Source organism: Canis lupus, chromosome 34 (assembly GCF_003254725.2).
Source record: "Canis lupus dingo isolate Sandy chromosome 34, ASM325472v2, whole genome shotgun sequence".
In the NCBI taxonomy this organism is placed as follows: Eukaryota; Metazoa; Chordata; class Mammalia; order Carnivora; family Canidae; genus Canis; species Canis lupus.
Window position 1 is genome coordinate 21,657,609 of NC_064276.1, and position 72,089 is coordinate 21,729,697.

Sequence of the window (72,089 nt, forward strand, 5' to 3'; positions counted from 1 at the left end):
GTCTTGATAGCCCAGCTAATCAAGGCTGATTTTAAATCACAGTGAAATCCAGAAGTTGTTGATCTCAGTAACAAAAATCTCTTCATCCCGGTTTTGTTCAGTGCCTTATCATTTTGTATCCCCAGATCAAGTTCTTAAATTGGGTCTCTCATGAGTTCCAGTGTTCTTGCCTGCAGAGTTAGAGGTTAGACCAAAACTAGGGAAATCTAAAGATTATTCCTTGATTATTCTTTGATTTTAAGTTAACAAAATTTTTCAAAATGATAATGCTTACAAGGATACAGTGAAACCAGTGCTTTCATTTATAGGAAATTATTTTGTAATTCAACTTGTCAATATTATCCAATGATGCTGTTCATACATACATATGTTCCACCCACCAATTATTTTTTCAGTGACATATTGCAAGAGGGGGTGATAATTTGGAACATATATGGATATACACTTGTCTTGCATTTTCATATGCCTGACTTCCGTCCAAGTCAGCCCTAGGCATTCATTTACTGTTTATGGGGATTCAGAGTGGGGAAGCAGAAAGAGTAACTCGGATGGGTACAGCAGCAGAGAGAGTAAAAGTTAATATTCAGTCTGGCAACCAAAACAGGAATGTATGTCTATGTTATAATCAGATGTGAAGCCAGGCTTGCTAAGTGAGAGAAGGGTTTCTGAATTCCCTATCCCTTACTCTAGCATTAAGGTCTTAGAAGACTTGGTGACTGATTTTTGTTTAAGGAAGATACTAGACATCTAGGAAGAAAAAGAGGAGAAACCCATCCCTGCCAGCCCTACCGGTTGTGAGAAGAAGAAGAGAAACTAAGAGCAGATACCAGTCTTCTCTTCCCCATCCTGGAGCTGACTGTAGTGTTCTGGAGGATTACTTTAGGAAGGCCCAGCTAAGCATGGGGAGACCCAAAGACAGCTGGAATCATGGCCTGCATTCATATCCATGGCATGCAGGAGACTAAAGCACTAAAGACTCCTGCCATCAGCTTGGTGTTCCTTCCACCACACGGTGAGCATGACATGGCCCAGGAAGTCAGATGTGCCGGGGGAACACCAGCATGTCCTTTACACTACAGCTTATGTGCTAGAAAAATATCTGCATAGCTTATATGTCTTAGGATGAAGAAAGGTTTGAATCGAAGTGCTTCCTTTAGACAGAGAATTTTGTGAGAAAAGAGACATTGAATCTAAAAAAAAAAAAAAAAAATACTGTAGCATGAAAATCTGAGCTTTTTCTCTTGTACTGATTACTACCCATTTATTTTTGGAATGATTGAATTTTTAATAACTATTTTGCAAATAAACTTAAGCACCCTGCAATGGCATTGAACTTTCTGTAAATGAGGCCTATACATTTTCTTTGCATTTCATTCAAAATCAGTTTGGAAATTCCTCATCTAAGTATGCAATGAGTGAAGCATTAAAAAACTTCAGCTTTGAAACTTTTGGAGTAATATAAACTGAAAATAAAGTTTACAAAGGAGAAGATGTTGAAATTTATTCCTATAAAAGCAAGACAGGAAGGAAACAAACCAAGAAAGTACAAACTGTGTAAAAACAATCAATGCTGGAATTGTTTGTATTTTAGAATATGTGAACTTAAAGATTTTTTGTTGTTGTTTTTCATGAGGCTCTTATTTACATTGAATACATTTATTTTCTGTTTTAGAATAAAATAAAATTGAGAAGAACCTTTATTTTGTTGTGTTTAAGTTTGGTGAAACTTTCAACCAAGTGAAAAAAAGAGACAACTTATTCAGTGAGTTTTGGCTTGTAAAAATATTTGTTGATGAAAGGTATTCTAAAAAAAAAAGAGAAAAGACAGTATTTTTTAAGATACATAGCTGAAATATTAACACATTTTTATATGAAATAGAATAGAATATGTTCCCCATTTTTCAAATTTTGCACTGAGCTTATAGAATATTTCAAGTGCTATGAAGAGTGTTTTGTCAGTAAAAAAACAAACAAAAAAAACTGTCTCTAGAGAAGATTCAACTAAAAATGTCAACAATTTCAAATATATGAAAGTAAAATGTAACTTTGAAGAAACAGTTTAGCCAATTGTCTGAAAAAAGTAAAATAATATCATACTGAAAAAAAGTTCTTTAAGAAACACCAATATCATAGTATTAGAAACAGATACATCCAAAAACATTAGTATTCTGTGAACTTATGCAAACAATAATTATTCAGTTACGTTGTTGAGTTCAGATAATTAATATAAAGAAGTTTTTTAAAATTTTTATTTATTTATGATAGTCACACACAGAGAGAGAGAGAGGCAGAGACACACAGGCAGAGGGAGAAGCAGGCTCCATGCACCGGGAGCCAACATGGGATTCGATCCCGCGTCTCCAGGATCGCGCCCTGGGCCAAAGGCAGGCGCCAAACCGCTGCGCCACCCAGGGATCCCTAAAGAAGTTTTTAAAAAATATTTCAATGTAACTTTAAATGCTTTAATGTACTTGGATACATGTTACTTAAATTTTTTAGGCTGAATTTTATGTTTGAAAATAGGTTTTGAGTAGTACTATTTAAGGTACATCATGTCTTGGAACTAATTTATCAGTCAATTAATGGAAATTTCAAAAATTTGTATAATTAATTTTAGCTCCCTTGTTCTCTCAAAATTGTCCTGAATCAAATATATTATATGATCCTCCTAGATATCGCATAGACGTTTTCCTGTATTGCTGTTTTAGGTCCAGAACAAAAACTAGAGACAAAATACAATTCAATTTTTAAAAACATAGGGAAAAGACTGTAAGGGATCTTTTGGTTTTTTTGAAGTGCTAAAATGATTGTGCTAGATGAGAAAGAAAGATGATGAATTTCTCTTCTTCCCTTTGCATTTTACAAATTGAGATTATGTTATTTTTAGAGGAAAAAGACTACACAAGAGGAAAAAACAACAGAAAGTGTTGGGACCTTCCTGGGGCAAGAGGCATCTGCCAGCAGGACTCTGAGGGCAGCGAAGGTGAAGATGCAGGGACAGCACACATGCCTCCCCTGCATCTGTTGGAGCATCAGCTGGTCAAGATGTTCTTTCCTTGCCCTCCAGACCCAGCCAAGGTGGCACTGACAAATAAGGTCAGATTTTGAGGCGGAGGTGAGTGAAGCATTTTATATTTATATCCATAGACACACACTCTTGTGTATGTTCCAGTGACTTTAGGGGACTTCCCACAGGCGTGGGTGTCCTGTATCTAGTGTGAGCTAAGTGCCTGGCCCACTGAGTTCTCTGGACACAAATCACTGGGGGAAGGGGAAAGTTCCAGTGCTTACAGATTGAGGCGAGAGGGTATCTACCTTTCTCAGCGTTATTTGGCTCTCTTCTGTGCTATCTGTTCACGATGATAGTAACATATAGGTAGGATCTTTTTTGGCAGAGTGTTTGTTTTGTTTCCCTCTCTCTGTGATCCCAAGCTCCAAGTTTCAGGATGCACAGAACGTAGTGACTTCATAACTTCCAGGCTAGGGCTTTTCTGAGTACTCTGATTAATTTAACTGGGGGAGGGAGGGGCAGAGGCTGGGTGGGGTGTGGATATACAAAGAGGATAAATAAAATGCTTAGAAGAGTGCTTGGTACCAAATCAGTACTAGATCAGTATCGGTTATTACTTTAATGCTTTATGAAGGAACAACGCTTTCTATCTAGAAGGGAGAGTTTTAGTGGCAACAAAAAGGAGGTAATGGGAAATGGTATGAAATAACAAGATTTAAGAGTTTAGAAGACATGCTGAACACAGATTATGTGCAAGGCACTGTCAGAGGGTCCAGAAATAAAATAGTAAACGAAAGAGCTTAAACTCTTGCTCTCAAAAAATTCACCACCAGTGGATGAAAGTTAATGGAGTTAAGTGGGTGTGAATGTCTCCCATTTTTATGCAAAATTGTAGCCTTTCTAGTATGTATATAATACCAACTGGTTTGTGTGTCAAAGAGCTAAAGAAAGTAGAACAAAACTCAAGGAGCTTGAGGGAATGGTGCATAGCCGCTCCTTATTAACACATTTAGAGGGCAGCATTTGCATCATGGACTTTTTTTCTACCTTATGGGTCACCTAGCACACAAGAAGAATTCATATAAAATAAAAGTACATTAGGATTGTTGTGGAAGACACTGTGAGGTATTCCCTGAGAGGCCATTTCTATTTCTTTTTTGTTAAGAGAATTTGTTTCTGTTTTGGTTTGAAGTAATAGTGTGCTCAGGAAAGGTGGCTCCCAATCTCTAACAATCCCAGAAAATGAACTGCAGTTAATTGAGACCTAACACTTTTGCTAGTATCTCTCCCTTTTGCCAGTGATTGGTTTGGAGTGGCATGCAGTCCTGCTCTGGTTACTGGAAAGTGAGGGAACATGTGTTGGGAAATTTTACATGAAGGTGTTGGAGAATGAAGGTCAATACAAAAAATGTATTTGATCTCTACATGGAAAAAATAACTTGCTCTGTGGCCTTGGCATTTATCACTTTACCCCCAGGACACAGTTTCCCCATCATATCATATCATATTAATAACCCTTGTCCTATCCAATTAACAAGGTTATTGTTATTGCTAATAGAAAACCATGGATTTGGGGGCACCTGGTGGTTCAGTAGGTTAAGCATCTGCCTTTGGCTCAGGTCATGATCCCAAGGTCCTGGGATCAAGCCCCTCATCAGGCTCCCTGCTCAGTGGGGAACCCCACTCAGTGGGGAGCCTGTTTCTTCCTCTGCCCCCCATCCCATTCATGGTCTCTGTCTCTTTTGCTCTCTCTCTCAAATAAATAAAATCCTAAAAAAAAAAAAAGTGGATTTTAACACAATTTCCAAATTTTAAATGCCCATAATACGTAAATGATTACTATTAATTGAAATCTTTAGATTAATACTGATATACAAATATATTAGTAATACATGAAAATATAGGGGGATCCCTGGGTGGCTCAGAGGTTTAATGCCTGCCTTTGGCCCAGGGTGTGATCCTGGAGTCCCGGGATCAAGTCCCACATCAGGCTTCCTGCATGGAGCCTGCTTCTCCCTCTGCTTCTGTTTCTGCCTCTCTTTCTCTGTGTCTCTCATGAATAAATAAATAAAATCTTAAAAAAAAAAAGACAGTATTCACTAATATGCCAACCCTGGGAAAATGTGCTTCTTACTTCAAGAAAATTCAAGTAAATATAATAGTGTTTAAAAGACTTTCAATGAATTCATTTATGTATACATATTTCATTTTCATTGTCTTTATTTCTCTCAAAATCTATGTGTAATTTCAGAATTATTTAATCAGGTTCAGTGAACTTAGGTTTATAAAGGTTGAGACCTTCACCTCCCTTTTTTGAGAGCATAATGGCAAGTGCAGTAAGTAAAGATTCAGGTGTCTTATACTGTGATCCCCAACAAACATTCATTTTTTTCATAAAAATATTCAAATACATGGAAAATAACATAGTAATCATCAAGGGCCCACTATCTGTATTTAACGAAGGTTAACTTGCCATATTTTCCTCAGATATATTTTTAGAATGAAGAAAATGTTACAGATACACTTAAGGACCTTGTGTACCCTTTCCTAATTATGGTTTGTGGTGAGTATTTCCAGATCACATTTTTACTTTGCTTATATATCTATTACATAAGGTATTAACTAAGCCTCTCTATCCCAAAGTCACCAAAACACAGTGATTCAAAGGAGATTGGAGTTTATTTCCCCCTCAAAGCCAGATGGTGGAAGATCCAGGGTAGGTGGTCTGCCTTGAACCATGAGATTTAGTTGTTCCACCATCTCTAAGGTAGCAGTTTTGAAAGTGTGATCTGAGGGCTCCTGTGATCACTGGAATTTTTTCAAGGTGTTTTTCAAGATTACCTCCTCTTTTCAACTATAACGACTATATATCTGTGTGAGGCCAAATTTTCTTCATGTACAGCAACAAAAACAATATTAGACTGAATGCAGAAGCAGGTGAGTCTCTACTTGTCTTGAATAAAGTCATACATTAAAAAGATTTTCAAAAGTGTGATACTTTTTCACTAAATTTATTTTTTAAGTTATTTTTCATCAAGAATGTATTGACATAAACATATACTATGTTTTACAATGAAATTGTATTTTTAACGCCTTAATTTTAAATTTGAATTTGATACGTATCAACGGATATTCCAACATAAATAAAAGCTCTTTATTTGTGTCCTAAATAGGAAAAGTAGTAAAATGTAGTGTCTAGTTGGCAGCTGTATTCGGCCAAAATTTTTTCCACTATGAAGAAGGGAGGATGGATTTAAAGGAATGACTAGCAATTCAGTGCAATCTGTGTGTTCATAAGCAATATATAATGATTGTGTAATTTAAGAATTTACATGAATGGGTATCTTTCTGTATGAATCCTCCTGCATGTTACTTTTCTGTAACTCAAAATTATGTTTTCAAGATTTATGTATCCTAATACATACAAATCTAGTTCATTCATTCTAACTGTTGAATACTCTCATACTGCAGGATTACACCACAATTTATTTAAATATTTCTTTGATTGGTGGGTATATTGAAGAGTTCCAATGATTTACAATACACATTTTTCTGCATATCTCTTCGCATCAATATGAGAGCATTTCTCTAGAGATTTCAGGATTAACTTCTGTGTTGTAGGATATACATGACTCCAAACTTCTTTATTAAATTGGTGTTAAATTTTTCTCCAAAATGGTTGCACCAATTTGCAAACTGCTTGCACAGAGTGAGAATCCCTTTGCTTCTTTCTCTGCCAAACTTGTGAATATTGTCAATATGGAGCCATGGAAATGAAAGTTACTGTTGTTTAATTTGCACCTCTGCTTTTAGATATTAGGATGGTTAGAAATAGGTATGATGGCAATCAAAAGAATTCTTGATAACCGTGATTACATAATTGAGGTTTTTTTTTTCACATTAGAAATGTGGAGTTAAGCAGTTGCTAGAATGGTTTTGCAGATCATTAATGTAATCAAGAAAATTAAGCCCAGGCATCTTTCTGCTGCATTATCCTAAGTATATTGACTTTTCCTCCTCATGCTTATCATCTGATGGTTGCAAGATGATTGCCACTATATCTCTTAAATGTTTGATAGAAAAGGGGGGAAGGGGAGGGATGACTCTTATGACTCTCCTCTTAAATCTGGTTCCTTTTATCACCAAAGATAAGGTGCCTGGTCCCCACTCTAACAGACTTCTTCTTATGTAGTTTTTGCTCAGAGTTGGCTTAATTAACCAACGCTAACACATTGTTCTTGTAGCTTTAAATAAGCTAGAAAAAAGATAGGATATGTCCCTCACATTTCTTATTTCAAATTGTCTTAGTTTTTCAAGGAGATATATATATATATATATATATATGTATACACACACACACACATATATATATACATATATATATTTACACATATTTACATTTGGGATAAAATTAAACCTTTATAATGTTGTAAACAGAAAACAAGGTATCTTACCTTTTAAACTCAATGTGACAATCTCTGCCTTTTAATTGCAGTGTTTTCCCCTTAAAGCTAATGTAATTATTGATATAGTTGTGTTAAGTCTGCCTTCTTTGGGAAGAATAAAAGTATGTGCTATAAAACCTACATACATTATCATTATTTTGACTATATAAGAAATTATAAAAAAATAAGTTCTTCAGGAGAAAAGAATCTTATGTTAGATGGAAGCTCAGATCTTCAGGAGGGAATAAAAAATATTAGAAGTAAATATCTAGGAAAATATTTCACAAAACCTCTATTATTTTTATTATATAAACATTTATCTTTAAATTTATTTTTTTAATATTTTATTTATCCATGAGAGACACAGAGAGAGAGGCAGAGACACAGGCAGAGAGAGAAGCAGGCTCCATGTAGGGAGCCCGATGAGGGACTTGATCCCGGGACTCCAGGATCACACCCTGGGCCGAAGGCAGATGCCCAACTGCTGAGCCACCCAGGAGTCCCTATCTTTAAATTTATTAGAGGACTATTAACTGTTTAATGCAAAAATTATATTATATTTTTTACAGTATATATATATATATATATATATATATATATATATATATATATATATCCTTTTGGTTCTGGTTCTCTGGAGAACTTTCCTAAAGCTGTTTTATAGAGTTGAATATTATGTGCTTTTCTGTCTACTTTCATTACCCCAAATTTTTTGTTCTAAGTAAAATCTTACTTAAAATGTCTCTCGTGGTGACACCTTTCATTCTTGGACCCAATTCCAACACGTGCTGGGGAAGATGATCTTCCCCAATGCACAAACAATTCTTGGACACCAGAAGGGTATCCAAGAATTCAGCTCAATCCTGATGCTTATCTACTAGAGATCCCACAGGTTAAGGTTTACAGTCCTACCCGCCCCCCCACCCCCCACCCCCCCAACCGTCATCACTCCCTCCTTGTGCTTCAGATACCAATCTCAACCTTCAGATACCAGGTTATTACCTGAGCTTCTGACCACCTGGCTATAAATCAGAGGTTCCCATGACCCTCTTCTTGGGTTTGATTAATTTGCTAGAACAGCTAACAGAACTCAGAGAAATGTTTCACTTATTAGATTATTGGGTTTATAACAGGATATAACCCAGGAACAGCCAGATGGAAGAGATGCTTAGGGCAAGGTATGTGGGAAGGGGGATGGAGCTTCCATGATCTCTCCAAGCTTGCCACTCTCCCACCATCTGTGTGTTCTAACCCACCAGGAAGCTCTCTGAACCATCCTTCTGGGGTTTTATGGAGGTTTCATTACTTAAGTATGACAATTAAATCATTGGCCACTGGTGATTGAACTCAATCTTCAGCCTCTCCCCTACATATTTACCCCTCCTTGGAGGTCAGAGGGTGAGACTGGAAGTCCTAACCCTCTAATCACCTGTTTGGCTACCTGCAACCAGCCCCCAATCTTAGGTGTTTTGTAAAATCACCTCGTTAACATGATAAAAGACATCTTCATTGCTCTCAACACTTAAATATTAAGGGTTTTAGAAACTCAGTGCCAGAAACAGAATAAAGGACAAATGTATATCTCTTATTATAAATCACAATATTACAGCCACCATTCACTTTCTGAGGGCCATGATACTTTGCAGGTTGTTGTCACCGAAGACAAGAGACAGTATACCCTAGATTTGGTGACTGTGACTATTATTAATTTCCCTAACCATTGCCAATATTTAGCAAATGGAATTGGCTTTGCCATAGTTACCTTGGAGTCAGTACCTGTGCATATCCATTTTAGGCTGTGGTGTCTATCCAAAAGAGCGCATATGCCAAAAGATGCCTTGGCGCCTGCAACCTGCAGCATTTCCTGAATAGCCACCTCATGTAACATCATTTTTAAGTATTCTCTAACTGGTTTTCAAGAGAAAGCCAGAGAAATAAAGGCTTTCTGGCAGAACACTTATTTTTTTTCCAAAAAGAATTTAAGGAGAATGAACCCACAAATAAGTCACCTCAGGGTGGTTTCAATAGGCCATAGTGACCTCCTATGATGGAGGTCTCTGTGGGGATTTTTCTGTGCACCAGGCCTTTATTGTTACTTGTGAAGCTGGACTATACTCCGACCCTCATTTCTTCTAAATTATACTGCTAGTAGCTAATCTTTCTAGAATGCTTAAGGTTTGAATATAAATCATATCAATTAATCTTTTCAATAACCCTCTGGTGTAAGTGACATTTCTTCCATTTTACCAGTGATAAAACTAAACAAAAGATATGAGAGATTACCTTACATTATATTGTTAATAGGTTTCAGAGCTCAGACTTCCCATTACAGCACTGGAGATGCTTATGGTTATAGGATATTTTGACTCTGACACTGGTGTCTGAATTCAACTGGACTAATCATTATAGGCAAATTACTATAATAACAGTCACAAATCTCAAAGGATTAGAAGAACAGAAGCTTATTTCTCCTTATATAAAAATTCAAGTCTGGTGGTCTTCTATACAGTGTTTCAGGAACCTAAGCGTCTTCCATTTTGCACTCTACCAGTCTCTGTGTCCTCAAAGTCCTCTCCTTTCAGTGAAATAAGGAAAAGAAGGAGCATGGAATAAGGAATATAATAAACTTTTATAGGCCAGCCTGGAAGGGGTACACATCACTTTTCATTAGTCGGAACTCAGTCATATGGACATACTAACTGCAAAGGAAGCTCAGAATATGGTTTAACTATGTGACTAGGAAAGAGATGTTTCAAATACCTACATTGGCTATGACCACTTAGATTTACATAGTTCAATACAGAAATACTTGGCTTAAAAATATTTAACATTTTAAAAATTAGCAAGTGTATTTTTTAATAGATACCCTTAGCCTATACATGATTCTCAGTCCATCTCTGAGTCTTATCTTAACCTGTCTAGAAAAAGATTCAACTACAAATAACAACAACCACAAAGTAATATTGGCTTAAAAAGGTAGACATTTATTTCATTCTCTCTCTCTCTCTCTCTGTAAAAGAAGTTCAGATTGAGCTTGAAATTACATTGAGAGCTGGTATGGTATATCCACCATCATTAGGAATCCAGACTCTATCGGCATGACTTGTACCTGTGACCTTCTATCATCAAGGCAACTTCATGGCGATGAGTGTTCCCATCTTCCAACCATATTGCAGGCTGGAAAAAGATATGAAGAAATATGGGCTTTTCACAAATTTTTGTCCTTTAGTAGTTCAAACTAGGATTTCAGAGTTTGGTGAACTCTGCTTCCTAGCATTGATCAAAAGAGCTATATCAACATGTCCTACTAAACAACTCATACTGCTACATATAACCCCTACTTTGTCTTCTTTTTTTAAATATTTTTCCCTTCTTTCCTAACTTCTTTTAATGTATATTTGTTGAAAACTGTTATACAGCACACACATTGTACCTAGGAATCAGTGAAGAGCAAAACTTTCATGGTTTTTGTCGTTGTGGAGTTTATAATCTTTGTCTTCATATATCCAATGCTTGTTTAACACCTTTCCAGGATTAATTATCCTAAAGAGCAAGCTGCATAGTTCTCTCTCACTAAAAAAAAGATAATATTTAGCAATGAAATGGTTGAGAACAGAAAGCTTGGATGGATTTGACTTCAAACTCTACTTTTTACTAACTGAATAACCTTGAAAAACATCTTCATTTCTTTGTATTTTAAATTCCTCGGTGTTAAAATAAAGATAATAATATCTAATTGATGGAGGTATTATGATCAGAGTTATAAGTAGAACAAAATACCTAAACTTTATCTCAGTGTATCATATTATAGAATAGTTAGACAACACATACATATCTTCACTGGCATTGAAATAACTGAACTTGGCATCAAATTAATTAAATTGTCAAGAATGCTAAGTTTCCATACAAAGTTATAGTATGTCTTACATGATTTATAATACCTATGCATGAGACATATCATAAATATGTTCAATTCCAGTTATATATTTTAGACAGACTTAATAATTTAAGCATTCTCTCTAGATAACTCAGTCTTTGCTTGAAGGAGTTAGGAATATGCTTAGTTCTTCAAATTTCTAGTCTGCTACTTCCATCCTGTCTTCTCTCCAAAATGATATGGATGTATGGTGGGGAAAAAAAAAAAGTCATGTAAGTAGCCTCAGTGCTGTAAGGGTGATGCAACTTGATGTAGCATCTCCTATATTTTTTACTGTTATGGTCAGTGAAGTCAGGTGGTTTCTGCTAATTTGGACTGGTATTAACTTGTTCTGTCTTATTTTTTTTTCACAATTGGGAAACAAGCTAGTGTCTGAGGATCAGGACTCCATCCACTTAATTTTCTTTTGATATCTTTCAGTCCCATTCCCAAAGTAGGCAGATTTTTCCCACAGAGACTAAAGAAGCAAGATCATTGCTCAGGACATTTTTCCTTCACACTAGCAGACACCATTTCCTTATCATTGGTCTTACACCTATACTGCAGTTCTGAAAGTGGTGCTTAACTGCAGGCTAGGGTTCTTCTAGGAAGGTCTTTAAAGTCATATCCTAGAGTTTCCATGTTCTTAGGCTCCTCTATCCTAGTGGAAAGTTTCTAAAACCTCTAAAAATTACCACTAAGTTGCCAGTTCTGATAGTAAAGCAAAAACAGAAACAAAACAAAGAAACAAGAATACTGACACCAGAACTCATACATATTCTGTTCTTTCCCCTCTTCTCAAAATTCCTTTTATTGAAATATTTCTCCTTCCTCTACCATCTTTCTTCTAAGTAGGGTATTAAGTCTCATGAAATAAATGAAAAGTTACTTTCTCAGTACTATAGAAAATGAAATTGCCTAAGCCTAGTCCTGATATTTGTTAGATATAATGAATGAATCTTGAAAATATAAATGTTTTCTTTTAAATAAGTATGAATTTATGACTATTATCTTGCCTCAAAATTCCATTTTGGGGTCTTCCTTTTCCAACTCCAAAGAAGTAACTAGTGTATTTTCCCTTCTTTCATAAGCAAATCTAAACCCAGACAAAATACATGAAGCAACTCATTTTAGTTGTTAGACTCCAGGCAACACAGGAGTATGAACCTGACAGAAAAGGGAAAAAATATAATAAGCCGTATAATATGTCCCAGATTTCTACCTGATAGCACTTTTTAGATAGTGGTACAGGTAGGGAATACCCAAGCAAAAAACAGTTTTGCTGAGTTTATGAAAAAAAAAATGTAGTTCTGGGAAATTGAGGGGTTTAGAATTAGTGGAGATTACTAGGCAAAGCTACTCTAGAAATATTCATAAGGATCCCTTTATGTCTGTTGCTTTATGTGTGTAGGGTGAAACTCCCTGGGACTTAGAAAATAATGACTCCAAAACTTAGAGAGGGTGTTGTTCAACTTCAAGCTGGCCAAAGTAGAGAGGCCTTATTGAATACTTTGGCCATTCAGCAGAGATCACAGAAAGGTCATGCCTTACTGAGTGATAAAACAGAAAAAATAAATAAATAAATAAATAAATAAATAAATAAATAAATAAGATCAACCTAGAATTCTATATACATTGAAAATATGTTTTGAAATGAAGTTGAAATAAAGACTTTGTTTTTTTAGACAAACTAAAGTTAAGAGAATTCATTGACATCAGACCTGTGCTACAAGAAATATTAATGGGAGTTCTTCAGGCAAAAGAATATAATCAGGTAGACACTTGGATCTACACAATGGAAGAAAAGACCCAGAAATGATTAATGATAGGACAAATATATTTTTTCATTTTAAAATTTATTTTAAAGAAAGTGATTGTTTAATGAGAAAATACTAGCAATATATGGAAAAGTTTATAAGATATGTAGATATAAACTATCTAAAAAATGTAGGTTAAAAATAAAAATATTATAAATGAATAGCATGAACATACCTAAAATTCAGATCTTAATTTCTAAATAACTTTTTCAACTTCCTGTTTCAGTTCATTTTATCACTACCACGAGAAAAAGATACAAGCTAGACATTCAATGGCTTTTCTTGGACCTATCAGAGAACTGAGGAAACAGGACAATCTACCACTCTGATATTTGGAGAGACACATGCATCCAGAGAGATGTAGCTAAGATCTATCTACCTAAAGGGAGGCCCCTGGAGCCATAAACCTATAGGAACACTGAACTAGTAATTCTGATGACCTGCTAGAGATTGTGGATTGGCACAAGACTAAAAAACTGCTAGGCCATGTAGTCTTAAGGAGACCCCTCCAAAATTTATGAGCTTTACATCCAGAAACCCAACCAGCTCACCATGGTGAAGTTTCAAGAAAGGTTCTTCTGTGGGTATATCAAGGGAGGGGAAGAGTAATCGTAGTAATTTTCTAGGGCTGCCCTAACAAGGTACCACAAATGGGTGTGGCTTGAAACAATAGAAATTGATTGTTTCACAGTTCTGAAGGCTAGAAGTCTGAAACTAAGGGGTTAGCAGGACCATGCTCCCTCTGAAATATATAGAGGAGAATCCTTCCTTGCTTCTTTTTAGCTTCTGATGGTGGCCATCGGTCCTTGGTATTTCTTGACTTGTGACTGCATCACTCCAATCTCTGTCTCTGCCATTACGTGGCATTGTCTCTGTATATCTGTGTTCACATTTCCTTCTTCTTATGAGAATATTAGTGTTAGAAGATTAAGACTTACGCTAATGATCTGATCTTAACTTGACTGCATGTGTGAAGACCCTTTTTCCAAATACGGTCTGTGCTTTCAGGTGTTGAAAGTTAGGAATTCAATGTATATTTGGGATGGGGGAAAATTCAGTTCATACCAGTAATCATTGTGGAGTATACTCAGAACTTTCATGACAAAAGCCTATTGTTCAGGAGAAAGGACTTTTCCAGAGCCATATCCCAACTCAGGTAAGAGAATTCCTTCCACTCCTTTTCCTTTCAGCCTTCTGTCTCAGCTAAGAGAAAAAGATAATAAAACAGACACAACAGGGGTTGGAAAAACAAACAAGATCTGCCACTGGAGAAACAACTGTGGAGGTCACAGTCCTGACACACAGATCCACTAAAAGACTAAAAGTTTAATCAGAGTATTATAAAACAGTTCCTTTACCACACACCTTACCATCACACCAACAGGGACCCAGCACAATAATAGTGGATTACAGCTAAAATGGCTGCAAGACACAGACTCTCTCTGAAGAGGAATATTTAAGGAAGCCTACAGGACACTAAAGGCATTTGAATCTACTGGCACTTACAGATACAGCAAACATTAAAAGAGCCCAACTTCTAGCCAGATTAACACAAATCCTCACACTAAAGACCTATTTATCTCAGTCTCTATTACTCAATAAAACATATCCAGCCTTCAGAGCATGCCAAAAGGCAAGAAAAAACATAGCCTGAAGAGAAAAACCATCCTCAAAGCCATCTCAAATATGACACAGATACTAAAATCATCACATAGGGAATTAAAATGATTATAATTAATATGTTAAAGGCTTTAAAGAAAAAGTAGACAACTTGCAAGGATAGTTGGGAAATGTAAGCAGAGAGATGAAATACTAAGAATCAAAAGGAATTTCTAGAAATTTTTTTTTTTTTAAAATCACTGTACCAGAAATGAAGACTGCCTTTGATGGGTCATCACTAAATTTGACATTGTTCAAGAATCAGTGAGCTTTAAGGTAGGCAAATATACACTTTTCAAACTGAAATTCAAAAGGAAAGAATATAGACAATAGAGAAAAAAAAAAAAGAAAAAAGTAAACAATCAAGAACTATGGGACTACTTCTGGAATACCAGAAGAGAAAAAGTGAGAGTAGAAAAGAAAAAAAGTGAGGTAATAATGACTAAGAAATGAGCAAAATTAATGTCGCACACACCAAACCACAGATGCCTGAATGTCAGAGGATGATAAACAGGATAAATGATAAACAAACATACACACATACATTTATATAGACCACTAAGCATATTATACATATTATATTCAAACCCAGAAAACCAAAGAAAAAGTGAACATCTTGAAAGAAGACAGAAAAAAATAATATTTTATCTATTGAGGGAAAAAAGATAAGAATTACAGCAGACTTGTCATCAGAAATCATATAAGCTAGAAGAGAGTGGGATGATATTTTTGTGTTGAAAGGAAAAACAAAGCAAAAAAAAAAATCACCAATTTATAATTTTGTATCTAGAGAAATGAAGCTTCAAATGTGAGGGAGAAATTAAGATTTTCCCAGAGAAACAAAAACTGAAGGCAATCCATTGCCAGCAGATCTTCCCTGAAAAAAATATTAAAAGAAATTCTTTAGGCAGAGGGAAAATGATATAGGTAAGAAACTCAGATCTACATATAAAAGGAGTCACATTTCCTAAGCAGATTGCTAATTCTAGACCTAATTCAGGGAAAACAAAATAAACCCAGAACACTTTGCGGTGCCAGGAAGTAAGGAAATGTTTAAAAGGGGGGCGGGGGGGGGGGATGTCAAAGTGACACAGGAGCCAGTGTGAAAGACCTCCCAATGGTCAAAATTAGAAATATACAAGAAAAAAAAATCAAATAATGCCATGTTGGATTATAATTGAAAGCAGAAAATAAATATGCTGCATGGATATTGCCATGTATAAATGATTAAACCAATAAATAAATGGGAAAGGTGGAACAAACCTTTACAAAAGAATTTCAAGTAATATATGTAGATGCACCTCCTTCTAGAAATTGGAGGTTAATTTCCGTCTTCTTGAGTATGGATTGGGCTTAGGAATTTGCTTCCAAATAATAAAGTATGAAAGGCAAAACATAGTAACTTAACAGGGGAGTATCTAAAGACTCCAACTTAATCAAGTGACCAAAGTTAAGAACACCAGTGATAAGTCATTGCTATTATTAACCTTCTGTTATAATGTGATGAGAATACACTACACCTCTGTGGTATTCCTCTCAAAAAAACAATAAACCCTATAATCATGAAAAATGTATCGTAATTGTAAAAAAGCCATATAACAAACACCTACTGAGAGATAGTCTGTAAAATACCCAACTAGTACTTTTCGAAACTGCCATGGTCATGAAAAACAAAGAAAAGTGAGAAATTTTGAAACACCAGAAGAAACAAAAGAGTAATGATCAATAAATGCCATATAATGGATCAGATCCTGGAATTTAGTTAATAGTAATGTACCAATGCTAGTTTTTAAAATTTTGATAAATGTACCATGGTTATATAAGATGTTAATTTTAGGGGGAACTAGGTGAAGGATATATAGAAATATTTTGTATTATTTTTACAACTTTTCTCTGTATCTAAAATAAATTCCAGAATTTAGAAAAAAACATTTACAAAAATAAAGGGATGAAAAAGAGATATATCATATAAACACATGTCTTAAATTTTTTGAGGTGGCTATATTAATTTCAGACAGACTGCAGGAAAAAGAAATATTACCTGGGGCAAAGTGGAATGTTTCATAAATATAAACAGGCAAATGCATCTAGAAGACATAACAACCTATATGTATATTTACCTAATAACAGAGCTTAAAATATAAGCAGGAAAAAAAAATAGAACTAATGCAAGAAAACAAAACTACTAGTAGTAAATAGTATGCATGCTGATAAGCCACTAATACCCATTCATTAAATTTCTGTAGATAATTTAATTGGAAAGTATTTAGAATTCTAGGTTCAATAAGTAGCCCAAGTTCTGTACCGGTCCTGCAACTGGAATTGGCAAGCCACTTCATCATCACAATTCCTCATCTATACAACGGGAGGACTTTATAACATCTAGGGCTCCTTCTAGATTCGATTTTCTGCAATTTTACATCAATGTCCATATCAAAAACATGAGAGAAGGAAACTACTTTCAACAAAGTTGCCAAATATACTTCCCCAAATTTAAGAGATGACTAAAGGCAATTGAAATGAACAAGAGCTGAAACAAACTATCAAAACTTACCTGTCATCAATTTTTTAAAGAAAATTTTTGCTTTATTTTATTTAAGTTTTTGCTTTTTTGATTGATTGAAAGGATTCACACCATTTCAAAATCAATCTTGGTATACCCACCCTCCAAGTTTTTTCTGAAATCATGGACTACAACAAAGGCATTAGGGAAGAAGACTATTTTCAAAGGAAGTCATTATGCATATTATTCTTGGAGTTTGTGATTTTGTAATTCTTTGTACTAAATGTTTCAATTCTTTCTTTAATATCAGGGATGAGAGTTTCAAGGTACTTTCTGTGACCCTACTGGAGATTTCATTTACATAATATAAAATTATATCAAATATGAGCGAATCTCAAAGTTGTTGAATCAAAGAAGCCAGACATAAGAAGGCATATGGATTATCCCATTAAGTATCACACATTTCTAATAGCTGAGTAATATTCCATTGTATACATAAACCACATCTTCTTTATCCATTCATCTTTCGTTGGACACCGAGGCTCCTTCCACAGTTTGGCTATCGTGGCCATTGCTGCTATAAACATCGGGGTGCAGGTGTCCCGGCGTTTCATTGCATTTGTATCTTTGGGGTAAATCCCCAACAGTGCAATTGCTGGGTCGTAGGGCAGGTATATTTTTAACTGTTTGAGGAACCTCCACACAGTTTTCCAGAGTGGCTGCACCAGTTCACATTCCCACCAAAAGGGGCAGCCTGGGTGGCTCAGTGGTTTAGCACCGCCTTTAGTACAGGCCATGATCCCGGAGACCCGGGATGGAGACCCACATCAGGCTCCCTTCATGGAGCCCGCTTCTCCCTCTGCCTGTGACTCTGTCTCTCTCTCTCTCTCTCTCTGTGTGTGTCTCTCATGAATAAATAAATAAATAATATTTTTAAAAAAGTATCGCACAAAAGCAGAGAATATTTACTTCTAATGTCAGGGAAGTGGTTGTATTTAAGGTAAAGTGCTAGTGACCAGAAGAGAGCTCAATGAGACTTCCAGAATTCTGGCAATATTTCTTTCTCTTTCTGGATGCTAAGTATTTTTTTTTATTATTATAGTCCTTGAGTACAGTTATGACACATATACTTACCTGTATGCATGCACATTACATATAATAGTATAATAATATATTCATATAGTATCACAATTATATATTTTAAAAACATGCTTCTAAACACAGGACTTCATTTGAGCCTCATAATAACTTCCTTGGACTGGTGATGTAGGGATCATTGTCATTATTTTAGACACAAAGGAAATGAGTCTTCAAAAATTCATGTCAATTCAATTCAGCTAACATTTTTTGTGTACCTAGTATATTCCAGGAAGAAAAAAAATATACTGGATAGTAAGATACAAATAGTCCTTACAGTTTAAAAAAATGAAGTAAAGTACCCCCAGAGCACATAGCTGAAAAAGGTCATGGCATTTTGGACATAGAAGGGACCCCAGACAACATCAGTGCTCTCCTCTTTTAGAAGAGGGCATGGCCAAGGGCATGGACTTTTTAGTGGCCCTGGTTTGGGTTGGATTTCTAGTTTCAATACTTAATCCCTGGGTGACCCTGGGCAAGTTACCTACACTCTCTCCACCTCGGTTTGCTGATCTGAAACGTAGTATTAAAAATATCCATCTTAAAAATAGCTCTGAGGTAAATTTCAAAAATCTGGGAGCAATCCTAGCACACCACCCAGCAGCTAGTCATCATAAGTTACTCTGTCCCCTTCAGGTGACTTGAGGTAAGGGGCTCACAATCCAGCCCCCTTTCTAGCAGGTTTTTCTGCTTCTCCAAATACGTACAAATGAGATATGAAGTGTTAGATACACTGGGATGTGAGGCACATGCTATACAAGCCCTGTCCACTTTCCAGGGAATCTGCGTGTGGAGCTTCTGTGTTTCATAACCCGTGGTCCAGAGGGGAGGCAGAAGCAATCCTGGTGTTGATGGCAGGGCTGCGGGGGTGCAGATGAGTAATCCTTTCTGGGAGGAAAGCAGATACGGCAGCCTGGAAAGCACACGTTCGGGGAGGCTGAGTAGGAGGATGAGCTTAGATGAGCAAAGACCACCATCCTGGGCATGTGATGCAAAGCCTCGGGAATGTGTCCGAATCCAATCCAGTGGCCATCCTCATCATGCTCTGTAGCCCTCTGAGCCTCGGCAGCTGTCACGGTGACTGATGTGCGACACCCTGACCTTTGCTGACACTGTCCTTCCTTCTTGTCTTTCACCCACGGCTGTCCCTGTTTTCCACATCACGCTGGCTGATGGCTTATGGGTCTGTAGAGCTACTTGGGGGAAAATCCCATTCTCTGTCATCCTGTTCCTGGGACTGTGATCTCCTACTGGTTTAGGTGATTGATGGGAACTCTCATTCTAGTAAAATACACTCTGCTCCTTTGCAAGGGTCCCTCCCCACATCAGCCATTGTCTTCGTGCCATTAAAGGAGGACCAGACTCTTCAGAATATATACCTCACCAATGAGGAGCTCCCATGTATCTTGTGAGGCACCTCCGTATCCAATACCTCATCTGGTTTTCATGACGGCCCTCTGGGGGAGCCACACAAGGGTATTATTTCCTTTTCACTGATGAAGAAAACAAGGTTCCAAATGGTCTCTGGAATTCTCCCAAGTTCCATGACAAAGTAAGTGGCTATCAGAATCAGAACTCAAGTCAACTGAAAACCAGCTCATTGGCTGTCACCATGCTGGTTCTGGATTCCACTGATGTACTTCAATGGCTCCTACTGCTTAGCAACCTGGTCTTCCCTAATTTGTATTTGTTCTAGAAAGGCTATCAGCAAGAAGAGTTCTCTCTCCTGTACTTACCATGTTTCGTGAAATTGAGGAAAGGGAGTGCATGATTCGAATGGACAATTGGAGGTAGCTTCAAGAATCAGTTTGTACGTTAAGTTTAGGGAGCTATCCCCAGCAGCCTCAGTCTTGGATTGCCTCCATCTCCCCTTTATGCTCGACAGCACCCTGCATGCACATTTAAAATGCATGGAAATCATCTACTTATGCATTTCTCTCACTCCCGTAGACCCTCGAGTTCAGGGACCATGTTCAGGGACCATGTTATTCATCTTTGTATGTTGTGGTACCCGAACACGGCAAACTTGAAAATCATTGAATGATTGATTGAATATAAGATAACATAGTCAACGGTATTGAGAGTCAAAAGATATCTAAAGGTGATGCACCCTGACCCTTGTTTGACAGAGGAGGATGCTGAAGCTTAGAGAGTGAAGAAGGCACATTCAAGGTCAGAGAGAGTAAGATGAGGGAACAAGAGGCTGGTCACACTCCTCCAAAGACTGGTCTATACTGCTCAGTTCTGGCTGTCTAGCGTATTGTGCAAGTTCTCTATCCTTTCAAATTACCCTGTTGAGTTACAGCTAAAGAGAATGAAGGATGCCCCAATCTATGTTGCTGGACAAATCTCCCCCTCCAGAAGTAACTGGAGTAATATTCTTCAGAAAAGCTTCTATATTCTATTACCCAGACTTCAGCAGTCACTAGCTCTTTGGTTCACCCTCTGTGGTCTCATAGCCACTTTGGTGGGTTATTTGTCCTTGCACCTTACTGATTCCCCTAAGAATGGATGTGATGCACCTCCTCTGCCATTCCCTAAGCATTGAGCACGAGGCTTTAAAATGCCTATCAAAAACATGAAGACAACAAAAGGGAATTGCCAAGCCAGAAGGGGAAAACTAAATATTGGCTATTACACAGCAATGCTTCCTGGTGCCTACTCACTAAATCCCATCACAAAGAGGCAGTGGCTGCCTCTGTGCCTCTTCCACTTCTGGCCTCCCAACACTCTGCCAGGGTCTACTTTTCAGAGCTGCCTCTACTAGATCCTTTCCTTGAGTATTAGTCTCTTACTCCCAACTCTGATCTTTAGTCCTGCAAGAAAAAAATCTAAGAGGATCTTTTAATATAAAAAGGAAAATTCTTTGAGAAGATCTAGCTCACTCCCTACTTGGATGATTCATTAGGCAGAATTTGTCAAGGCAGGTCTGAGGAATTTGCATTTGCATCCCTTCAACAGTACTGGCTACCCAAAGGCCAAAGTATAGGTAGTTATGTGCATAACCAGAACATTCCACAGAGGGAATGAAAGAAGATCAAGTGGCATTCCTCAAAGGAAATTCTTCCTCCTTTATTAATCCATAGGAGGAAAATTCATGGTAAGCTAAGATAACCTATTTTGTTCAGGTGTTCAGCCCTAAAGCACTTTGCCCAAAACTTGGGAGCTGGTACGATAATCAGGTACGAATAGCTGATGGATTTAGGATTTGTGTGTATTATTAACAATAATTAACATTTATTGAGTGGGTACTATATGCCAGGGACTGTGTTTAGCATTTTACATGCATTCTCTTACTTAATCCTTCCAAAATCCTATAAAAAGGCACAATGATGCATTCTGGGTGTGGTTTAGGGTGCGGCTGCTTCATTGCCCAAATCCTACCATTCATCCCTCCTCTTCTCCAGAGTTCCTAGCCAAAGAGCATATTCACCAAAGGATCGGCAGCCAAATGGGAAAGTGCTGATATTATTAATGTCTGGGAAAGCCCATAAAGGAGAGCACAGTTCAGGCCTGAGGCTTAGGAGAAGCAGACCTAGCATCTACTCTAACCCAGCCTTCAGCGTGCATAGAGGCTAGGACAAAGCACAGAACATGGTCAGCTTCCTAAAGGGATACCCAGAGTGAAAAACAATGGGTCATGGAATCTAACTTTAAAAGACTGTTGCTTCTCACAGTGACCCTCTTGGGTTCTGGCCAGTTAGATGAAGAATTCCTGCTCCTTAGGAGGGATCCAGTGAGGTTAGAGAGAGGAGTGTGATATAAGGGGAGAAGCTGACCTCACTATAGGTTAAGGCAGATTAGTGAATACAGTGAATACAGAGCCATACCTGTGTCTCCCATCCCTATGTCACAGAGGAAGAAATCACAGCTCAGTGAGGTTAAATCTCTTGCCCATTACCACATGGCTAGAAAGTGGTCTTCAAAGGCAGGCTCTCTGGTTCCAAATCCTTAACTTATAACAGCTGCCTAATGATAGCACTTCTTAATCATTGATTTTTGCTATCCCTATTAGAAAACCTCAATCCTTCCTAAGTAATTCCCCATTGTGTCCAGGAACCTCCAAAGAATATCTCTCATTTTTGTTTCTTTTTTTTTTTAAGATTTTATTTATTTATTTATGTGCATGAGAGAGAGAGAGAGAGAGAGAGAAAGAAGAGAGAGGGGGGCAGAGACACAGGCAGAAGGAGAAGCAGGCTCCATGCAGGGAGACTGACATGGGTCTCAATTCTTGGTTTCCAGGATCAGGCCCTGAGCTGAAGGCGGCGCTAAACTGCTGAGCCACCCTGGTTGCCCTCATTTCTGTTTCTGAACTTGGTTCACCTTCATCACATCTTACCTATCACTACTTGCTTTCCTGCTCTAGCATCTTTGGGGTGTTACCATGAAGCTGCTAACATTCCCCTTCCTTGGTTCTGGAGACCAACTGGGTTTCCCTGGGATCCATCTTTACCTATACCACCACCTTGACTTCAGAGGTCTCCAAGGGTCTAGAATCTTCTTGTACCAAATTTGTGCTGACTTCTATTCAGAAGGAGAATATCTTACTATTTCTTTGAGATGGGCTCTAAGGAAGTTCTGCAGCATCTATAAGAGCTTTAGAAAAATCGATTCCTTCAGTTTCTGTTTGCAGATTCAGACACTGTCTGTGGGACAGGTGAGGAGGATCATTCCTGAGGAAGTGAGCTACTCATTCACCCCCTTCTATTTTGGTGTCTGATATTTTGAACCAAATGCCCTTGCCCTTTATTTCTTGTGCCCAATCCCAGGATTTCAAGGTTTTATATTTCTGAATCCCAAGAACAGACCAGCTTTAATTCAACTGGAAAGGCTCATTAAGTCCTGAAAATGGTTTCATTGATTTTTAGAGAGAGCTACATGTGTCTTATTATTAATATGCAAGGAAGTGAAAAATAAATGCAAAGGGACCTCACTATTACTGGTCCTACAAGTGCTACTAAGTCCTCTATACATCATGCCATGGAAGCATGTGAATGAAGGGCAGCCATAGGCAAAAGCGCTTCTCTCATATGTTTGCTGAGGATTGGACTTTTTGACTTACCAGAGTCTTCTACCAGTCATTGCTCTCTAGTCTCTATCACCTGGCTCTGTCCTCTGTCCTTATAATGCTGATTTGCTCATTGGACATCCTCCTGGTGCATCTTTCCCCCAAACACACAATCAACTCTCACCCCTCACGTCACCCATACTTCTAACTTAGAGACATTTTCTATCAGTTTTGGCTTCATGGAATGGACTCAGTTCCTCACAGTCCTCTCCAGTAGGGAAAGGAGTCTTACACAATTCTGGTTAGAAAGTTCAGATTTATAACTGTTTGATGATTCAAAAGCAAAAACAGAAAACAAAATTAACAACCCAGATTTAAGATCGGCATGACTTAGAAAATGGTTCTTTACTAATGCCTTCCAATCTTTTCTTGCTAAGTACCTACTGTATGTAAGCTTTTACCATATAATGGTGATAGTGACCCCATACAGCTGGATAAGACAGAGAACTTCAAAAAGTACTAATAAGGAAATATACATGTACTGAATTATATTCAAGATAATTTATTTGGATACATAACATGTACATTAACACAAATGACTTAATTGAAGGCAGTATGATGTAAGGGCCATAAAAAGATATAAGCAAGTTGCTTATTCCAGCAAAAGCAATCAGAAAGGGTCTAGAAAATTCTTATTACATTTTGATATGAGTGGGGAATGGTGTTATTTTAAAAATGGGATTATTTTTGCAAGGACTCAAGTCCTTGCAAGCAGAAAGTTGAATTTGGCGTTATTTTGACCTGAATATAGAGTTTGTTTAGAAAAAAGTGAGTATAAGCATAAACACATATTCTGTGTCTAAAAATGAAGAGCTTGGTTGCTGATGTCAAAAATTTCAAATTCCATTTCAGAGGTGGTGAAAAATCTTTGAAGTGTTCCCATCAGGGGAGCCCTGTGATTAGAAAATGATACAGAGTGATTCTCAAGAACCTATCAGGAGTGTGGAGAATAGAATGAGAGACAGACAAAGAAAGAAGCAGGAATAGCAGCTGGAATCCTCTTTGAACAGCCTGGAGGTCATGTGGGCATGTACCAAAAAACAAAAACAAAAATTAAAAAATCCCAAAACAAAAACCAACAACTTTCTGGGGCAAAGTTTTATAGTGAATAACATCTATTTCTCGTTTTCTTCTTGTAATATTCATTTTATTTCATTGCAGAAGGTTAGAAAAATACTGAAGAAAGTAAAATGAATTCATGATTTCCCAATTAAGAACACAGTAGTTTATATTTGTATCTCTTTACTTCTAATTTTTTATCTGTGTAATTAAATTTTTCAGGGTTAGATTATATACATATTTAAGTGTTTTTTAAAAATTTAATGTCATAAGCGTTTCCTATGTATGTTCATTATTACCCTTATGTCTTTTTAAGAGTTTATTTATTTATTTGTTTATTTGTTTAGAGCATTGGGAGGGACAAAGGGAGAGGAAGAGACAAAAATCTCAAGCAAGCTGTCTGCTGAGCATGGAGGCTGTTGTGGAACTCAATCCCATGACCCTGAGATCATGAACTAAGCCGAAACCAAGAGTGGGACACTTAATCAATTGAGCCACCCAGGCACCCCTTTGTTCATTATTATCTTAATCATCTTTTAGAAACATGTCAGAAAATTGAATAGAAAAAATTTAAGTAATTATAACTATCAATCATGTTAAAAATGAAAACATAAAGTCACAAAGAAGAAAACAAATGCAGCTTAATACCACCATTTAGAGATAAACACCAGTGAATATCCTTGAAGTGTATTTTAAGCATAAAAGTGAATTAAAAATTGGTACAGTACTGTATAACATGCTTTATAACTTTTTGTTGCTTGTGATAAAAATCATCTAGAAGTGTTTTAAGTGTTGCATAATATCATGTAGATATACCATCACTTATTCATACCTGACAGTAACCATAATAATTTATTTATGATTCAGAGACAAAACTATACTCAAAGGCAGACTATTTCTTAACGCTCTCATTACCAATCAAGAAAGAAAGTCACCAAGCATAAAAGACAAAAAGTTAGAAAGACACCAACAAAATGAACTTGAAAAAAGTAGTAGAAAGGATTAAATGAAGATAAAATCAATTACCATTGGACTAGGAAACAGAAAAACAATAGACAATAAATAGAGTTGGTAAGACTGTTCTTTCAGACAAACAACGTTTGGGCTTCAGTCTTGGACTGTGTGAATCCTTCTTCCAGCTCCACTGACAGCTGTCAAGGGGAAACATTCTCACTCAGCCTTAATTCCTGACTTCCCTTACTTTACTCCATATCAGTGATATGATTTTTAAATAATTCATAAATATGCAATGCCTCTTGGTGATTAAATAAATATAAAGAGATTTTGCAAAATTAGGAAGTTGCTATTTCAACTTGGAAAATATTTTAGACTAAAATACATCTTAGATAAGACAGATCGCACAAATATGAAAGATATATCATAAAATCCTAAGAATACATTCCAGGATTATAGGCTCTCAAACAGACTTTAAGTTTGGGAAACTGCTGGGGCACCTGGGTGGCTCACTGGCTGAGCCTCTGCCTTTGGCTTGGGTCGTGATCCCAGGGTCCTGGGATCAAGTCCCGCATCCGGGTCCCCGCAGGGAGCCTGCTTCTCCCTCTGCCTCTCTCTGTGTGTCTCTCATGAATAAATGATTAAATCTCTAATAAAAATAAAAAAAAAGTTTGGGAACTGTCTTAAGCTTTCTTAGATTACTTCCATGAGGAACAAAGAAAACAGATGAATAGTCTCTTTAAAGAGGGAGGCAGTGGAAAGAGTAGCTTAGACAAGGGATGGTAACACGAGTCCAGTGTCAAACTCCAACATCAAACTCCTACTTTCATATTGTTTCTCTACCACTTACTGCCCCCATGGACTTGGGTGAACTAATCTCTCTGCACCTGTTTCTTCAACTGTAACTTGAAACACTGAGGATGCTGTGCTTCCAAAAGACCTCTGAGAGATAGGAAGAGAAAGGATCATTTTGAAAAACAACAGCAACCACTTTTAATAATTTTACAATCCAAGAAGTTCATCTTTTTTTCATGTCCTTAAAAAAATCTTTACAAGGCTAGCTTGCTAAATTTATAAAATTAGTTTTGGATAGATCACCAAGAACCAGCAGAATTCTGAAAACACATTTAGAATCATGAAAGTGGTCCATTGTTATGACGTGATTTCTTGTCTCTTAATGTTTATAGCTTCATGATATTTCCCCACAACCTGACTCGAATCTTCCTATTGAGATTATACTTTGAGATCAGAGGCTTTTCTATGAGGAAAAGGCAGCCATACCTAAATTTTTCTTTAGGTATGTTTAACTACAAAAAAACCATTTGTTCATTCATTAGGATGGGGTTTTGACCTTGGGGCTTTTGCAATTTATAAGCAAGAACTCAATACAAAGCACACAAACGAACAAACAAACAAACAAACAAATAGGGTTATTCAGAAAAAAGGCTTCATCTGCATTGAAGCTAGAATGCTTCTTTGGGAAAGTGATAATTGAGCTGTGTCTCTAAGAATGTAGTATTGTAGGAGTTTATTGGGAGGGAGGAGGGTCAGTTTGAAGTGAAATAGTCCTTAAAAGCCTTATTTCATTATTCTAGGCAGTGAGGGTAAATTATTTTATATTCATATGAAAACTTGTAACATGATACAACTCATGTTTTGGAATATTATTTTAGCCCCCAAATCATAGATAAGAGTTAGGAACATGGTGGTTGCTGTTGTGCCCTCCTTGCTCAGACTGAGATGGGAAGGCCTAGACAGGAGTGACATTGGAGGGGAACTGAGAGGCCTGCAGGCCTCTGTGTGTGTAACAAATGCTACCAAAAGAGAGCTTTCTCTTTCATTAACGCCATCTCAAAAATGTGAAACACAATTGGCTGGCATTGATTTACCTTTATTTACCTTCTCTAAAATAGCTGGCAGTTTCCATACGAATGATATCTACTTGGCATGTTAAATTGCTGAGAGTTTTCTTCCTTCAGTGGGTAAATAGGCATGCCTGAATAAATCTGGAAAAGTCTTACTGTGTGACTGCATGAATGCTTTCCACAAAAGCCTTAAACTGGGCCATGTGCTTGTGTCTTTGTAATTGTTATTGATGTTGTAATAAACTAAAAATGTGGTGCTCACCATGGAACACACCCAACCCTCTGCCTAAATATGAATTCATGCAAGAAAACACCACTACCTATCCTCACAGAAAGACTGGAAGTCAATTTAGCTCAAAGATTGAAAGACAACTAATGCTTGAGCCAGTTAGACAAAAATGGCTATTTTTAACCATGGTATCAGTAGAAATGTCTTTTTTTTTTTTAAGTCTTTTACAAAAAAAAATGGTTGCCGTTTATTTTAGGAGTAATCAGTTTATCATGGGTAGGATAACGTTTCTGAGTACAAATTAGTTCTTTTTGAAGTTTAAGCTATGCTCTTTTGTAAGTTTTATTTCTGTGCCAACCCCTAGTACTGGGCAGTATTTGGAGATTGATTTTGCTACATCTCTCTCAGATCTAAATTTGGATATGAGAATAATAAAGATAAAATAGAAATATGTATTTATTCATTCATTCATTCATCCATTCATTTAATGAATATTTCCTATGTTCTAGACATTGTACTAAGTGCCAGGTGTAGAGTTAACATGGCCCTTGCCCTCCAGGAGCTTACATTTTCAGAGTAGTCTAAGCTATGCACATAAATATTCCTATTATAATTTATAATACTATGTGTGTCTGTAAGAAAAATCCTGGAGTACAGAGAATGTTTATTCCATTAGAAGAATATGAAAAACATTCACAGAGAATATGACATTTTAGATGAGTCTAAGGAATAAGTAGAGAAATGGGAAGAACATTCCAGAAGGAAGAGAGAGCATGTGCAAAGAAGTGGAAGTGCAAAATGTCTCAGGAAGAAAGCACAGGCAAGTAGAAAAAGCACAGAGAGACAGAGCTATGTCAGAGGCGTGCTCACTCCTCTGAAAACTGAGGAACCTTGGGCAAGTTAGTCAATCTCCTTGAAAACAGATAATAACATTTATCTTGAAGTATATTCTTTGATTAAATGAGATAATGATTAAATGATGCCTTGAGCATGGTTAATAAATATAGTGTAATGTATTCAAGAGGAATATATGTTTCCTGGAGGTAGAACATAGGGAGTCTGGGTAAAAATGGAGAGGAAACTGAGATTACAAAGATAGGTTGGGTGAAAGTAAAGCTAAGTAGTTTAGATTTTATTCTGAGGGCAATCAGGACCCACCAACTTTTTAAGCAGGTCTTGGTTGTGGCCAGATTTTTGTTCTAGAGAGGTCAACCTGGGACAGGGATGAGAATAGACAGAGGAAGAGTGAAGCTAAGCGTAGACAGGAAAACTCTTGTAGTGACTCAGGTCAGAGAGGCTGAGGATTTTCACTCTCATTGGCTGTGTGTTATAGGGAGGAAGTGGGTCCCCACAAGAAATGTAATGCACAAACACACACCAAATTGGAAGGGTTTGGGACTACTAGTATGTAGAAGTGAAAAGTCCTAAATTATCTCTCAGCACGACACTGAGGAGTACAGGCGGCTTGGTATTTTCTTCTGCAGTAGCACAAATACATCTGCTTATTTGTCGTCCAGCTGCTTGGAGTTGGAAGAAACTAAACCCACATTGAGAGGGAACATGGCTATTTTCTGCTGCTAAGTCATTCCTCAGCACATGGGATTGTAGAAGGAATTTAATTGTGCCATTTCCTAAACTTTTTAGTGTTTATCGACAGATGCTTATCAGGAGAGGGAGTTGAATTATCTAGTAGATTCCACCCTCATTTTACACATGAAGACACTGAACTCAGAAGCAGGAAGTAACCTATCTCAGAATCAGAGAATGTGCAAAGCACAAGAGCCAGGACTCAAATCCAGGATTTTCATTCACCTATTGCACTCTTTTTATACCCTTGATCTGATACATTGCTGAGAATGCAGGCAAATATCACTAAAAGCTACAAGGTGAGCATTAACTTTGTCCATCTCCATCAGAACAGAAATGAATTGTTTAACTTTCCTTTTAAAGCTTAAATGCTAACTGAAAGTCAGTCAAATGGAGCTAAAACACCTTGTGGTTTCTATGTAAATTAGTAGTAAAAATTAGTTAATTTATATAAAAATATTTTAAAAAACTATTAGGGCATATTGCTGGAGTAAAGTCAAGCAAAATGATTTTTAGTTTTCTTAGCACTGATTACAAATCCATGGGAGTTTGTTTATAAAACAATGAACCACAGGCTACCAATTAGAATTAAGCTAAGAATCATTCTTAATGAATGAAAAATGTTAGCTCCACCAAATTTGGGGTATTTTAGCAAGAGAACTATTATTAGAACACATGTAAGGTTAAAATTCTCTGTCCTTTCCAGACACTCATCATTTACCCTTTTTTCTTGGGAACAAAATATTGTATAGAATTCTAAATCACTGATACTTATCTTTTTAAGGGCCATTTAAATAATCAGTTTAGATATAACCATTTTACCTATTTCCCTTCCATCTTAAACAGTATATTTGGAAACCATTCAAGAATCAACTGGGTTGGAATCATCATAAGGAATACAGAATCACAGAATTTTATGTCTGAAAGTATCTTTGGATATGATCTGTGGTTTTGATCTCCCATGTGATGAAATGTCTAGAGTGTGGTCATGAGATCTGCCAGTAGGACAGGTAGAATGAATGCAAACCTACTGGGGGCCTCTGGCTTAAAGGCAGAGCTATATATCTCATCCTCAGGGACTTCAAAGTATTTAATGTAGAAGGGAGTTTTAAAACTGGGCCAGGGGCTCCTGGATGGCTGAGCTGGTTAAGCCCTGGACTCTGGATTTCTTCTCAGGTCATGTTCTCAGAGAATGGAATGAGAGCCCCACATGCTTGAACTACTCGCTCAGCTGGGAGTTTGTTTGTCTCCCTTTCCCTCTGCCCCTCCCCCTACTCATGCTTGCTCTCTCTCTCTCTCTCTTTCTCTGAAATAAATAAATAAATCTTTTAAAAAAATTTAAAAGGGCCAGATGAAAAGTGCAATAAACGTTGCTGTCTGGGGCACAGAAGAAAGCAATAGATTGGGGAAAAAAATGATCTGGGTTTGAATTGCAGTCTTTTACTACCCTGGATTAAGTCTCTCTGTCACTGGTGGTGGTGGTGGTATTTTGCTTCAGTTACCTGATTTGTAACCAGGTGATCACTATGAATGTCCCTTTAAGTTCTGACCTATGATTGTGTGGTTCTTCCATTGAGGATGAGTTGCTTAAAGCAAAAGCAGAATTCAAAATAGCCTAAATTATGAGTGACCCAATGTCACTCAGAAAATCAAACATTCAAATTCGCTCTCATTTCAATCTGTTTTTTTTTTTATTTCAAAAAGTGACATTCAATGAGTACTTACTAAGTGCCAGAGTATGTGCAAAGCACATTATTAAATGTGTTCACTCATTAAATCTTTCAACTCCATGAAGTGGGTACTATTTGGTCTTAACAACTTCTTCACATCATAGGATATTTTTGTCTTGTATCTAATAGGAAACTTAAGCAACCTTGCTAGTGTTACTGTAAGCAGGATGTGAATCCAAGACAGCCATCTGAAAGCATTACCAGAGCATCTCTCTTGATGGGAGAGAGCTCATTGGCCATGCATGTTTTTGCCCTGACCAATGATACAACCTCCTGCCCAAAGTTACCAGTATCACTAGGTTGGCAACAAGTCTTAGGAAGTTTACATCATCCCTATATTTTTGAAGTTACTAAATGTGAAAAATATCATGACCTCAGTGTTCCCTTGCTAAGCCAGATTCATAACATTACCACCACCTGCTCTTCCAAAGGTTTCCATTTAATGCAGGTTTAAAAATAAGGACTCTGAACTCTCTCTTGCTTTCTTTAGAGAAAAGGTGTAAGTCTGGTTGGAGTGTTTAAGAAATTCCAGGGTGATGCAGTGGAAAGAACTTGTCTCAGTACTGCCACATGACCTTGGGCAAGTCAACCTCACGGGCTTTCACTTTTCTCCATCTCTATAACAGAGTGATTGAATAAAACAATTTGGTTGGAGGAGAAGGGATCTGAATTGGATTATGTATAAGTTTATTGGTCTTTAAAATCCACAAAAAAACCCTTTAAAACGAAAACGTACAGTAGTTGGTAAACATGTAGTGGCTACTGAAATGCTTAAGGCAGGTAATTAAAAATCTTTTAACTCCTCTTTGTCTCTACTTCCCTCCCTCCCTTTCTTCTTTCTGTCCACCCCTCTCCTCCTTTTTTTCCCCATCTGGACAGTACTTTAGGTGCAAGGGATGCTGTTGTGAATAAAATAGGCAAGGATTCTCCTGTCATGGACCACACATTCCCATGGGGGAAAATAAAAAGGTAGTAACAAGTAACCCAATAAATAAAGTGATAATAGGGGCCATGGACAAAATACAGTGGGAAAATGGGTTTAAAACTGGCGGTTGCAAATAGAGACATTTAGATTTTAGAGACAGTGGTTGAGATGAATTTCTCTGAAGAGAAAACATTTTGCTGGAGATTGGAATGATGAAATGGAACTGACATTGTTCTGGGGAAGAACATCACTGAGAAGACTTGGCACATGCAAAGGGGCTGAGAAAGGCATGAGTATGGCCTGGTCAGAAATCAAAAAGAAGGCCTAACATCAACAGCATAATGAACGTGGAAGAGAGTAGAAGAAAGAGAGCAGAGAGGTGGAATCAGCCAGGCCATTTAGAGCATCTTAAGGAGTTTAGTTTTTATTCCAAGTATATTTGAATGTCATTGAAGTGTTTTAAGCAGAGGTATGGTATTGTTCATATTTTTATTTTTTTTTAAATAAGCTTCAAGCACAGTGTGGGGCTTGAACTCATAACCCTGAGATCAAGGGTCACACACTCTACTGAACAATCCAGCCAGGTACATCTTAGTCACATTTTTAAATGGCTGTCCTAACTGCAATGGATTATAAGGGCTAGAGAGTAGAAGCAGGAAGATGAGTTAGGAAATATAACATAATTAAATCAGGATCACTCAAAACCAAGATCTAGAGAATGAGAGTAGCCTGAAGGATGATTGGAAGTAGAACTTGAACATGAATCTGGTTTGAATGCCTCCAGTAATGTGTAACCCAATGTCTTTTAAAGTAGCCTACTTTATTTTTGACAACTTTATCTCTCAGAAACTATATGCTATGATCACAAAATACAATAAGTGCCTAGTAAGTATTATTTCTTCCATCTTTTCCCAGTAGTGTTTATGCATGGGCCCTAGATTCATCCTTTTGGGTCATACCCAAAAGACCTAATTATAACCCCCTGCAAGTATGGAAACTGATTGACAATCCCCTTTTCCTTTAGTCAGTCTAATTGTGCACAGCTTCATACTCACTTAGTGACAGGACAACAGTTATTCTGCTGTCCCACAGCCTAATTACTATAGGTATACAATTCTTGTTACACATATGCTAGAATAGCGCTGTGACTAAAGTATTATTGGGCTTTGCCTAACTAGATAGATATAGTGAAAAGGGCCTAGGTATTGGTGAGTTAGGCTGAGTCAGCTTGTTATCAACTACCAAATCCCACTAGTTGCTAGAGACACAGGTCTTTACCTCAAGCTAAGCCAAGTAGGCTACCCTTAAGTAGCTTTAGTCACATAGTGACCAGAAGATAGCATATGCTAGGTGAACAGGGACATGGTTCCAGCCACACGGAGGGATGGGGCTCTGTCTGGAAAGGAAGGAACCAGGCAAAAGGCCTAGGAAGTTGCCGAAGACCCACAGCTGTGATACAGCCATTTTGGGAGACTGGTGTGCAATAGCTCAGGGCTTCAATTTTTTGAAGCCCATTTACTAATAAAATTGTCAGATATTTGTACTATATAAGCTAGACTTTTTTTCCCTGTTTTTTTTTTCCCCCTCCCAATTGGCCTTTGGTATTGGTAATTTTGAACAATTATTTTGTTTTTTTTTTAAAGGTCTTATTTATTTATTTATTTATTTATTTATTTATTTATTTATTAGCTAGTTAGTTAGTTAGTTAGTTGAAAGAGTATGAGTGGGGGGAGGGAAGAGGGAAAGAATCTCAAGTAGACTTTGCACTGAGTGCAGAGCCCAACGTGAGGCTTGATCTCAGGACCCTGAGATCATGACCTGACTGAAACCAAGAGTCAGATGCTTAACCAACTAAGAACTAAGCCATCCAGGCACCCCAATTTTGAACAATTTTATCTTATTTCAGCTATTTTCTGGGGAACCAAGAGATGGGATACAGAATCACATCTGGCCTAAAATTAAAGGGAAGCACCTCATCTCTGAGATGCAGCATTATTGCTAAGAAATCATCAGGAGTTGGGCTAAAGGGAGAGAATGTAGTGATCCTTTTCTTTGTGCTTTTCCAGATAAAGGTCTTGCTTTGATTCTTACATCTTACATTTTATTTTAAATAATTGAAGCAATTTCCTTTGCATCCTTGGCATCCTAGTTGCTCTTCCAAACAGGTGCCCTAGTTCAGTTGTTTTCAAAAGTGTGGTCCTGGGATGCCTGGGTGGCTCAGTGGCTGAGCATCTGCCTTTGGCTCAGGGCATGATCCCGGACCAGTGATCCCAGTCCAGGGATCAAGTACCACAGCAGGCTCTCTGCAGGGAGCCTGCTTCTTCCTCTGCCTGTGTCTCTGCCTCTGTCTCTCATGATTAAATAAATAAAATCTTAAACACACATACACACACGTGTAGTCCTCAGACCAGAAGCATCACGGCAACATCTGGGAATTGTTAGAAATGCAAATACTTAGACTCCAACCACTCCTCAATGTGGCACTCTTGGGGTAGGGCCCAATAATTTCTGTTTAACAAGTCCCCAGATAATGCTGATACACACTTAAGTTCAGAAATTCCCGGGATCCCTGGGTGGCGCAGCGGTTTGGCGCCTGCCTTTGGCCCAGGGCGCGATCCTGGAGACCCGGGATTGAATCCCACGTCGGGCTCCCGGTGCATGGAGCCTGCTTCTCCCTCTGCCTATGTCTCTGCCTCTCTCTCTTTCTCTCTCTCTGTGTGTGACTATCATAAATAAATAAAAATAAAAAAAAAAAGTTCAGAAATTCCCTGCTCAAATTGGTCCTAAAATGAGGACCTCAGAAGAGTCCCACACTTCACCTGGGTGAGGCAGATCAAGAATTCCTGCTCCTTCTGTGGGCTCGAGGTCAATCTAGGGTTAGAAACCAGTTCTCTTAGGTTGTGCACCGCGATTCTTTTCATCATATGCTCTGAACCTCAATCCTGGTAAAGAATCACAATGCTAAAGATAACTGCTAACATCATCTTTCCTTTAGTTTTGTGGGTTTACCAAATTGAAAAGGAAATAGCGGTTGGTAATTTCACATCCAGAAGTAGAACTTAAAGAAAGTAATCAGAGAAGTACACACAAATCTGATAGATATTCATTTAGACATGATTTATGACAGAAACTTAAAACTATACAGTGGAGAAACTGAATAAGTAATTTTATAATATATCCAAACATTCTAAAACAGCACAGTCATTAAAACACATTTTTTCCAATGATACATACTGATATAGAAAAATACATGCTATCAAAGTACAAAAGTAGAATATAAAACTGGATGTTTACAATAAACCTGATGCTTTAAACAAATATGACTGCAGATTCTATTAATAGAAGAAAAATAGAAAAAATAAAAGGAAAAATAGAAGAAAATGTATCCACATTTAAAAAGTATTATTCACTGAGTAACAGTATAGTGATGTCTTTTTATTCTTGCTTTTGTTTCTGCTTAACATTTCTTCAATGATTTAATTTTTTCAACTTCATTATGGAAAAAAAAAGCTGACGAGTGGTTATCCCATCAGGCATACTAATGCTGGTTTCTTATTACAATATTAGGATGACATTTCTGGATAAATTCAGGCAACAGGACCTGTATATGCTCTTCTGTCCTCCATTCTAATCCAGGATATTAATCCATGAATGAAAGGTGATTTTTTTGAAAGGTGTTTAATTAGTGTAAAGAACTCAGACATATTTGAGAACCATTATTAAATATAATTATCAACCATGAAATTTCTAGTTTCTAGTCATATGTCTGAGCAGTATTAAATACCAAAAGAGACGACAGTTGGAACTTCATTTTCCACCCAGTTGCTGTATTTTTGCATATTTATTCTTCATCTATACAGCAATGTGACAGACAACTATTTTAGGGATTATCAAGAGCTTTCGTCTCATGATCCTCTGATCAAGTTCTTCTATTTTTTTTTCAACATGGCTTAGCCAAAGTTAAGAGGAATGTGTTGTTTTCATAAATTTCAAGAAATGCTATGTTCGATATCATATAATAAGAATTAGAATAATATGCATTATTACCAGGAGAAATGCTAATATCTATAGCTACACTTTACTCATACTTATAAACCCCATTAAAGGGAAAGAGAAAAAGATGACAACTATGGGCTACTGGCAATAAATCCATTCATTAATTAAAAACTATTTATCCAGAGACAAGGTTAACTGAGAACTTGCAAGGCAACATGAATGTGGATGCAGCTCTACCCCAATGCCTGCCTGGCCCTGAACACCCAATTCTAGGGACTCTTCTCCAATGCCTGAAATTTATGGGCCTGAAGAAAATTATGCATCCTTGCAAATGTCATCTGCTGAGACAACCCACAGAGGGACCATCTCTCCTCTTTCTTCTTCCATGGATCTGCTCATTTAAGACAGCTCTGATTCTTCCACCAGTCCCGGAGTACTGTCTACTTTGGTAGAGGAGAGCGTGGTGAAGAAGGAAGATATGGCCCAGGGCAAGAAACAGATCAGAACTGTGTTCTCTCGGGGCGCCTGGGTGCCTCAGTTAGGTAAGCATATGCCTTTGGTTCAGGTCATGATCCTGGGGCCCTGAGATTGAGCTCGGCCTTTCTCTCCCCTACTGAGCCTCCCCTCACCTGTGTTATCTCTCTCTCAAATAAATGAATAAAATATTCTAAAAAAATGTTCTCTCAGACCCAGCTATATGTCCTCGATGGTAGATTTCAGAGATAAAATACTTTAGTCTCCAGCAGATTCAAGAACTTTCCAACATTCTGAGTCTTAGCCATAAGCAATTTAAGACCTGTTTCTCAGACCAGAGAATGAAAGGTAAGATGTGGCAGAAAAACAACTGGTCAAAGAATAGAAGAGTATGACTTGGAAGAGCTCAGCAACTACAGAATACCCAGGCTTCTATTCCTAGCACCAGGATACCTGAGGAACACTCCTGGAAACCTTCCAATATGGACAACCCAGACCTGGAATAACCCAGATTGGAGTAACAAGACCGGGAAGAGCCAGTCTTGGGGCAACCTTTCCTGAAACAGTCAGACCTGGTACCCCCAAGCCTGGAGCAGTCAGCTCCACAACCGGGAAGAGGGATCCTTGCAGCCCAACATCCTGAATTTCCAGCAAAATTGTGTCAGCAATTTGGAGTTCATCTGAGAAACTACTGGGGAAAGCCATAGTATAATACAATAATTCATTAAGTATTTTAGTACCCAGCAAATAATGGATTTATTCTCAAATTATTCTGAACCTATAACCTGAAAATGTGTGACGATGAGTTTACTATTAAATCTCAATTTGGGCCGTGGCCGAATTACTTCTAGGATCTGTATTTTAGGATCCAGTATCTCTGCCTTGATACTTTGTTTCTCATTATGCTTATCATGTCCATTGAGGAGGTAAGATTGGAGTCTAATCAAGGAGTTTTCAGTAGCAATGGCTGCTACAGACAGCATGATAAAAGATGTTTCTGACTGTAGATAACTAGATATAATACTAATTTGGATATCTTTAGGCTTTAGAATCTAACTTCAAGAATAGTAAGTAAAAATACACAGACATGTGATGAAGGATTATTTATATTTTCTGAGATTGTGAGATTTTACTTGTTGATAACATCAATTGTCATAGTGAATATTTAAGCTAAATGTGCTTCATCGATTTCCTCTGCCCCTTTGTGTTGTTTTACTGCAGCTGCTAATTTGTTCATTATTCTAATAGTTGTAGAAAGATGTTGTATATTTTAATGTATCATGATAATAGTACCAGTTTGTCTGGTTGGTTTATAGGTTTAAGTACAAATAAATAAAATACCCACTGAAAAACTATTTATTGAGTGCTTGCTATGTGCCAGGCACTGTGGTAACCATGGCTATAAAAGCACATCATGAAGATTATACTATAGTCTAACAGAACTTATAAAACATTATTAGACATTGGAACTCAAATGAAAGTAAAAAAAAAAGAGATTAGATCAGAAGAGAACTATGGGTCAATGTTATGAGCATTTAGAAAAGGAATGTATTCCCATTCAGACTTGAAGTTCTTTTTAGAATTCAGTGTTAAGGAGATTATGAAGAGGAAATCTTTCCAAAAGAAGCATAAGCAAGGATTTGGGGTGGAAAAAGACATCACATACATGGAAAACACAAGTAATTTTCTTTTGCTAGAGAATACATCCTCCCTTAAGAGTGCCATTTTAAGCTTTACCTACCTAGAACAGCATATAGTAAGCCCTAAGTAACCTCTTTTGATTGTTATACTTGGAATAAGTCTCTTTTTTAGAGACAAGAGGAATATAGTTTGGCTGCCCTGAGAATGGCCTCTGCCCATCTACACATTTTCTCAAACTCCAAATCAACTAACCAACCAAACCAAAAAATCCAACTGTGAAGAAATCTTTAAAAATAATTCAGTTAGGGATCCCTGGGTGGCGCAGTGGTTTAGCGCCTGCCTTTGGCCCAGGGCGCGATCCTGGAGACCCAGGATCGAATCCCACATCGGGCTCCCAGTGCATGGAGCCTGCTTCTCCCTCTGCCTGTGTCTCTGCCTCTCTCTCTCCCTCTCTGTGTGACTATCATAAATAAAATTAAAAAAAAATTCAGTTAGACTACCTTCTCTTGAAGAGGACATAGAGGAATTACCATAGTCCATCACACACTGAAATTTTTTTTTTACTCTCTTTTTTCCCTTGCCTGCCTTCCTTTTGTGATGTGGCTCATTCTTAGAAAAGAGTGAACAAGGAGTGCAGTCAGCTTTTCTTCCTGTGGTGTAAGAATTTCTCTCTAGGAAACATTCTCACTCTACTCTGGTGAATAAAAGTAGCCAACTTCTCTAGGATAGGATCAGAAAGAGAGGTAGAAGAGGGAAATGGAGGAGTGAACAAAAAAGTTCCTCCTAGAATGTACTATATAGGCTCCCACGGGCTTACAGTGTGTTACTCATTCAGTCCTTCCATCATGTGGTGGCTGATAGGGCTGAGACTCAAACACCACTGGCTTCTTCCAGAACACTTGTTTTTTTTTTCCTTCATGAAATCAGTCTGCCTAGTAAATCAGGAGAGGGCAGTGATAAAGAAACTAAATTGGGGGTGGTGAACCTGACAGGAAAATGCTGTGAAGGAAGAAAGAATTTGAAAACTGATTTTTTTAAAAAATCATAGAATATCCTGATAGGTGATAATCTGCGACCTTTCAAAGAATACTGATAAAGAAGACAGGGTATAGAGAAGCCCAGCAAAGGAGCCAAGGATTATAGTGCTGATGACTTTTGCAGAAGTTTTGACCCTAAGGAGAGATTGGTTTGGCCATGCAGCAGCTCTGGAAGGAAGGTTTGGCACCACTGATTTCAGATAGGAAAGATGGGTTCCCTTTGTGAAGGATTCATTCCTTCTGAAGCAGGGCTTCCCTAACGAAGTCGTAAATTAGCCTGACCTGAAGATATTTTAAAAATGCAAGTGCCCACCCTTATGCCAACTACTCTTGTAATTAGTCAGGGATGAAGTCTGGCGTTCTAGTCAGTCTATTGCTAGAGCTCCCCAGGCAAATCTAATGTGGAGTCAGGGGTGAGAATCCTGCTCTGAAGAGATTGAAGAATCAAAAGAAAATAGAAATGATAATAAAAAAGGGCCAAATATTTATAATTAAAATAACCAGTAATTTTCTTGTATTTATCAGAAATTTTATATATATCCAAAACACTTGTTTTTATTTTTATTTCAGTAGTATTCCTGATGGTAAAAATTGTTTAAAAGAGAAAGTGACAAAATAACAGATGTCTGGGTAATTGTATATAGGTGGAGTTGTTGGGTTTTTTTTTTTCTGTTCCTTTATATTTTTTGGTTCTCCCCAAACAGATTTAGAATGTGCTAATTTTATAATCAGAAGATATAAATAAGGACCAAAGCAAAAATCTGCATATTGAATCATTTTATCTATGTTATATAGAAATATATACTTATACTTGCATGATAATTTGAGAAAGAGATTCATATAAGAAAAGTCCCTTAAACATAATAGCAATTCAAACTTTAAGAAATTTTTACCATTGGCTTTAAATATCATCTGCTTTTGTTAATAAAAAAAATTCATTCACAGGGTCACCAAATGCTAGTGACCCATGAATATTTTGTATTCATCCTTTTCACTCAGCACAGTTCCTGGTATTTTCGTTAGCCCCATCTTATAAAGGGCCAATTAACTTGGCCAAGATCTAAGAGAATACAAAATGGCAGAGGTAAGATTTGATCTGTCTTGCCCTGTGACCTAGACAGCGTGCCTGGTGTTCATGGGCCCACTTGATTTTTGGACCTCACATACATCTGGGAGATTGGTTATTGTTTCATCAGGAAGTCTTGATCACTTATTTTAAGGGCCAAGCAAGCTATGCTAAGCTATGCTTGTTTCCAGGTACACAGGTACACAGATAAACATGATTCTTTCCTTATTTGAAAGAATGGTGAAAAAAAAACCTCAAACCTAAAATAGTTAATGGATCTTAAGCCAATCATACATGAGAGAGTCAATGTAGAGTTAAGGGTTATTCTCTACTAAAAACGACAATCCTGGGAGGTGGTGGTTATCAGTGCCCATTAGCCCCTACTTTAGTTTAATAGTCATTAGTGACAACAGAGATAAATTTTATAGGTGCTAATTGACCCTGTAGGAAGACTTTGAAGTTCTCCCACTAGCTTATGACCTCTTTGAAGTTTTGTTTTAGTTAAAGTGCCAGGGTCAAAGACCTGAGAAAGACACAGTAGAGAAAGAAATGCAGGTACCAACCCTTAGTCAAAATGTGGTTTAGAGACTATGACCAAAACAAACCCAAGCAGGACTGGACAGGAAAGAACCCCCACACCACCAACTTGCTCCAAATTTTTTCTGAGGAAATATTTAAGAAGATTTTATATGCATTACCACTCTGTTCTCATAACATTAAGGGGAAAGGAAAAAACAGCCCATATATTTATAGTATTTATTGCTTTCACAACTCATTTGATCCAAGTAAAAAAATGCCAAGAGTAAATGGGAAGCTCAGAGAGGTTAAGTAACTTGCCTGAATGCTCTCTGCCAATGAATAGAGAAATTAGAACTCATTCAGACAAGTAGTGTAGGGTACCTTCTTGACAGCATAGATGCCTCTATTTTTGAGTTGGAGAAATTGAGATAGAATAAGGAGGGAAAGGAGACACAAGTTTAATCATGGATAATATAAGGAAGGAATAGAGGTTTTTTTTGTTTTTGTTTTTGTTTTTGTTTTTAAAAGCACACTGGTCCTAAGAGTTTACATTGTGATTAAGCTTTATGTTGACTGATAGACAGTCAAGAGCCAGGCATAATGAGAACAGAATAAAGGCATATGCAAGAGTCTACAGTAAGACTCAGGAATTATTCCAAGTTTGCTTCCCATCCATCCACTTCTTCCATGATCACTAGCCCTATATGGTCCTCACATCATTTAGAAGGCATTGAATTTAGGAGATGGCAAAAAACATACAATCTTAGGGAGGTTGATATGCTAAGAGATTTGCAAAGAGGGATCCCTGGGTGGCGCAGCGGTTTGGAGCCTGCCTTTGGCCCAGGGCGTGATCCCGGAGACCCGGGATCGAATCCCACATCAGGCTCCCGGTGCATGGAGCCTGCTTCTCCCTCTGCCTGTGTCTCTGCCTCCCTCTCTCCCTCTCTGTAACTATCATAAATTAAAAAAAAAAAAAAAAAAAGATTTGCAAAGAATGTAGATCAAGCATGAGGCCTGACAGGGTCTCAGGTTATGGTGCTGACTGGGTGTCAGGAATGAGACAAAAGGCAAGTTGTTAACACAAGGGCACGATGTCAGGGTTAGGCTGGCAATGAATTTCCTTTGAGGTAATACTCCAGGGTATTTAACTACATCTAAATCAACCACATGGCTAGAGTCAGGCCCAATCCCAGAGCTCTGAGGAGGACTGAATCTGTACTTTTTAGGTGGGGGTGGCTTTTGCAGCACCTGGGGGCAAGTGGGACAAATGTGTGAGTACAAGACCATCTAAGCAGACTCTTCAATGTGGGGAGATCTCCTTCCTGCAAAAGTCCTCATCTTTTATTTTTTTGAGAGATTTTATTTATTCATGAGAGACAGAGACAGAGAGAGAGAGAGAGAGAGAGAGGCAGAGACACAGGCAGAGGGAGAAGCAGGCTCCATGCAGGGAGCCCCACGTGGGATTCGATCCCGAGGCTCCAGGATCACGCCCTGGGTCAAAGGCAGACGCTAAACCGCTGAGCCACCGAGGGATCCCAAGTACTCATCTTTTAAACAGCAACATAATCCCTCGTTAAATGGAAAAGTGGGATTCTTTTTGAAAACTTTCCTTGTAAGGACTCCAAATTTAATCTTGCATTTCAATTTAGCATTATTTAAATAAAAAAGTGAACTGCCTGAGGGGAAGAAGTGGGAGGAACCAATATCTACCAAGCTCCTTCTAGCTGGGGATAGGGACCAGCTATCCCACATTTCTATATATGGTAGATCAGAATCATGTGGGCGGGCTTAAGCACTAGTGTCAGAACTATGGTGAAGGTATAGAAATATTTTCTAGAAATATCAAGGTTATGTGCATATTACCAGTTTTCTAAGGAGAAAAAGGTACTCTTCCCCAGAGTCAAAGGCGTTCACTCTTTAGTGGGATAATGAGCCTTCATGATAAAGAAAGGAAACCATGTAAGTGGGAAGAATGGAGAAAAGAGGTGGCCAGCTTGCTAGTAGTTACCTTGCTTAAAGTGCACCCTGGGACACGAGTGTTGTGTTAGGAGAGATTACTTTAAAATTTCATCCCGGCAGCCTGATTACTAGTAGGAAGTCCCCTGGAGAAAAATAGAGTGGATGGAAGATGACACTCTGGAATGGTGTAGAACGGACTTTGCCAATGGGAAGGAGAGAAATGACTTGGTTTCGTTGTAACTGTGCCTTACGCCAGAAGAATGGAGTAGATGACCCCTCACAGGCACTTCTACCTGCCTGATTTTATATGCAGAATCCTTCCTCTTTTATCCCTCAGAACGTTGGAAAACTTTCAAAAGACAAGTGATATTAGCACATTCTGTGTCTTTTGAGAACTGTGGATGAAAGGGACACATAAATTTCGGTTATTATTACTTACGTGCAGTAATTTTAGTTGGATTTCCCTGACACACCTTCTCCTTTGTAATATTTTTCTGGGAGTATGTGCGTGTGTGTGTGTGTGTGTGTGTGTGTCTAAGTGGCTTTGACTCTAGGGCTTTCTTTGATTTATAGGCAGCTCTATACGTTGTGCTAGGGTGGTTTCAGAGTCTGTTTGTTCTGGCATCCCAATAAAGCCTTGCTTCCCATGGCAACTCCAGCCTACGAAGCAAGGCCTAAGGGAAAATACAGTTTTCCTTGCCAGAATGAGGCAATAGCACTTTTGGGGTGCTATTTTGCTGGGTGGTGTATTCTTTCTCAAGCAACTTCACTCAAGAAAAACTAAAAGAACTTTAGGATCTGAATACTACCATGGGAAGCAGCAATTTCGGTTTTCCTCAAATACATTAAGTGATCTTGTGAGACTTTAGTTTTTGAGTTTTCAAAGATTTATTTATTTATTATTTTTGAGAGAGAGAGAGAGAGAGAGAGAGAGAGAGATTGACAGCAGGAGGGAGAAGCAGAAGGAGAAAATCTCCAGCAGACTCCACTCTGAGCATAGAGCCGGACACAGAGCTTCATCTTACAATCCTGGGATCGTGACCTGAGCTGAAATCAAGAGTTGGGTGCTTAACTGACTGAGACACCCAGGCACTCCAGTTTTTTAGGTTTTCAACTCACCATCTGACCAGTTGCAAGTTTGTGGGACATGCTCCCCATTAGTAGGCCCAACAAATATATGTCCACTTCCAAATACCTTTCTCTTTTACATGCGAGAGTTCAAACTTTAACTCTCCAAGTCGATTCTCACCTGTCATTGATGCCTTCCGCTGCTTGCATTGCAAAGAAAGTTTGTACCTCTCAGCTTTGGCTACACATTGGAATCCCTGGGGAGTTTCAAAAAACACCAATGGCCAGACCCCACCATCACAGATTCTGATTTGCTGGGGGTGTGGTGGCAGGACTGGGGCATCATTAGTTTCCAGAGGTCCCCAGGGGATTTAAATGTTCAGTACTCCTACTAGGGGTGGTGGAAGGGGAGGAGGGCGGGGGATGGGGGTAACTGGGTGGCGGGCACTGAGGTGGGCACTTGACGGGATGAGCACTGGGTGTTATTCTGTATGTTGGCAAATTGAACACCAATAAAAAAAAAAATGTTCAGTCCTCCTGATCCAGTTCAATCCCTGTGAGACCCTAAAGAAGGAAGAAACCTCCTCAAGGTCATTAAGCAAATAGATTGTCTTTCGACCACACATGCTGACTCCTGGTTGATTAAAATACTTCTGTGTAATTAATTGTGCTCTGTTATTATCTAAATAATTTTCAGGCTAGTCACATAGTAAATACGTAATCTATGGTAACTGGGTCCCAAAATACAGGATGCTGACTTCCATTGCCCCCTACACCAAACCAGAATGTGCCTGTTTGCATAAGGGATTATGGCTGGGGAAGAGAAAAAGTAGTGCAGAAGTAGACTATGACGCCACACCCTTCTGCATAAAGGACACTTCCCAACAACATGTATCTCTTATACTGGAAAGGTGACTTATGCCGGAGGTGAAGAGCACTCCTGGGTAATTTAGTGTATTTATCCTTACTGTGGCCTGGTGATAAAAATTCTCTTAGTATGCCCTGTACTTTTGCCCCCATGTCTCGATGGTTTGAGGTGTGTGTGTGTCACCAAGTGTGAAACTGTGGCAACTTCTAAGCAAACTTATTTATGCCACTGTCAAACTTGTTCCCAAGAGCTCTCAGCTTATTGGTGCATGCTTGTATCTGAAGCCAGAAACAAAGACAAATTTTATTTGTTGCGTTTATGTGATGTTCATTAAGAAATAATCATTTTTGGTAATAGCTTCTACCTTTTCAATGTAGTGTAATGGTTTTCTATTAAAAATATTTTGCATTACTGCAAAACTACAAGTCAGTGTGCAGATATAAGTCTTTACTAGGCTTTCTCTTCTATGTTTTTTCCTTTACTAAAAACGTCAATAAGTCATTTATCTAAAATCACTATTAAAATAAATGAATTAATTTGGTTTAAATTAAGAGTCTATAAGGTTTAAATTCAGAGTTTATAAAGTTATTGCTAGACCTTATAAGAATAAGGCTTTCTAGGACTGTAACTGTGTTTTGATGAGGAACACAAAGGGGCTCTTTGCCTCTAAAGCAAACCAGATTCAGAGTATAGGAAGGGTGAAGCAGAAGTCCTAAGAAGAGAAGATTCACATTAACATTGGCTTCTTTCTGCTTCCATCATCCTATCTATGTTCTCAACAAATACACATCTCTGTCAAACAAGGAAGGAACTCCCTGGAACTTCTACTGTTCTTTCTGTATGCCTACCTTTTGCCTTTATGCTAAATAATCTAGGTATTTCATATATAAAGATATGCATATTTAGAGACTTAGATCAGATTTTACTGAGTGGTAGAACCTGAAGGACTCTTGGAGAAATGTGGTATAAAATTTCTCTTCTTTCTCTATATAGATATATCCCTAGGTTGGTACATCTGCTATCATTTCACAGATGCAGACATTGAAGCTCATTGAAGTTCAGTGACTTGCCTACAGTCATACAGTAAAATTAAATAGGAATGCTGGAGCAAAACCCTGGACTCAAGATTCCAAGTCTAGGATTTCTATTTATTTTGCCCTCCAGAATGAAATAAGTCATAATATAAAATTAATTAAATGTTAGGGCAACATGTTTTTGAGGATCATCTTGTGTGCATCACACATGTATACGAATCGTGTGTGCAAAAATGTACTTGTTTAATTCTTGTTTATCCATGCTACTAAAGACAACAATCACCTTGATAATCATCAGTCATTGAGAGTGTAACCCAGACATGACACAAACGAGAAAACTAACAAAAGCAACGTAATGGGACTTGAGCTTTTTTAATGATATCAGACAAATCTCTTCTCTCTGCTTGTTGACTCTGCCAACTGTCAAATGGGGCATTATAGTGAGGGTCTTTAAACTCTTTTTCTGAAGGACCTTCTTTTCTATGAAGCTAGCAGCTTGAAGACCAAGCAGTTGACCATGATTACTGAACGAACAGAAGGGAAAATCCTTACCAAGCCAGGCTCCACCTCAGCGGCATTTTGTGCCAGGTGGAGAAGGGCCATGAAAGAAACCAGTTGGAAACAGAGATCGACTCTCCCAGAGGTCCCTGGAAATGTGTGGGCTTCTCCCCGTGCTTCTCTAGATGGAAGATATGTGGGTCTCCTGGATCTTGAAAGCATAGGAAAGCAAAATAAAGAGCAAGAGAAGCTCCTGAGGGAAAGCAAGCCATACACATTTTACACATGTTAATTTTCTGGTGGATATGTTGTTTGCTTAAAGGAAAAGAATCTTAGGAAAGAGCTTTGAGAAGTAAATAACTTCTTTGGAGGAAAAAGGTTATGCGGATGTATGAGGTTTCCAAATGAAAAATAACTGGAATCTGTGTTCTCACAGGATCATCTTACCAAAGGTAATGAGGAAATACTTCCTAATTTTCATCCTAGGGGTGATTTGGACCCAGAGCTCTTGAGACAGGAAGGTAGGTGTAACCTAGTCTGCGTGACTGGTTCTTTGTAGGATTTAAATGGCTCCAGGGGAGAAAGTGGAGATAGTAGCAGCCCCACCCAGGGTGCCTAAGCCTGCACAGAGTTTACACTTCCCAGTGAATTTCCTAGAGGAGGGCCCCCCAGGGGAATCTGTGGAGCAGCTCTGAGGGTCCAAATGTCCCTACTATGTTGTTGGCTGCTTTTACTGGCACAGATGAAATGCATTTATAACAGTGAATACAAATCAAATACCTCTGCATCAGGCCCTCATCTTTTAGTACCAGTCATCCTATCATTGAAGGAATTGCATGTTGGTGTCTTGAATACTGAGGATAAGAAAAATAGTTGTTGTTGTTTTTCTTCCAGGGGCTGAAAGAGTTTTTGACTCAGGAAGTCAAATTTATTTCCCGATTATAGACAGAAGGGTGCGTGTAGGTGTTTGCTTTACATTAGGATGACGGGTGGTGCATACCTCTCTGAGGCGAGGTCTGGGTGTACTGGGGTGTGCCCCAGAGGAAGTCAATGTTCAGAGCTTTGGGGTGTGTGTGTGTGTGTGTGTGTGAGAGAGAGAGAGAGAGAGAGAGAGAGAGCTCTTCAGTTTAATTATATCCATGCTGCTGGCTCCCTTTTTATCATTACTCTTATTCATTTTAATATCCACTTCCCTTGGCTAAGCACAGAGAAAAGATGCATTTATTATTTGAACAGCTTTACATTTATGATGCCCTATTCATTGCAGAGCTGGAGACTCCACTGTAATAATACCCAGAGAAGATGAGCTCTAATCCAGTCTCTAGCTTGAGGCGGAGGAGCTTCAGATTTGCTCCGAGTGTAAAGGCACTTCACCGACATAAGGGGAAGAAAGAATACCAAAGGGCAGGAGTGGGGGAGCCGGGCACCCCGAGTGAGATCAGAGGAGTGAAACTGACAGTGCATATGTCTCTGTTCAGTTTTTAGTTGGCGAGGAGAATAACAGATTCCCCACTGACATCCCGAGAACAGCAGCTGTCAAAACTGTCAGTCAGGGGGAGATTGATTCCTTTCAATTACTTGTTGAACCAAGAAGTTAAGAGACAGAAAAGATCTATGAGGCCATCCAACTCCTTCAAGTCCCTCTGCACTAGCGAAGTTACTTGCTAAAATCAGCCTCTGAGGGCAAAATAAAGGTTTCTCATTATGTTGTGTTGGTGTAATAGGAAAAACAAGATCTATTCATTCATTCCATTGTTTCCTTCATTTATTCAGCAATCTTCCCTCCCTCCCCCACCCCTAGCACTTACTCTGGGCCAGGCCAGCTCTTCTGATGATACAAAGATGTGCTAAGGGCTAAGTGTTGACCATTCAAACCTGGTAAGATCCAACCCCTGTCTTCCAGGAGCTCACCATCTTCCCTGGGAGACAGCTCTTAGAGTCAACAGGGCAAATGCAGTGTGATGGGTGCACTCATTCGAAAGTCATGTGCCAGGTACTGATGTGAAACAAAGGAGAATGATGTGATCACGCCTCCTGAAGGTATTCAGAGAAGCCACTGCTCTCCAAAGTTGAAGCTGCTGACCTAGATCTTGGAGGAAGAGGAGGAACAAGTTTCCTGTTCATTTCTCAGGTAGGGTCAGAGCCTTCTCATGAGTAAGCACTTTCTCATTATCTCAGAGTTTGAAAGCATCTTGGAGAGATAATCCAACTTCATCATGTTCATCTGAGAAAACTTAGGAAATACACATTCCAGGACTCTAAACTTCCAGGTTCTGTTTCAGGAGATCCAGAGGGGATTTCCAGAATCTACATTTTTATATAGTTCAAGAAGTAATTCTTATTTGTGGCCAGATTTGGGAATGACTATCAGGCAGTTTTCCCCAAAACATAGTTCCCAGACCAGCAACACCATTGTCTGGGAACTTATGAGGGATGAACATTTTCAGGCCCCATCCCAGAGCCACTGAGTTAGAAATTTTAGCAGTGAGGTCCAGTAATCTGCTGTTTAACAAGCCCTCTACATGATTCTGATACAGGTTAAAGGTTTAGAACCCTTGCTCCGAGGCAACCAACCAGCTCATGAGATGGCATCCCACATGATAACTGAATAGAGTAGACTGAATGGACTGTTTGTATAGATGTGGACAATTTTGGAAGGACCAGCAAGGGATCAAGCAGCTCAGGATTAGCAATGTTTGAAGGAGTTACCACCCATACCAAAAGGAGCACAGGGAATGAATGATGTTCTAAGGATCTGACCAGATTTGGAGTCGAAGAGTAAGACCTGCCCATGTCCGACGCTTATGCATGTAGGTGGGGCGGTGGTAGGGTTGGAATAAATACACGATGTACTGTCTTTTCTCACTCTTCAAATTTTTACCTGTATTTTCCACTTTGCAGCCCAATCTGAAGTCAAAAGGCAACTACGCCCATATCATAAAGTCTGGGATATCAATTTTCCAGGGCTCAGAATAGGGCAGAGAATGAAGAGAATGAGTTGGGCATAGTAACAGAAGGCCAAGTATAACCAGCATATAACCCCAAGCTCTCAGATTCTCCTCTCCTCCAACTCAACTGCCAGCACTACCTTTCTAACATTTTTTTTTACCTTTCTAACATTTTAAATCACTTCTCCTGTATCAATCTCTAGTCTGCTCAGTCTGCACAAATGTCAGTGACTATGAACTCATAATTGCTGAAAATAGTCAAACCTCTTCCCTCCTGGTATTTGTATCCATTGTTTCATGTTCTAGATGGAAGATTGTCTACTCTTCTGCTGTTTGAATATGCCCATTCTTTTTCCACCAGTATCATTTGTTCTCTGGATTAAATGTCTGCTACTTCTTTTATTGTTCCTTCTTTGACGAGGTTTAGAGTATCCTCAGATCTGGTTAACCTGTTCACAGTTCAACTTGCCATGTTCCATTAGTTACATATAGAATGGACCATTGTTCTTTTTATATATCACAGAAATCTGCATAGGCCAATGTAATTCAATAAGCATCTGCTTCTCACCTACCACATGTCAGGATATATTCTCAAAGAAAAGAAGAAATTTCAAAGGCCATGATAAGGCATCTCATTGCAAAACCTGTGCATGTGAGATGTTTCTAAATTATAGCTTGCTTCTGAGGAACCATAAAAACTTTGACTTATATTATTTCATGTATATTCCTATTATTCTAGAGAGGTAGAAATCAGCAACTAATATGTTGCTAGGTTTGCCTGGGGATGGCAAGGTACAATAGGACCATCTTGCTAAGGTCATTAAGTAAATGGGAGAATAACCCTGGGTTCTACGTCTGCTCATTCTCTATTTTTGTTGACTGTGGTTCCAAAACTTGAGTTGCAAAAAGAAACGATAAGTGCATTTTGTTTGGGTGGGAAGAGAGATATTACACTATACTCATTCACATCTTCATTCCTATAGATTCAGGAAGCTTGTACCTCGATTTCTGTGCCATTAAAGTAGAGAATATTAACACTTACTTTCTTCACAGAACTTGAAAATTAACTAATATGTGTTTTGAAAAGCCCAAAATAACTTTTTCTTTTTAAAAAGATTTTATTTATTTATTTAAGAGAGACTGAGAGGGAGACAGCACAATCAGGGGGGGGGAGGGAGAGGGAGAGAGATAAGCAGACTCCCTACTGAGCAGGGAGCCTGACATGGGGCTCCATCCTGGGACCCTGAGATCATGACCTGAGTTGAAGGCAGACGCTTAACTGACTGAGTTACCCAGATGCCCCGAGCCCAAAATAGTCTTAAAATTATCTGAAAAATGCAATTCATCATTTCAATAACCTGATAGATTCAGGATCTTAGCGATGGAAGGCCTTTAGAGAAGTTTTGATCCAGTAGTCCTCCAATTTTAGCATGCACCAGAATCTCCTTCAAAAACTAGATTTCAGGCTCCATCCCTAACATTTCTGATTTAGTTGGTAAAGAGCGAGGCCTGAGAATCCGCATTTCTAACAAGTTCCTAGGTGATGCTGAGTCTGCTGCCTTTAAGAATCATGCTTTGAGAACCACTGATCCTGTTCATCCCTTGATTTTAAAGATGAGGTCACTAAAGCACAGAGAAATAATCAAGAAACTTGTCTTAGGGGACAGAATTGTGACCAAAAGCTGAGTCTTGCATTTTTCATTTCAGGGCTCCCTCCATGATAAAACTGCTGTCCTGCCTTCCACCAAACCTACCCAAAAGAAACATGCAATCTACTTTAGACTAAGGTTTGCCTCACAAAAAAAAAAATGGCTTCAAGATATGTCCCATTTGAACCAGTTCTCAGCCAACAAGTCCCTCCTAAGAAAGGAAGCCTGGAACCAACACCATTCCCTTTTCTCAGCTTTAGTGAAGGGTGACTGTGACTTAGTTTACTCCTGTCCAATGCCAGATGTCTGAGAACTGCTTGAAACTTTGAGAAATTCATCTAGCCTCTCCATGTTTCTATTCTCTCCATCTGTAAAACGGGGTCAGCTGTATTGTGCCTCATGTGCAGATCTGTGTGCCGTGAGGTTTAGCGGGTAAGTGGCTGCAAAACATGCTGCAGATGGATGTGTTATGGAGGAATGCTTAATATCAAAGCGAGATGTCATTTTCTTTCACTCTGCATCTGTAGTTTGTAAAACAAATGCTTCTAAATTCACAGTATTTTTCTCACATGTACTATTTTTTCCAGAGTGATATTTTCCCAAAGACTCATGCTGACTTAAGCTTCTGGAACCTTGTGGGTGGATCTGCTAAATTAAAGACTTGTATTTAAATTTTCTGCATAACACTGGTGGGCCGAATGCATCACGGTGGCTGAGGAAAGTAGAAAAGATTTCTAGTCCTGAGGGGCATCAGTAGAACTCTGTGGGTCAAGGGTCTGGGAATCTAACCAAGTGTGAGGTGATTTCTTTACCAAAATGGATAAACAGGAGCATCGCTGGCATCCTGGGAAAACCTGAAACATGACAAAACAGAAAGCTAGCATCTAGATTATAGAGGGATTAAATAAATGATTGATAGACAGATAAACAGGATAGATAGATGATAGATAGATAGATAGATAGATAGATAGATAGATAGATAGATAGATAAAGATATAGGAATCAGGACCACAGTAACTTTTTAGAAAGGATTATGATAACAAGTATATACTGAATGTATGTTGTGATGATCTGGATTTCAGGCCAGTTGTTTTATCTTGTATATAATATTGAAGATGGATCTGAGCTTCCGTTAATTTATTATTTTTTAATACTTAATTTATTTATTCAGGAAAGACAGAGAGAGACAGAGAAAGAGAGAGAGTCAGAGACACAGGCAGAGGAAGAAGAAGGCTCCATGCAGGGAGCCCGATGCAGGACTCGATCCCAGGACTCCAGGATCACGTCCTGGGCCCAAGGCAGGGGCTAAACCGCTGAGCCCCCAGGGACCCCATCTATTTATGTTTAAAATGTTTTAGCAACATCTCTCTTACCTAGTAGTAAGCCTGTTAGAAGAATCCAATGAGGGATGCCTGAGTGGCTCAGCTGTTGAGCATCTGCCTTCAGCTTGGGGCATGTTCCCAGTCTGGGGCTCCAGTCGCACATCGGGCTCCCTGTGAGGAGCCTGCTTCTCTCTCAGCCTGTATCTCTGCCTCTCTCCCTCTGTGTCTCATGAACAAATAAATAAAGTCTTAAAAAAAAAGAATCCAATGAAATCATGCAAATAAAAGCTCTTTGTAAAGTATGATCCATATGTAAGCTCTTCTTACCGAAATTCTATGTTCTTTACCCTACATCAATTTTCTACATAGAAAACTTGATAGTTGTAGCAAAGATGATTGAAACTAAGGGATGAACTATATTCTAATATGGATATATATGGACATGTATGTATATGGTACGTACATGTGTATATGTGTTTGTGTGTGTATATGTATATGTATAGTTGTAGTTCAAAGTCTCTAGTCATAGAAACATTTGTGGATATCCTATCTAAGGAAATTGAAAGAGGAAAAAAATAGTCTGTTAAGGTAAGAAGTGGACCTGGTAAGTACATCTCCCTGGAGCACAAAACTGAGCTACTTAGGCCCTTTGTTGGTTTTATATAATTCAGGATTACAAGTTTAAAGAAGTTAACATTTTAAGTAATAAGGCATCTTTTGTGAAGGGTCTTAGAATATGTGGTTTTGATTCTCATGAACAAACATGGGCTCTCAAGTCATTGTCTCAAGGCAGCCTCAGTCATTTGTATAACCCAGTTATGACTATGGCTTTAGTTACCATTGACTTACATATGGTACATTCCAGGAATTTCACCAGAAACATATTTTCACACAGAAATATACAGCTCTATACAAGATCTGAATTACATGAAGACAACCAAAAAGACTTGGTAGTATAGCTCTCTGGTAGTTGAGAAATTGCTGGTGATCTTGTCTGCATTTATATTTATTTACAACTGACTGTAACCCCTTCCTTCACATTTTAGGCAACAGTGGATAAAGACCTGAACAAATGGCAGTGGTCAATAGACAACCCTTGGCCTGGTAAATGACCTTAGATTCAAATTCCTCATCTACAGTCTGAGGATAATAATGTCCATTGCAAGTGTTATCAAGAGTTAAATGACCACAGCATCCGTAAGTCAACTGGCAAAAAATACATGCTGAGTGATAACATTTCTTCTGGCTTTGATGAATTTCATTAGAGACATTTCATTTCAAGCTGGCAGCTTCTTGTCACCAGAACAGTGAGATAGAAGGGGTAGTTAGATGGAAAACACATAATTTATCACATGCAGATGAATTCAAGTGGTCTGGGTGGTGAAAATGAAGCTGCAGATGAAGAAAGTCTCTGTTTTCTGTTAAGAGGATAGTAATGATATTGAATTTTGGCTCTCTTTTTTGTTTTTCTTCCCAGGAAGTTCTGGGTAACAAGATGGGAGAGCACATGCTTTTTAACAATGACCCCAGTATTCAAAACTACCAGACCTTTCACTTTGGTGTTGGAAGCTTTTCTGAGTTGAGTCAGGCATTAGTATAAGAATCTTCAAACACACTTGCATTAAGTAACTCTTCTGTATTCAGTATTCCCATCTTCATGGATAAATAATTATATCTCCCAGGGGACTGAGAATTTTGTAATGCATCTTAAGAAATCAAATTCTTTTTACAGACTGGGACCCATAAAATGATGTGACCGAGCCCTGCATTATCTCTGGCCCCCCCAAAGTGACAACTGTGTGACACACCTTTAATGTAGTGGTAGTAGTAGTAGTAGTAGTAGTAGTAGTAGTAGTAGTAGTAATCAGAGTAGCCACAGTATTTGTCATAGGTCATGAAATCACAAGCTTGAAGTTGTATGGCATTCAGAATGCCTACAGCTCCACCTTAGTGCTATCATTGGTCTAAAAAGGCCATCTGTGGAACTCGGTCTAGCAGAAGAGAAGAAAGTAGAGCCAGGTTCCTGGTCTAAATTCTCCAGCCTACTTTCTTTGCATTTTCTTTCTGCATCTTCTTTGTGATCTTTGTGAGTCAAGAAATTAATTCACACTAAGTAACATTTTAGAACTGTAGTACTTACATTTTTTGAACTGTAGAATTCTTTTTATCAAATAAACCTTTGGAAAAATCAGAATATATCAAAAAGTTGCAATGGGGATGATGAATTCTAAAGTGGAACCAGGTTCTACAGAGCAGACCTACAATAGCCGCTGAGGCTTCTTGATGGAGATACATATATGAAGACACAGGTTTAATGGGTGTAGCTAAAGATATTATAATCAAACAAAGTGACTCTGGGAACATCTCTATTTCTTCTTGAATTAGTTGAATCTATGGGTGGATTGAGGGAAATTTTGTTTTTAGGGACTTGGAGAAGGTTTTTGGGTTATGCTTTGGGTCCATTCCTTGATAGTGCTTTGACCTAGAAATCTCACATAAGACTTAATAAACCAATATGATACAAAGCATTTTGATCAAGACTGTATTTCTTCCCTTCACACCTGTTAACTGATTTTTTGGTCCAATTTACCTCTCCTTAAGGATCAACTTATTTCCCAGACTCTGTGTATAAGAACTTTCCTCTGCTCCAAGAGTCGGTAACAGTGAAAGAATAATCTGAAATTCCAAACGAAGTGCCTTTGTCAGTCTAGTGCCTTGCTCCTAGCTCTTTTTCTCCTTTCTCCTCTCTTCTCATCCTCCAATTTCGTTTTCTCAACCCTGGGTCTAGAAATGCATGTCTATCTATGTGGATTTTTCTTTCGGATAAAACTGTAGAACAACAGATAACCTTAGAAACCTTTCCATTCTTTTGGGTGCTTGTTTGGAAGTAGTTCAAAAATTTACCTTTAGGGTCAATAACAAAATGGTATCTTTTATTATGGGCTCTCCATTTGACAGACCTTTCCTCTTTGTCAAAGGTTAAATCATTCAGCCTTACGATTAACCCATTAGTCTTTTCCTCCACTTTTGCCTTTCCTGAATGTTATTAGTAATAATAATATCCAATAAATAATATTTAATTAACTTTTCAAAAATTAAATATAGTGCTTTCTTATGGTTTTAGATGTTTCACTCTCTAAGAACAGTGTATCTATTAACAGTGGTAGCATACTACTTATATATATACAATAAACTTAATGGATTCTTAAATCCGTTTTGTTGTAAAAAATCTTTATACCTATGCATGTATCTCTACCTATTTATCTACCTATCTATGTAGCTATCTATAATATTAAAAAAGTGAGTAAGATGGAATCTTATGATTTTTGTTTCAAGAGTCTAGGTCAATTATTTTAGAGTTTGTTTTCAGTAGTCTGGTGGGAGCTGTCATTTCTCCATAATTATTGAATAAGAAACTCAAGCTTGAAGACTAAAAGTTAATTTCTTGTAAGCCTTTTTGTAATCATTAGAGCTATTTTATGAATTTCTAGGCCCACAGCACAATTGTATTTCTTTATCCTCTTGAAATAAGATATACTTTTTTGACTAGCCTTGGCCAATGGAATATGATTATATTGATGTGTGACATATGTCACCTCCAGGCAAAAGCCTTTACAAATTGGCACCTGACTCATTGTGTTCCTTTCTGTTTGCTATGGTAACTGTGGATGTTCTGGGCAACAAAGGCTCTGTCAGCTTGCATAGAGTCAGAATGATGTAAAAAGCCTTCGATAAATTCACAGTAGACTTACATTATAAATGAGAGAGAACTTTTTGCTGTTTTCAGTCACTGATATTTGGAATTATTGGTACAGAAGCACAAACTAGTGGGGCACCTGGGTGGCTCAATGGTTGAGTGTCTACCCTTGGCTGAGGCGTGATATCTGGGTCCTGGGATCAAGTCCTGCATCAGGCTCATCACAGAGAGCCTGCTTCTCCCTCTGCCTATGTTTCTGCCTCTCTGCCTCTTTCTGGGTGTCTCTCATGAATGAATAAATCTTTTTTTTTTAAAAAAAAGCGCAAAGTAGCTTATTTTGGTTACATAATCAGCAGAGTTATTTACTTGTTACCAAATTTGCTGAACTTCCCTGCAGTCCTTTTTAGTCTTCATTTGTGTTGGATGGTTAAAAATGAGTAGGACAAGAGGGAACAGAGAGAAAGGCAAACTGTAAGAGACTCTTAACCCTAAGAAATAAACTCAGGATAGGGAGATGGGTTAGTTGTGTGATGGGCATTAAGGTAATGTAATGAACACTGGGTGTTATACGTAACTGATGAATCACTGAATTCTACCCCTGAAAGTAATAATGTTAATGAAATTTAAGTTAAATAAAAAAATTTAAAAATGAATAAACAAATCCTATCCCCTAAGCCTTATAGAGAAAGTAAGACATGTACCAGAAGCTATGAAACAAGGCAGCATATATTAAGAGACCTAAGGCAGAAACAAGGAGCTAGGAAATTTTAGGTAATGATTACTTTTGTTGGAATGATATAGAAGCTTCCAAGAGGATTTGACCATGAAGCAAGCCATAATGTATGAATGGGATTCTACTGTACAGAGACGATAGTGATGGAATCCCAAAGTACGATGGAGGATGAACAGTCCTAAAGCAGGCAGGGCATGCTCCAGATGGGTGAATGGCATTATGTAACCTGGTGAAATAATCTATCGATCTATTGATATCTGGGGCCTGGATTTCCTGGAGGATAGGAGCCAACCTCACATTTTGGATAAGGAAGGCTGCTTTTTGAAACAAATCAAGTTCTGCTGGATTCTGAGTGACAGAGTCACCCACATATGCAGGTCTGTCTTCCTCTTGTGAGTGGGCGAGACATTTCACCTAGTGTGACACAGAGCCAAGACAGTTTATTTCAAACCATATGGCTGCATACATCTATATTTTTTAAAGAACTGCAGTCAAGTGAGTTTCCTCTTCATCAGTTTAGGGTCTAAATAGTACTCTTATCACTCAGTATAAGTTCCCCATCATTTCTGTTTCCAAAGCCAGAACTGAGCACTTTTATTTGCCTTTCTTTCCTTCTTTCCATTTGTCATACATTTACTAATAGTCCACAAATGCCAGGTATCATTATTTATAAGATTTTCTCTATTTCTTGTTGCACTTATCAGTTTGTTGGATGCCTAGCCTAGAGGATAATATTCATGTCTTATTCATCTTTCTATTTCCTTTCCATTTACTACATCCACCCAATTTAGAAATTTTCTGAGTAAACTCAATATTTGCTGAATGACTGGGTTTTCCTCTTCTTTTCTTTGGCTATTCCTTTTTACTTAGGCACAGGCTGTCCTCACCCCTCGTTCCCATTCTATCTGTCTGAAGTTGGCTTTGGCCACTTTTGACCATAGTGGGAACCCATTCATTATAGATCTTTCCTTTTCCATGCTAACCAGGGGCCCCAGACATTGTATTTCAGCTGTGTAAACCAAGAGTCCGATCACAAGGCTGCCAGGATATTTGTGGTTAAACCACTCGACCACCTTGGGATTGTAACTCTGTGTTATGGTTTGAGGGAGTGTGTGTGGGTTGGGATTGATTTGATTTAGACCGCTTTTTTCTTTTCTTTTCCTTTTTTATTTTTTTAAGAGCTGTAATAGGATAGCATGCTTTGGGTTCACGTTGGTAAAATGAAGCCAGCAGCTCTGAGGAGTGGTTTTGTTTGCTTTCCACTACTGCTTGATATAAAACTGGTACCCAAGCAAGGTGAGAGGCCATGGAAGCATTCGACTTGAAGAGGAGGTAACTTCCTTTCTGGCATCCAGGTTGAATGTAATATGAAGAGTCCTCTAAATAATGGTGAGAAGAAGGGGGAGTTGTCTTCTTTTAGATTCTGTGTTTGCCCCAGGATATGAAGATTTCCTGTTAGAAGCAGTTCTGGTATAAAGAGTATAGTGGCTCTGTAAAAGGTGTAGCTGGAGTCCAGCTGCAGTCAATAGGTTCTGATTTCTTAATAATGCTTTTCGTCTCTTGGGCTTAAATTTATTGACTCAGTCTTGTGAAACTGAACCCTGTCTCTTTCTGCCTTTGACGTTGTCTTCTTTTAATTGAGAAGTGGTTAAAGATATGTGTCTGCCATCCTTTAGATGGAAATCTGCTGATTTACCATTGATGGTAACTTCTGGTAGTATGAATAGATGTACATTTAAGTATTCATAAACTTATTTTGTAGGATGAATAACTGAATGTAGGCCATGAAATCATTCTAGTGGAACAGAATAAGCTTATGACAAATCCTTGAAATTCTAAGGCTGGGAAGGGCTTTAGAGGTCACCATGTTCAACTCTTTTACAAATGAAGAAAATATCATTCCAGGATAAATTACTCTTCTAAGACAACATAACTATTCAACAACAAAGCCAGAAAAGCCATGGATTGAAATGTGCTCTATTTTCAAAAGTGTCAAGATTAGGAGAGTTAAAGACAGAGGAACTGTTCTAAATTGAAAGAAACTAAAAAAAGAAGAAAGAGAAGGAGAAGAAAACTAAAAGTAACATGTAATCCTAGATTGGATCTTTTTGCAATAAAGGACATTGCTGGAGTAGTTGGGTGGGAGGTGAATGGGGCTTGACGATTACATGTCACAATGAATAAATATTCATCTCCCAATTTTAATGATTGTGCCACGGTTATATGCTAAAGTATTCAGGGAGTAGTATGACCTTATATGAGCAACAACCTTAATTTTTTAAAGATTTTATTTATTAATTTGAGGGAGAGAGAGAGAGAGTACAAGCAGGAGGAGGGGCAGAGGAAGAGGGAGTAGCAGACTGCACAGAACAGGGAGTCTGACCTGGGGCTCAATCCCAGGACCCTGAGATCATGACCTGAGCTAAAACCAAGAGTCAGATGCTCAACTGTCTAAGCTACCAGGTGCCTCTATTTTTTTTTAAAATTATTTTATTTTTAAGGAATCTCTGCACTCAATATGGGGAGTGAACTCCTGACCCTGAGATCAAGAGTCTCATGCTCCACTGACTAAGCCAGCTAGGTGTCCCATAAAGTGCTTTTTAAAGATGATTTCCTCTTTATTTGAACAATAGAGAGAGACGTGTCAGAAGACACTTTGGGGTTACCCATTCTATCTGGGCCCTTTGAATTCCCCTACTTGCAACATTCCATCTACAGCAGTTAGAGAATCAGTGTGTTTCTTCAAGGTAATAATCTCACACGGGCATTTCCCCTTCTCGCTTTGGCATGTCTCATTCACAACGGAGTAACAATTGAAATATACCTTTACACAGATTGAAAACTATTTTATAAAGTTTAGTTTTATATAAAAACTATTAGTGTTATATAAAAGTATTTTATACCAATGCTATTGGTTTTATGGGTCTTATGTATCCTTCAATCTAGTGTAGTGTCTCCTTCACATATGCTATCTTTTTTAAGTTTTATGTAATTAAGTAATCCCTACACCCCACATGGGGCTCAAAGTCATGACCCTGAGATTAAGAGTCACATGGTCTTCCAAACAAACCAGCTAGGCACATCTCCCATATTCTGTTTTTATGCCATTTCTTTGGAATAAATCCAGGTCCATTCTTCTGCAGAACATCCCTCATTCTGGATTTGTTTGCCTTGTTTCAAGTGGGATCACTTAACATTTTCCTCTGTCTTGTTGCTTATGAAAATATGAGTGATGTGATACCCATCTCTTATGGTACAAAGCTTATTCAGTACCCCCAGCTTGGTTTGGTAATTCAGTGGCCAAGCATTTTCAAGTTCTATCCCGGTTCTAGCTCAGAACACCTGCCTTCCACAATATAATTTGATGTAACAGATAAGAATATTTCTTCAGAATTCTTTAAATTTCATAAACCACTTAAAATTAGTGCCTTAGTGGGATGATAGTAGCAAGTTTTTCAATCTTGTTACTCCTCTACACAAAAACATAGCACCCAGAGAGCAAAAACAAAGCAAACATTTAAAACACAAAACACACACACACACACAAACACGAACAACATATAATTAAATCAGGTGACAAAGAAACCCTACAGATGCCAAAATTCACCAACAGCCAACCAACATATAAACCTCTGAGTGGGTGAAAATAGAGGGAATTGGACATATGTAAAAAGAAAAAAATCCCCCCAAAAGACTGAGTATTTACTATAAATCACTGCAGGCCATTGAAAACAGCACTGAAACTGGAAGGGGTTTGCCTAATTTAAAGTGGAATGAAGGCAAGGAGACCATACTAAGGAAGATGAAAAGGGGTTGGAGCAGTCTAGCCTCCTGTGAATTTGTGAACCAGCCAGGCATCCTTTCCAGGATGCCTTATTCTATCCTCCATAAGAGATGGGGAAAATGACAAAGAACAAATGACAGTCAAAACTGAGAAACACAGGGACAGGAGAGACATGGAATGGAAAGAAGTAGAAAAATGTGGGGAAGGAATCTGAATGTGGAAGTCCCAGGAGCATGCCAATAAGTTTTCAAACACTGCAAGAAAACAATAGAAAGTCTGACCAGCATCAAACTTTTTGACAGCAATGCTTTATGTCAAAAAGAAAATGGGATAGCATATTTATGATTCTCAAGAAAATGTAAACCAGTGATTTTGTCTAGTACAACTGACTTTAACTTAGAAAAGGCAAACAAAAAGTTACCAATACTTAAATACTCAGGAAGTATTTTTCCCATGGGCACCTTCTTGCTACAGAACAAGCTTCAGAAAGTCAAAATGATTAGAAACATTGTCATAAGGTCTGGGGTTGACTATTAAATAGTTACTAAGAGAACTAAGAATAAATGAGTTGAAGAGAGAGAATTTGGTAGGCAATGGCCATGTGTTCAGACAAAGTAGATACAGAAAAATCTTTAAAAATGGGAAGAGAATGGGGAAAAGCATAAGCAAAACATGTTTACCTGTACTCAGTAATTACATTGGTGGCACAGCATTAGTATTGTTATTCTGAAACTGTTATGTGTGTAATGAAGGAAGAAAAGATAAATAACTGTGGGATAAACTATTTCTATTAGCTCCTATATCACTGAGAACCAGGATTCTCCTTTTGGAAGAAAGGAGGTATAGACATAATACAAAAGAGAATAAGTAAAAACTTTATAATCCTGAATTTGAATTGCAAGTATCAGTATGATTTCATGAGGTCGTGTATTTTATTTTATTTTATTTTATTTTATTTTATTTTATTTTATTTATTTATTTTATTTAAGATTTGTTTATTTATTCACGAGAAACACAGAGAGACAGGCAGAGACATAGGCAGAGGGAGAAGCAGACTCCTTACAGGGAGCCCAACGTGGGATTCAATCCCAGATCCCGGGATCACGTCCTGAGCTGAAGGCAGATGCTCAACCACTGAGCCACCCAGGCGTCCCAGGTCATTTATTTTAAATACATATATGTTTCCTACTTCTTTCCATTGAAAAGGCCTAGAAACAATGCCCAGATGAAGTAGTATTGAACATAATTTTTACCCAGATTATGATGCTGAAATACAATTTCCCACTAAAAGAAACGGGAAATTTTTAGAGAAATTAGTAATTCCAAATCTGGGGCAAGAAATGAAGATGAGCTTAGGACATTCTGTCATAGTAAAAAAAGCCAGATCATGTCAAAATCAGGGTTAGAATTTGGGTCTAATAACTCCAGTCCTTTAAGCATCTTCTATGTACTGTATTTAGCTACTACATTGGGACCATGAATTTCCTTTCTAGGACTTGCCTCGATTACATACAAATCTTTGTTTAGAGGATCTTTCGGTTTCTAACCTATCTGGTTCGTAGTTATAGCTAATTTTATGGCAAGGACACCTGTTCCTTGGGATCTAGACTCTAATCCATTACAAGCTCCCTTCATATTAGCAGCAGTAATGTCAAGGCCCTATTTGCTTGGGATGGATCCAAACAGGTGTCTTAGAAGCAAAAGTCCCCTAATCACATTACAAAATGCTTTGCCATCTGGTAATGTCCATTAATGAAATCCTTCTTGACTTGGTGCATGATAGATGCCAAGGGAAGATCTCTTTCAATAGGAGATTTGAAAAGCTATTCTTGTTTCTTGTTTTGTTTTGTTTTCTTTATGCATTAATCAATAAACTAACTTAATAAACTTGATTTTCAACACCTACCATGAGCCAGAGCCTACCCTATGGGGCTCTGAACAGACAGTAAAAATCAAAACATATGTGACCTTACTCTGAAAAGTTGACGATCTCTTCATCTCAACCATCCAAGGGAACCTCGTAAGATGAGAAGAGTTCATTCAAGGCTGATGATATGCAGTGCAGGACAGATCTATTGTGAGTCTCTTAGGAATATAGCTCCAAAGTTGGAACTGCAGATTAGCAGCTTTCTCCTTGAAAAAGGCACGGAGATCTTATTTTCTAAAGGATCGTGACCCTCTCACTCATGTGAAGGCATGGAGTAAACAACATGGATGGAAAAGAACCAGTTGCTCATTGTGTGCATTTTTAATCCTTTCATTATATTTAAAGATACACTAGACAAAATCAGTATATTTAGCACATTGTAAGAGTGTCAAATTCCTGTAAATTGAGTCATATTTTAATAGACTTTTGAACAACTGCCGTGCTCATTCCACATTGATGCTTTTGTTCCTGTTGGATCCCTAGTGTATAGTCATTTGACCTTCTCTATCTGGCCCAATCTGAGTCCTCATAGAGTAAGCTCTGGCAGTTTCATGCTCCACTCAAATAGGTATTTTCTATATTTTAATTTTTTCTCTTCACTTAAAAGTAAGAACATGAAGTATGTATGTATCTATGGAGTTGGGCAGGTAATGACAAAAAATTGTTTAAATAATGGTCAGTGTGTTTAAGGAAGTCTTTTTAGAAATAATCTGACTTTAAGTCTTTCCATAAAATAAAAAAGTATAAGTATCTGCTTCAGCTAATATTTAATTTTATGTCATGTTTGCTTAAAATAAGGAGTACCAATTCCTTCATGCAAATTGTAAGCACAAAACTTATCACCTTTCTATATTTTGTTAAATCATGTAAAAATGCTTTAGTATCACTCACATAAAAACCTCTTTCCTATTTCCCTCTGTTTTTTTTCATGATAAAGGAAGGATATTCTTTGCTCTCTCTCTTTTGGCAGACAGCAATAAATTTTAAAAAATAATCATCTGAGGGCTGTATCTTTTCTTATATTTACTGGCTCTAGATCTTTTCACAAAGAAAGATTGTCTATATCTTTTAGAAATGGTTGACCAAATGTCTTATTTTTGGTTGTCTCAAGAGATTACCAATTATTTTAACATTTTTTGAATAAGTCAGCCTATATTTCAATACCTAGTAGCATATTTTCGATGATGATGATGATGATGATGATGATGATGAAATTTCTTTATTGAATAAGAACAACAATTGTATCAGTGAGGGTTTATAATAGCTTAAAGCCAGTAAGATGATGTTATCCTGTCCCATACCTGTGCTGAATTTAAGAAACCATATCAGTTTATAGAAATAAACAAGAACCTAAATACAATGGACATCTAGTGTTTGACCAACATTCCACCCACCACTTCTGAAAATGCTTCTGGGAATGGTTTCTATTAAGAGATATGATTACATTTCCTTTTTTCACCCCTCAGTGTAAATTTGAGGCTGGCTCAATTAAAAACCACTGTTATGGTTTCTTCAGATGTAATAGGATCTGTAATATAATATTCCTTAAGTACTAGGAAAGTATTACATTGTGTGATTAAAAGTTTACATACTTGGTGTCACATTTTCTGTGTCCGTTTGTAGCTTGTTCTTTTGCCCAGCATTATGATTGGTTATATTTTCAAAGTGAGTGCTTCCATATTGACTTAAGTCCCTTTCTCAACATTTGGAAGGAGGAGCACAGTATCAAAAGTTAGAGCACTAATGGAGTCCTGCTTCCCTTCCCCAGTTGATTAGTCCATGAGTTGAGTGACCAGTTGGAACCAGATGTTTTAATATGAGACCAGGGAAGGAGGCTCCATGCCTCTGTGGTGTTAGAGCAAGGAAATGTGACCTGGAATTTGCAGCACATTCTAACAAAGTAGAAGGGTGTTGTAATCTGAGCCAACAGAGCAGTGATTGAAAAGATGGAGAGAGTACTGGCAATGCTCAAGTCCTTAGTCCCAAGACCTCATGTTTGAGACTGTCTGCTTCTCCCACAGTTTGATGATGTGAACAATATATGCTCTTTTTTATTCTCTTTGGTTTGTGTTGAGTTTCTGTCACTAGCAATCAAGTTTCTGGTTTTTGTTTTTTTTTAAAGATTTTATTTATTTATTCATGAGAGACACAGAGAGAGAGGCAGAGACATAGGCAGAGGGAGAAGCAGGTTCCCTGCCTCCCTGCATGGAGCTTGAAGTGGGACTCTATTCCAGGACCCCGGGATCACAACCTGAGCCAAAGGCAGACACTCAACCATTGAGCCATCCAGGTGCCCTGCAATCAAGTTTTTGACTCATGAATAAGATATTTTTTTCTTTCACTAGAGAGAGAGAAAGAACTAGTATTTGTTGAGAGCCTACTATGTACTGGTCTCAGTACAAAGCACTCTGTGCATTATTTTAAGTTATCCTTCAGCAGTGCTATGAGGTAAATATTTTTATTTAAAATTAAGGAATTTGTAGCTGAAAAGCTGAGACATAGAGAATGGAAAGAATTTTCTTAAGCCAAATAGTTAATACATGTCAGAGTGAGGATTCACATACAGGCTTTTCTGATTTTGGAATCTATGCTATTTTGCTATTATATCATGACAATTGGAAGGTAAGCCAATATCAAATGCCAGTTGCTGAGGAAAGTAGTGTGATTTAGTGAAACTATGTCACTTGGCAAGGGAATTGCCTCCCCACTCTCTCCCTTACTGGCTATGCGACACTGGACAAGCAAAGCTCTTCTTAGATTGTCTTCCTTGACTGATAAAAGTTTATCTTCTGTGGGTAATGTACTATATGTTCACCATTTGATTCATATAAACTGATTTCCAGAGAGTTTTCCATAATCCCCGGCTCTGCATTCAGGGCCAAGTATTTATCACACAATGGGGAAGCGTTAATATTTTTATTTGTTTGTAGTCAAAGACCTACTAAATGACCTATTCAGGGATTCAGCCCCCAAATTAAACTCACAATTAATAGAGGATACAATTCTTAATCAATAAACATTTATCTAAAAAGCAGCTAGTGGTTAGCAGTGGGTTTAAAAAGTTAATGTTTTCAAAAGTTCTTCTGGTGTCAATAGGTTAAATCCCAATAATCCTTTATTTAGTGTATGTTAAAAGTAACATGGTAGTGCTCCATTATGAAATTATATATTGTTTGGTTATGTTATGGGTTAAAATAGACTTTACCAAACATCATAACTTCCTACAGTAAATTCTGAGGCAAAATTTAACTTTCAACTAGGTTCGGTACCATGCAACAATGCAAGAAATATCTCAATTTCAAGAGTATTTTTAACTCTTAAAAAGAAAATGAACTTACATGAACTGAAAAGAAGATTTTTTTTCAAAGAGTTGCCGCTTGAGTACTTTGTAGGTGTAGTCAGGTTTTCACACATCCCACATTCACCTAGAATTTAGGAGTGAATATTAATATTTATTCTTTTTTTCTACTATAAATACTGTGTTTTGAGAGTTTGGATTGGTTGAGCTTTTATATGTTCTCTTTTTAATACATTTGAATATTTTGATCATGTCAGATTTTCTCCTGCTGACATGATTGTGTTGACATGTATAAGCCTCTGTGAAGGAGAAAAGCCTGAAGGTGGTTAAACTCAAGCAACTGGCTAGTTACTTATTATGAAAACTGGTGCATTGATTGAACTTTAAAGTTTAACTTCTGTCTCTTCCCAGATTTGTGACAAAAAGCAAGAAATGCTTTTAGATGCCTATCACTTTCTATAGGAAAACAATTTCTTAGGTCAAAATTGCTACTGCCGTCCCTTATGTGTAAAAAATCAACAAAATCTTACACACTAGGAAACATCACTCTCTCCTGTAGGGCCACACAGAAAAATAAATCCATACTATTTTTAATTTACAAGGTTTTTTTTTTTTCCATATCTACTTGAATTCTCAAAGGTTTTCACTAGTGGGTATTATGCTTTACCAGATTGTTACTACCTGGCTAGAAATTCTTACCAGTGCTATAGATAAAACCTTTCAACTCTGTTCTCTCCTATCAGCACCTTTTTATTTATTCTGATTTTCCACTATAAATATTTGTCAAAAGAAAAATTGGGGCAGCTGGGTGAGTCAGTGGTTAAGTGTTTGCCTTCAGCTCAGGTCATGATCCCAGGGTCCTGGGATTGAGTCCCGCATCAGGCTCCCTGTATGAAGCCTGTGTCTCCCTCTGCTTATGTCTCTGCCTTTCTCTGTGTGTCTTTCAAGAATAAATAAAAAGAAATCTATAAAGGGGGTGGGGGGGAGAGATCCAGAAGGGATGATAAGAGAATGGCCATGGCTGATTAGAATCTGAGGAAACAGAACAAAATTAAAACCTGGGTTTCCCATCATTTTATTCTGTACCCCCAAGGATGACACTTCAAAGATTGCTCTCTGGATAATATTTCTGGAAAACAAACAGTGAGTTTTTTCACCTGTAGTATTTCTTATAAGACTTCAAAGGAAGGAGGCTTTTCTGTAATGGAGGAATTTCTAGGCCATTGTTGCACGTCTATAAACCCTTCAGCCCTCACATGTTCTTTGTTCTTTAGCTTTTAGACTGTTCTCAGTTTCGCTGGACGTCTTTTGCCTCTTTCTCTACTTCTTAAAATATTCTAAAGGGTTCTGTCTATAGCGCTTTTCTCAGTCTGTACACAAATTCGAAATTCCTTATGATTTCAATATGCTGTTGGCTCCTATATCTTTATTTTTGGCACTGATTTTTCCTTTGCTCCCAACCCATGTAACCAAATGCCTCCTGAAAGTCTTCCCCGGAGGGACCTCAAACTTAACGTGTCTGAAAACTGAAAACTGAATTATCCTTTCTTGAAGCAGATGTAAATTAAAGTGACTGCCTGGCTCATGGCATGTCTTTTCACCTGAATGAACAAAGTTGATAGGTTGTGTTGGGCCAATCACATTCTGTTCTCCAGAGACTTGAAACCTGAATGGAGAAACTAGAATATATAAATGGTTGGAGCTTACTCATTTTGAGGCAGTTCCAAGAAAACAAACTCCTATTGCCAGGCAGAGAACCCAGAGCTATCCAAGTTCCTGCCAGAGTCTGTTTTTGTTTCTTATTAATATATTAGTAAAGCCTTCTCCTCTTCATGCATTCCTTACATTTAATAACTGCACCCAGCTGTCCAAGCTAGAACCTAGAAATCTCATGACTCACTTTTCTCTCCCCATTGTTATTTACTCAGGACAGAGATAGGGCATTTTAGGCAGAGGTTAAATTCTAACATCTGAAATCATCCATAGTCAAAACTATACTGAGAAGTCCTGAAAGATTGAAGGCTACCTTTCTGTCTTTCAGTAGATCCGGTGCACTCACTTTTTCATCTGGGGCTGGAAAAGATTGCTGTTTCTTTAATTAAATAGCAGATGAGTAGTTATTTTGCATTCAGGGACTAAATGTCTATAAACTTTAAAACTTAAGCCTCCTGTGCCGCCTGGTAAGATGATCAGAGAATCCAGGGCACTCAGGAACTGAAGCTGACCAAAGAAATAGCAGGAGCATGTCTCTTACCTCATGTCCATCATACAAACTCTCTCGTTCTTTCTATATGTCTCCTCGAATTCAACGAGCATGTTATGGGACCCTGCTAGGCCTCCTGCCTGTCTCAATCTCTCCATCCCCATATTAGTTATTTTGATCCAGCCTAACACTTTGTTATATAGGAATTATTTTCCCCAATTATATGTGAGATATTGGAGTCTCAAAGTTATCAAAGTTAACTCTTTGAAATTACACAGATAGGAAGAGGCAGAGCTGAGTTTCAAATCCAGAAATGGTGTACAGTTTACATAGTATGATACAGAAGTACCTGGAATACAGAGGGGAGTTTTTATGGCATGGATGATCGAAAGAGATTTGATAAAGAAAATGACATTTGAGCTTGCCCTTAAAGAATGAACACAATGTCTGACATGGATAAAGAGAATTTTAAGTTAAGGGAAGATCATGAGCAAAACCTGGATATGCGAGTTCAGAGCATATTTGGGGAAAGGCAAGATGAGTCCAGGACTTTGTAAGAAGCACACATGAAAAGAAGTAGGAAATAAAATAAGTCTGGAACATAAATTGAGAATGAGAATTGGATGTCATCAAAGAATAAATGAAAAAAAAATGGGTGGAGAGATGGAAGGAATGGAAGAAGGAGGGGAGGGAAGGAGGAAGGAAAGAAGAGAGAGATGAGATAAATGTACCTGTTCCGTAATGGGCAAAAGGATTGTCTATTGTATCTTGGGGATCTTGCAATGACATGGAACTATCAAGATCTGTTTTTGACTAGTGTCAATTTGTTCACATTCGAGCACATAAAACAATGCTGTGGATATGCACATTTAGTAAAAGGATACAGACTGAAAGGATATATACTAACTTCAGTACAGTAGTTTCTTCTGCAAGGAAAGAATAGAAGACTGATTTTAAGTGGACCCATATGATTTCATTTTTAAATAAAAATGAAAGAGAAAGAAGAGAGAGAGATTTGAAACAAATATGAGAAAATCTTAACATTTGAGAATTCTGGGTAGAAGGTACATGGATATATCATATATTACACCCCTGCTTTCATCATCACATATTTACCAATCACAATAGAAATAAAAATAGACCAACTACATTATCTCACTGTGAACAGAAGGAAGAATAGAAGAGAAAATTGCAGGAGAAAATCGGAGTGGGCAATGTTGAGTGGAACAAGATGAACAACTCCTTATTTGGAGATGAATGGTTGGTAATTCAGAAAAATACTGGGCCTCTTGGACTTTATTGTTAATAAGTGAAATCCTATGTGATGGGATAAGTTTCAAGAAATTAACTTAGGAAGAGATCAACATATACTTTCGCTGAAGGATTTTTCTAGGAGAGGAAATGAATAAAGACTTTCAGGCATACATTTACAAGGAGAGTGAAGACCACAGGGACAGATGGTGTAAATAATTCTAGAAATTTTTGATAATATACAGCCTATGACAAAATGGCTGAAAAGATGTGATTTATCAATTATATTATCCTCTAATATTCTCAGCTTAAATATTTAATACAAACCAAGGAATATAAATAATAGAAAAATAAATCAATGAGGCAACAAAAATTCCAAAACCAGATATTTCCATATGTCAGATCTTGGCATATGACTTTGTATAACAGGAAGGAAATTAGACTCCCTTCAATAGATGATAATGAACAAATGAGTTTATTTTGAGAGAAATATTAGTGTCAGCACTTAAAATTGGTAGAAAAAAAGAGGAAGAAATATTAAATAAGACAAACATACAAACTATGAAGAAAAATATTGATACATTTCATGACATTAAAATTAATATTTCACAGCTCTTGCCTTTTCCCAGAGTCTGAATTTCCTGTCTCATCTAAAACATCAGTAACCGACAATATTTATAAGATGGTGGCAATCAAGGCATTGGACACTAGGGAATGAAAGGCAGTGACCCCAGAAAGAGAAGAAATACATGAGGTGAGTCTTGTAAGTATCCCAGTTGACTGCCTTGAGAGTTTTCAAGCTAGTTGCAGTAAAGGGTATCCACACAGAGCTCAGAGATCTCCCGGAGTTGAGCAGATGGAGCTGGGAGTGTGAGGAAGCCAAGGAAGCTAGAGTTCACAGGGCAGAATGCCAGACAGGGGAGAGCTGCATGGAAAGAGGACTTTGGAGACATGCAGATGGCTCCCCTCAAGCTCTGATTAGCATATGCATGTAAAGAAACTTTTTGAAGCCATAGGGAAAAACTTCTGAAAGCATTACAGGGAAAAGTAATTAGAGTTTACAAGAGGGGTAGTGTCTGTTCCCAAAAGGCAGAATGCAAATCCTCATAATTCCAAGGGATATAAGACTACAAAGAAGGGTCTTGCCTAAGTAGTTGGGAAAAATTAACCCTAGACTAAATGCTGCCTTTGTCTCACCTGACACAGTTGAATAGATCCAAGAAGATGAAATTGTTTCTCAATAGCTTAACTGTGTACCAGAACAAAGCCAAAGTATATATTTTTTAGAATACAAAACTATCTAATACCCAAACAAGGTAACATTAGTAATAAATGACCAAAGAAGCAATAAAATACAACCCATAGAGAAGAGAAAATGAATCAAAATTCACCAAAAAGTAGCACACATGGTAGCATTATCACAGAAAAAAAGATTAAAATAGTTATCAATAGTTACTGCATTTCTCAGTAATTGATAAAAAGACAATAAGAATATGGGATATTTGAATAACACTGTCAGCCAACCTGACATAAATAACCTTTTTAGAACACTCCATGAAAGAACAGCAGAACACACTTTTTTCAAGTGTGATGGAGCATTTACCAAGATAGACTATTCTAAGCCATAAAATAAGGATCAATAAAGTTAAAGGATTCAAGTTGTATAAAGTATGTTCTCTGATCACACTAAATTAAATTATAGAACAATAACAGAAAGAACTCTGAAAAATCCCAAAATATGTAGAAACTAAATTACACACTTCTAAATAACCCATGAGTCAAAGAAGAAAACAAAAGGAAAACTGAAAAGTATTTTGAACTGAGTAAAATGAAATCACAACATATCAAAATTTGTGAGATATCACTATATTGTACTTGGCACACAAATGCCTATATATATATTACAAAGAAAAGGTCTCAAATTAGTGACCTCAGCATTAACCTTAAGAAACTAGAAAAAGAAGAGCAAATTATGGTTGAAGTAAGAAGGAGATAAAGATTATACAGAAATCAATGAATCAAATATCAGAATATGATAGAAAAATTAATGAAACTGAGAGAAATATATAACCTCTAGGCAGACTGATCAGGAAAAAAGGAAAGAAAATAAAAATTACCAACATCAGAAATGAGAGAGATAACATCACCACAGATCTGGAAGATATTAAAAGAGTGACAAGGATATATTGTAAACGACTTAGGCCAACAAATTCAACAACTTAGATGAAATGGACAGATTTCTTAAAAAATACAAACTATTGAAGCCTACTCAAGGAGAAATGCAAAACCTGAATACATGACATAACCTGAAAAAAAATCCAATATATAAATATATATATGTAATATATTCAATGAAAGAAATTCAATTTCTAGTGAAAAACATGACAACAAGAAAAAAATAGAAAATGCACTCTAGGCCCAGATGCCTTTACTGATGAATTTTTTTCAAACATGTAAGAAACATGAAATAATATGAATAGAAACAGAAATAATATGAATTTTATACAAACTAAAAATATTTTAAAAAAGGGATTGCTTCCTAACCTATTCAATGACAGGCATTATTCTGATAAAAAAAACAAACAAACAAACAAGACTAAGAAGTTGTAAGAAAGAAAACTATAGACCAATATTCTCCTATGAAAATAAATGCAAAAATTCTAAGCTATATATATATATATATATATATATATATATATATATATATATGTGTGTGTGTGTGTGTGTTTGTGTTTGTGTGTGTGTGTGTGTATTGTTGTTGTTGTTGTTTACAAATCAATCCAATGCAACATAAAAAGGAAGATGCATGGGGGATCCCTGGATGGCTAGGTGATTTAGTGACTGCCTTTAGCCCAGGGCTTGGTCCTGGAGTCCCAGGATCAAGTCCCACATCAGGCTTCCTGCATGGAGCCTGCTTCTCCCTCTGCCTGTGTCTCTGCCTCTCTCTCTCTCTCTGTCTCTCGAGTAAAAAAATAAAATCTTTTTTTAAAAAAAGGAAGATGCATGGTGACAGGGGGATTCATATTTGAGAAATGCAAGGCTGGTTTATCAGTCACATATCAATCAACATGACTCATCATTATTAACTAACCAAAAAGAGAAAAGCCAAGTGATCATCTTAATACATTAAGAGAAAGAAAGTAATGACAAAAGTCCGTGTCAACTTCTGATTACAAACTTGCAGCATTGGAGGAATTAAAAAATAACTTACTA

At 37.7% G+C, this 72,089-nt stretch overlaps 1 long non-coding RNA gene and 1 pseudogene across 1 annotated transcript; one reads left to right on the forward strand and one right to left on the reverse strand.

The window, feature by feature from the left end:
* Positions 1–10,424: 10,424 nt before the first annotated feature.
* LOC112645822 (uncharacterized) lies at positions 10,425–20,021 on the reverse strand. The gene is made up of 3 exons (XR_003127277.3): positions 19,195–20,021; positions 10,889–11,028; positions 10,425–10,632 (listed from the first exon to the last, which is right to left on the reverse strand). It is a non-coding gene; the product is annotated as an uncharacterized LOC112645822 (long non-coding RNA).
* A 13,267-nt stretch (positions 20,022–33,288) lies between these two features.
* Positions 33,289–37,163, forward strand: LOC112645852 (homeobox protein NANOG-like; annotated as a pseudogene).
* Positions 37,164–72,089: the final 34,926 nt, after the last annotated feature.